This window comes from Hevea brasiliensis, chromosome 8 (assembly GCF_030052815.1).
Source record: "Hevea brasiliensis isolate MT/VB/25A 57/8 chromosome 8, ASM3005281v1, whole genome shotgun sequence".
Classification (NCBI taxonomy): Eukaryota; Viridiplantae; Streptophyta; class Magnoliopsida; order Malpighiales; family Euphorbiaceae; genus Hevea; species Hevea brasiliensis.
This window is the reverse complement of record NC_079500.1, coordinates 67,052,130-67,124,218: the sequence shown is the minus strand read 5'-3', so window position 1 is coordinate 67,124,218 and position 72,089 is coordinate 67,052,130.

The window sequence follows — 72,089 nt, the reverse complement described above, 5'->3', positions numbered from 1 at the left end:
GTGTGTGCAAGGTTTGTTCATCCCTTATAGTGCGCATGGTTTTGGGCAATATTTGTGCAATTCTCATATGATCTAATGCTCATAATTATGTCCATTTTATTTCTAATTAAATTGTTTAATTAGAGTTTTATTCACACAATTAAATTTTGATTCAATTCTAAACTTTAAAAATTGTTTGAATGTGATTCAAATCTGAATTTTTAAAGTTGTTTGAATGTGATTCAAATCTGAATTTTTAAAGTTGCTTGAATATGATTCAAATCTGAATTTTAAAAGTTGTTTGAATGTGATTCAAATCTGAATTTTTAAAGTTGTTTGAATGTGATTCAAATATGAATTTTTGAATTTGTTTGAATGTGATTCAAATCTAAATTTTTAAATTTGTTTGAATCATATTTAAATCTGGATTTTTAAATTGAATATGGGATATTGAATTTAATTTTATTATGTATGCTTTATTTAATTATTAAATAGTGATATGCATGATGGATGATCATAGACTATAAAAGACCAATGTGATTGGATTTATTTCTTTTATGTTTTTTTGGGTTGTAAATTAATTAATTTATTTTAATTTATTTTGGGTATGTATTATTAAGGTTTTAATAATTTTTAGGTTGTAATTTCATTCATTTAGTTCTTGTAAATTCACCTTGGTATGCCAAGGATTACTATATAATTAGATTGCAAGAAGATCAAGGAGGACCAGAGCATTGGCGGGACCAGTGGGAGGAATTCAATATCAAGTGTTGATTACGTACTCTTTCAGCAACTCTTGTAAAATGAATGAATGAAATGCACCTAGGAATGCCCTGATTCAATTCTTGGTGGCTCAGAATTGAATCCCTTAGAAAGTCCATGATCATGCCATATTTACTGTTTATCCATGAATGCATGAGATGTATGTGAATATGCAAGTATATGATATATGCATGCTAAATGGATAATGTCCAAAGTGAGACCTTAATAGTAATTAGGATGACCATAAAATCTTCCAAACAAATGATTAAGTTGGAAATGGTATAATTAAAGTAATTATAACATGGGGCCTCCATTGAGGCAATTATTTTAAGAAATTTTAAATACTTACATAAGATGCAATTAATTTAAGAGATTTTCTTAAGAACAATTGTTAAGCATGAGATGTTGTAAATATGTAAATGGTTTAGTGGCCAATATTGGATGTACCCGACATTAAAATTATTTGCATAATTACTGGATCAATGGGATCAACTTAACTAATGCAAGATAAGTCAATAATGGATGTACTTGAGATTTTGAGCATTATGGGCTAGGTAAAGGATTGAACCTCACATGAGATATGATGGGCAAGGAGTTGCTCACTTATAGTTTATTGTAATTCCAATAATGGATGTACCTAAGGATGATCAATAGAATTATAAGAATTCAATCATCCACTAGAAATCCATCCAACTAGGATTTCCGTTTTCTACTTTGGAAGTGTAGGATTCGCTAAGTTAGTGGGTGGACCAACTTGATTAAAAGACCATAATCATTTTGGTTAATTATATGATACATTTACTAAAAAATCTAGTTATTTTTTGCAGTTAATTTTCTAAAAATAATGAGCACAGAACAACTACAACCATCCGATATTCTTGCAAGCATACTTGATCGCAATAGGTTGACAGGACCTAATCTGTTTGATTGGCTAAGAAATTTGAAACTTGTCCTGACCCTTAAACATATAGGATATGTTCTAGACTCAAATATTCCTGGTCCCTTAACTCCAGAGGCCACTCAAGAGGAACATAAAACTTTGGACAAGTGGAAGGAGCATGATATGAGAGCTAAGTGTTACATGTTTGCTTCCATGAGTAATGAGTTACAGAAGCAGTATGAGAACATGCAGAGTGCGAGTGAGATCCTCCTTCACCTACAAGAGTTACATAGTGAGCACAGCAAGAATGCTAGGTATGAGATATCTAGACAGCTATTCCACAAGAGGATGTCTGAGGGACAGAATGTTGGAGATCATGTCCACAAGATGATTCGGCTGATTGAGCAGCTGGAACATCTTAACTTTAACATGGATTTCCAACTGCAGACGGATTTGATCCTTTAGTCCCTTCCTGAGTCATTTGGAAATTTTGTGACAAATTTCCATATGGCTAAGCAGAAATGCACCTTGGCTGGTTTACTCAACATGTTGGTTATTGCCTAAAAGAATATGCTGGGCAATAAAGGAAAAGAGGTAACTTTGATTGCATCTTCTTCTACTGTAAAGTCCAATAAGCAAAAGGGCAATTAGAAAAAGAAATCGCCAGGATCTTCCAAGAAGATAGCTAAACAGTAAAACAAAGATCAAAGCTGACGAAGGCAAAAGAAAATGTTTACACTACCAGCAAGAAAGTGTTTCCAATGCCTAGAGTATAACAATCTAAAAGAATGCAATGCCATGATAAAAATCAACTCAAGTTTAAAATATATTTAACACTTAAGATTAGGTCATATTGTAGAATATAGGATTTTAAAATTGGAGAAAATGGGGATTTTATCCTTATTGGGCTCTGAGCCTACTCTAACTTGTGAATCTTGCCTTCAGGGAAAAATGACTAAATCACCCTTGTTGGACAAGGACTAAGAGCTGAAAATATTTTAGAGTTAATACATAGTGATGTATGTGGTCCATTTAAAGAAATGGCTAGAGGTCGTTTTCATTACTTTATTACCTTTACTGATGATAAATCAAGGTTTGGGTATTTGTATTTGATGAAATACAAACATGAATCCTTTGAAAAGTTCAAAGAATTTAAATCTGAAATAGAAAATCAAACAGGAAAGAGTATTAAATCTCTTCGATTAGATCGTAGAGGTGAATACTTGAGTACTGAATTTGATGAATACTTGAGAGAGCACGGCATTATTTCTCAGTTGACTCCTCTAGGAAAACCACAATTAAATGGTTTATCTGAAAGGAGAAATCGTACCCTATTGGATACAGTACGTAGTATGATGAGCTATACTGATATGCCAATCTCCTTTTGGGATTTGCATTAGAATCAGCTTCGTATATTCTGAATAGGATTCCATCAAAATCAGTATCTTCCACACCTTATGATATATGGCATGGAAGAAAACCAAGTCTTAAGCATGTTAAGATTTGGGGTTGTCCAGCTTATATCAAAAAGCTGAACGCTGATAAATTGGAGACCAGATCAGAAAAGGGTCGATTTGTTGGATATTCAAAAGATAGTTTTTAATATTATTTTTATTTGCCTACATCACAAAAGTTTGTGGTGAGTAGAGATGCCACATTTCTTGAATAACAGTTTGTTCAAGAAGGAGACAAAGGAAGACAAATAGAGTTGGAATTGGAGAATTTTGACCAACCAATAGATCAGATGGATATAGATCCATCTAGTCAACCTACACCTATTGATGAAACATCTACAGCTGTTCCTCGCAGAACAACCAAGGTATCTCACCCACCAGTGAGATATGGTTTCCTTCATGAAGAAGAACAAGAGTTGTCTACTCATGAAGAAGTATATCATGGAGATGATCCAGTTACCTATGAAGAAGCTATATCAAAATAGACTCTTCAAAATGGATTGATGCTATGAAATCCGAGATTGATTCCATGTATAAGAATTAAGCTTGGGATCTTGTTGACCCACCTGAAGGTATTGTATCTATAGGGAACAAATGGGTTTTCAAGAAGAAAATTGGTTCTGATGGAAAGGTAGAGACCTATAAAGCAAGGCTTGTAGCGAAAGGGTTTCGTCAAAGGCAAGGAATCGTCTATAAGGAGACTTTCTCGCCTATTGCCATGCTTAAATCAGTTAGGATTCTAATTGCAATAGCTGCATACTATGATTATGAGATTTGGTAGATGGATGTCAAAATAGCTTTTCTCAATGGATACATTGAAGAAAACATTTTTATGGAACAACCTAGGGTTTTTGAATCCGAAGATGGTTCCAAAGCGCGCAAGCTAAAGCAATCCATTTATGGGTTAAAACAAGCTTCGAGGAGTTGAAACATCCGTTTTGACGAAGCCATTAAGTTAATTGGTTTTATCAAAGATGAGGATGAGCCATGTGTATATAAAAAGGTTAGTGACAGTGCTATCACTTTCCTTGTCTTATAAGTGGATGACATACTGTTGATGGGTAATGACACAGGTATGTTGATAACTGTAAAGGTATGGTTGTCAAATACTTTCTCCATGAAAGATTTAGGGGAGACAACCTATATTCTTGAGATTCGCATCTATAGAGATAGAGCAAAAAGAATAATTGATTTATCCCAAAGTCTATACTTTAAAAAGGTGTTAAAAAGGTTTAACATGCTTGATTCCAAGAGAGGATTGTTACCAGTGAGACATGGTATCCACCTTTCTAAAGAGATGTCTCTAAAGACACCTGAAGAAAGAGATAAAATGGCCAAAACTCTATATGATTCGGCTATTGGAAGTTTGATGTATGCAATGTTGTGTACTAGGCCGAATATCACATATACTGTTAGTTTGACTAATAGGTACTAATCCAATTCAAGTTTGGAACACTGGATAGCTGTCAAGAATATCCTTAAGTACTTGAGAAGAACTAAGGATGTATTCTTGATATATGGAGGTGATGACTTGCAATTGGATGGTTATACTGATTCTGATTTCCAATCAGATATCTATGATAGAAAGTCTACCTCTAGGTTTGTGTTCATTTGTAATGGAAGTGCAGTTAGTTAGAAGAGTTTCAAACAGAGTACGACTGCATATTCGACTACAGAGGCTGAGTATATTGCTGCATCAGATGCTGCAAAAGAAGCTTTTTAGATATAAGAAACCCCGGTCTCACTAGAAATGTAAACACAAAGAAAGGCGCTACCACATTATTAGACATATAATTGGGCAAGGCAATGTAGCCATGCAGAAAATAGCATCAGCTGAAAAACCAGCTGATCCATTCACTAAGCCTTTGTCACAAGCTTAGTTAAACTGACATCATGAGAAGATGGATCTAAGGTATTGTAATGAATGGCTCTAGTGCTAGTGGGAAATTGTTAGTAGCATGCCCTAGAGCATATTATTTAGTATGTATCTTGTACATGCTTTATTAACAAAAGGCATTTTCACTTTTCCATTTACATAATATATTTATGTGTAATAGAAAGGGTCCATTGATATTTTGTTAGAAATTATATTCTTAAGTTGTTAAGAATATGAGTGATAGTATTTCTAGCACAAAGCATCATAAATTGGTTCACAATCGAGGATAATTCACACTAAGGACATGACTTATCCAAAAAGATTGTATTCATGTTTGTTCCCAAGTTATTTATATGAGATATATATAAGATGGAATGGTGAGTCTCATGCCATATAACAAATACGATAGGCACTTATACATGATAAGTAGGCCGAACCAGTGACATTTATGACAAGCACATGAAGTTTACTTTTGTTAATGCATTGTCATAAATCATATTAGTGCATATAATCTTTAGACCTGAGATAGCATAATTATCTTATATATAGGTGGTTTGAGTTTGATAATGCTTTCACACTTGTACTGTGTATGGGTATATGGGCATGTGTTGGCTCCTACTAGTTATATATGGAGGTAGGTGTTGATCAAGATGGAATCTTTTCCTCTAAGTAAATAGGGATAAAATCATATGTTCATTTAATTGTTCTTGATGTTTCAAGTTCCTGGCTATGACTGATAGATTTAATCACTGATGAGAAAATATTTTTAATCAAGAACTGGAATTAAAAGAGAACATAATATTCGTAGCAAATGGGGTTTTACATAAACCATGACGCCAGCTCGAATTGGGATTTTGTAACAAAGAGATTCTAGTGCACGGTAACATATGATTATAGGGTCATTTAAGGTAAACCTTATTACTGATTGGGTGGCCATGGCATGCTATGCTAGGTGTTAACCATGGTCTATGAGGTGCATAAAATGATTTAGAGAAATCATTTATGGTAAGAAAGAGTTCTGATGATATCAAGAGTTGATATCATGTCTCATTGCCAATTACTGATAAGCCTAGTAAGTCACACACATGCACAAGTAATCACCAAATTAAATATGATTTAATTAATTAATTAAAGAGTTTAATTGATTAATTAAATAGGTTTGGTTTGCAATTAGATTGCAAAGTCGCTAGCATGGCTTGAAACTAAATCTAGGTTATTGGATGTATAATATAAGTTAAATTTATATTTAAAGTGTTTAAATATGAATTTAATTAATGAGAAATTAATTAATAGAGATTAATTAATTAATTTATATTTGATAGAAATTGATTAGAAGAAGAGAAATAATTATTTTGGGTTGAGAACACAAAATTAAGACACAGGGGTATTTTGGTCATTTCAAAGGGTGACATGTGGCACCATTAGATGGTGACACATGGCACTACACATAAGCTTATCAAATGTCTTTTAATCATGTAAGATGATTAAAATTAAGATTAAATATAGGTTTGACACTTAGCACAATGTGATTGGGTCAATTAAACCTAGAGTCAATCAGAAGGTAACATGTGGTAAGGGTTTTAAGTGGTAACCTAGCTATATAAGTGTAAGGATGAAAAGAAAAATACCTAGCTGCTATTTGTTTCATTGGTGCTGCCCCAAAGCACCTCTCCCTATCTTCTTCTTCATCTCTCATCAATTCAAAGAGATTAGCAAACAATCTCTTGAATTAAAATTACTAGAAATTGTTTTTAGTGTCTAGTTTACATCTGTAATCTCTCAAAAGGAAAAACTTGATTTTCTAATTCATAGAAAAAGCTTTAGAAGCTGTTCAAGGGCTGCCATAGGTGATCTTGGTGTGGAAAAGCTAGAGGGACAACATCTGGTGTCCTAAAGACGCTGCAGTTCATCAAGAGGTTGGTGCACTTATTTTGATCTAATCTAGGGTTCTTAAAATTAATCAGATTAATTTAAAATCTTAAATGAAAAATATAGATCCAAAAATATATTAAAAGAGTTTTAATATGCTATTTATCATTGAAATCAAATAGATAAAAATGAATCTTGCATGATGCATGTGACCCTAGATGAAAAATTTTGAATTTTAATGATCTAAACTCGTGTTTTTCATGCTTCCGCTACTTCATTAAGTCAATCTCTTATTAATCTGATTTTCTCTTCAATTTGCTAAATAATTTTTGGCCCAATCATCTTCCTTTCACCAACCTCATCCCAATGTAATGGGGTTCTACATTTTCTACCATATAAAGCTTCATATGGAGGCATCTCAATTCTTGATTGGTAGTTGTTGTTGTAAGAAAACTCAATCAAAGGTAAGTGTGTGTCCCAACTGCCCTCAAACTCAATCACACAAGCCCGTAGCTTGTCCTCCAAAATCTGAATTACCCTTTCAGACTAGCCATCTGTCCGTGGGTGGAATGCCATACTAGTTCAATCTAGTTCCTAGGGCTCTTTGAAGACTACCCTATAATCTAGAAGTGAACCTAGGATCTCTGTTTGATACGATGGATACTGGCACTCCATTCAGTCTTACTATCTCATCAATATACTACTTGGCCAATCTTTCTAAGCTATAGTCCATCCAACTGGCAGAAAATGAGCAGACTTAGTCAGTCTGTCACCAATGACTCATACTGCATCATGACTCTTCTGTTTCCTCAGAAGGCCCATCACAAAATCTATCGTTATTCTCTCCCATTTCCATTTTGATACTGGTAGTGGATGTAACAAACCAGCTGGTACTTGATGCTCTGCCTTTACTTGTTGACAAGTTAGGCATTTGGAAACAAATTCTGCTATATTTCTTTTCATACCCATCCACTAGTAGTGCTCTTTCACCCCTCTATACATTTTTATACCACCAGGATGCATAGCAAAAGGAGATTTATGTGCTTCCTTCAAAATGATCTGTCTCAAGTCAATATCATTAGGAACGCACATTCTACCCTGGTGTAGCAGTAGACCATCACCTCTAATTGAGAACTCAAGTTTCTTGCCCTGTCTGACTTCATCTAATAACTTTTGATATCTTTCATCATTTTGAGCTGCCATTCTGATCTGGTCAATCAACACTAGCTGTATATGCCATGCAACTGCTGTCTGCCCCTCATCATTAATCTCTAAGCTGGCATGCAATGATCTCAACTCATGTACCATAGACAAAGGAGAAACTCTAAGACTTGCTATAGTCTTACGACTTAAGGCATCAGCCACCACGTTAGCTTTCCCTGGCTGATAGTCTATCAGACAATCATAGCCTTTTATCAACGCTAACCATCTCCTCTGTCTCAAATTCAACTCCTTCTGAGTACCCAGATACTTCAAACTCTTATGATCTGTGTAAATGTAGCAATTTTCCCCATACAAATAGTGTCTCCAGATCTTAATAGCGAACACAATAACTGCTAGCTCTAAGTCATGTGTCGGATAATTTCTCTCATAAGGTTTTAGCTGGCGTGATGCATATGCAATGACATTCTGATCTTGCATCAGTACACAACCTAACCCATTATGAGAAGCATCACTATATACTGTGTATTCTTTACCCGGGGTAGGTAAAGTTAGGACTGAAGCCTCAGTCAAACACCTCTTCAATTCATCAAAACTCTGTTGGCATTTATCTGTCCACTGAAATTTCACATCTTTCCTAAGCAGCTTGGTCAGTGGAGATGCCAACATGGAGAACCCTTTCACAAATCGGTGGTAGTATCCAGCTAAACCCAGAAAACTATAAATCTCAGTGATATTTCTAGGTGGTCTCCAACTTCTATCTTAGTTAGATCTATGTGCCCCCAAGGAGGATATTTTCTTTAGCCAAAATTCACACTTCGATAATTTGGCGTATAGCTGTTTCTCTCTCAAATTCTGCAGTACAATCCGCATATGTCTGTCATGCTCTTCTGCATTCCTCGAATAAACCAATATATCATCTATGAATACCATAACAAACTGGTCGAGGTATGATCTGAATATAGTGTTCATCAGATCCATAAAAGCAGTTGGAGCAGTAATTAATCCGAATGGCATAACCAAGAACTCATAATGGCCATAATGGGTTCTAAAGGCAGTTTTAGGAATACTGTGCTCTTGTCCTTTCAGCTGATAATAACCTATCTCAGGTCAATTTTGAAAAACACAGCTGCACCTCTCAATTGATCAAACAAATCATCAATGCAGGGCAATGGGTATCTATTCTTTATTGTCACCTTATTCAACTGCCGATAGTTAATACATAAGCGGAAAGTGCCATCCTCCTTCTTAACAAATAACACTGGCGCTCCCCAAGGTGACACACTAGGGCGGATAAAGCTTTTATCAAGCAGCTCTTGCAACTGCACTTTCAACTCTTTCAATTCTGCTAGTGCCATTCTATATGGTGTTATAGAGATTGGGTCCACACCAGGCATAACATCAATTCCTCTAGTGGTTAGAGCCTGATCGTTACAAAAATAAATGATCTCAACCCCATAGATGGAGGAGGAATAATGTGATATTGTCATGCTAAGTGTGAACATAAAATCAATTCAAAACAAAGTGCTCATATAATTTAGAAAAGATCCTAAACAATTTTCAAAGTCATTTTTGCAGTCACAAAATGGCAACACAATTTATAAACAGCATAGTGATTTCATAAAGCATAACAATTTAACTTTTCACTTAGAAAATAATTGCATAAATTTATTGTGCACAAACCTGACGTGAGTCACCTCTAAGCCTTGACTCAGTCCCTTAGATTTTTTGGGACTTTTTCAGCTGAAACACATAATTGATAGTGTTTCAGTATCTTATCTCACAATAAATCCAATAATTAAACTCATATATGCTCAACTCTAGCCCCAATATGCTTAAACTTGCATTCTTGGAATTTTTCATGTCAGGGTTACTATTCATGGTACTATTCAAGTCAATTTGTTGACTTTCTAATGCTTAATAAGTATGGAAAATCCAATTATACCCACATACCACATTTTGATTACCAATTTTGTTGGTTTTAGTTGTCTCCTAAGTACAAATTTCAATTTTCCAAATTTGATATCCTGTTTTGTACTGTTCCATTGGTCATGTTGCTATAGAAATTTAGCTATGTTTTCTTCATAGAAGTTGTTCCTTATTGTCTTAAATTTATTTTCGTTTTTGAATCACTCCATTTGGAGTTTTTTAGCCTAAGTTATAGCCATTTGAACATGGTTGGCCGGATTTGTTTTTACCCAGAATTCTGGGCATTCACTGGATAATGGCAGTTTTTGTAGGTTGAATGTAGGTGGCTTTTCAAATAGGTTATGGTCAAAATTTGATTTTATTTTCTTCATAAAAGTTATAGGGCTATGTCTCAGCTTTCAATCGGTAAAATTTTAGTTCATTTGGACTTTCCTAGACCAAGTTATGGTCATTTATGTAACTACTGTTCACTTAGTCATTTTTGTACGGGTCAGTTTGCCAATTCTGGATTTGGCCTAATTGTTCACTAAGTTATGGTCACTTTCTGGGCATGATTCCTGAATGAAAAATGTGCCATTTTGTGTCTAGTTTCATCCCCAATTGGCTTCACACCAATTGGGTTGGTAAATTTTCAGTTTTAGTCCTTGAAAGAGACTTAGGTCAAGCTGCCTGCAGATTGACCCTCACCAATCAGAATTGGAACTTGGTTCCAATAATTCATACACACCACAAATGGTCATAATTGACCATTTCTCATCTCAAATAAGGTCAATAACATCACTTGGCCAATACCTAAGTCAAGAAATCTAATTTTCCAATTAGCACCATTCATTCAAATTCACTTTCACTAACCATGCTCAACACCTCTTAACACATCACAATTCATATTTAATTTAAATAAACACCATCAAAACCCTAAATACCATGGCTGGCCAAAATTCCATGGTTTACCAATGAAGGAGCGGAAGCATGAAAAACACAAGTTTAGATAATTGAAATTCAAAATTTTTCATCTAAGGTCACATGCATCATGCAAGATTCATTTTTATCTATTTGATTTCGAAGATAAACAGCATATTAAAACTCTTTTAATATATTTTTGGATCTATATTTACCATTTAAGATTTTAGAATTAATCAGATTAATTTTAAGAGCCCTAGATTAGATCAAAATAAGTACACTAACCTCTTGATGCACTGCAGTGTGTTTGGCACCTTTAGGATGCATCTTTAGGACACCAAATGTTGTCCCTCTAGCTTGTCCACACCAAGATCACCTATGGCAGCCCTTGAACAGCTTCTAAAGCTTTTTCTATAAATTAGAAAATCAAGTTTTGTCTTTTGAGAGATTAGAGATGTAAACAAAAACACTAGAAACAATTTCTAGTATTTTTAATTCAAGAGATTATTTGCTAATCTCTTTGAATTGATGAGAGATGAAGAAGAAGAGAAGGGAGAGGTCTCCAAGGTGGCAACACAAAGAGAAAGGCAGCAGCTTGTTATGTTTTTCTTGACGAGTATAAACAAAATGTAATAAGGCAGTTTGTGTTTTGGGCCTAGAACCTTAAGTGTGTAGCTCCAATTGGTATGAGACCAATTGGAGGTGAAACTAGGCACAAAATGTGCCAACTTTCATGAAGGAAGCTTGCCAAAATTCTACTTGCAAGGTAGCTTGAAAAATGACCAAATCCGGATTAAGTGCAAATAAGGCCTGAAAATTTACCATTTGGGCAGCAGTTAGTGTTTAGGCCATAACTCACTCAAAACAGGTCCAATTGACCTGAAATTTTAACCATGAATATTTAAGACCCATATCTACAAGTCTTATGAAGACACTGAAGCCCAGAAATGACCATAAGCAAGTCAAATAGCTTGCACAAGTTCGGGTCCAAAAAGTGCCCGAACCTAAAATGACCTAAAGTGACCTAAAGTGACCAATTTTGATGCATTTCGACCAGCAATAGTAAAATGACCATAACTTAGTCTACATGACTCAGAATGACCTAAAATTTTGTCCCGCGTGCAATAAGATATAGATCTACAAGTTTGTAGTTTTGACTGAAACCCAAAAATCGAGGGAACTAGGTCGTCCGGCTAGGTCTAACTAGTATCCCGGAATCCAACAAGTTGCAATAAAACGCAGTATACATGGAAATGAAATTGGTAACATGTGCCAATCCTAAAAGACTATCGAATGTGACATATTAGTAACATTAAAACCTAATTTACCTTGAACGCATTGAGGGTCAACATATTAGGTGATTAAGCAAATAATAGAATTCAGCGAATTAATTATGAAGCATTATCGTCAGAGACAGTTTAAATGAGTACTGAAACTCCTCAAATTATGTTTCTCAGTTAGCAAAGACTCAGGGAAAGGGAAGGAAACACTGAGTCAAGGCCAGGAGACAGTTATCAGAGGTTTGTGCACAATAAGTATTTCTTTTGAATTTATCAATTGAAATAAATTATGATTATTTGTATGTCATTGTTTTAAATTATGTTTGTGCACAATAATTTTGACTTCTCATTTTATACTTAAAAATTTAATTGAACATTATAGTTTTAAATTGTGTTTGTGCACAATAATTTTGATATTCATTGCTTTTACTAGAAAATTTATTTGGAGAAATGAGTTATGAATAATTTTTTATTGCTTTGGTTTTGAGAATATTATTTGGAAATTATTGTGTTGCCAACTTTGCAAATGGAAATTTTGAGATAAAATGTGATTTATGGTTTGTATGAAATATTATGATTTGAAATTGTTTTGATTCACACTTGGCATGATACTGTTATTATGTTCCTCATCCATTTATGGGGTGAGTGTGATATATTCCTCCCTCTTTGACTTATCAGTCTGGGGTGAGTGTGATTATGTTCCTCCCTCTTTGACTTCCCAGTCTGAGGCGAGTGTGGATGAGTACTCATTATTCAGCTAGCTTCCTCCCTCATTGATTTCGATTATTGGGGTGAGTGTGTATTATCGTGGTGTACAACACGGCATGTGCGAAAAAAAAAATTATGTCATGGACTAAATTGTGATATTGATTGGCAACACTGTATTCTTCAGTTTTTTGATCAAATTGTGTTATTGTTTGGTAAAACTGTATTATTCAGTTATTTGATCAAATGGTGTTATTGATTGGTAAAACTATATTATTCAGTTATTTGATCAAATTGTGTTATGGATTGGCAAAACCGTGTTATTCAGTTATTTGATCAAATTGTGTTATTGATTGGCAAAACTGTGTTACTCAGTTATTTGATCAAATTTATGTTATAAGAACTTTGTAAATTGTGAAATGGAATTGTGAACTATTTGATTTGTGAATTGTCAATAAAAGATTTATGTATCGCATTTCAAATTGTTATTGTGCACCACTGAGTAAATTTTACTCAGCGATAGCTTTTCATTCTTTGTCACAGCAGATCGACAGTGAGACAATGGACTAGGCTGCTAGTACTGTATTGAGAGATCATCGGGTATATTGAGTATACCACATTTTGCATTTTGTACTGTAATGTATGTTCACTGTATGTATATATTGTTCTTGGTTTTGAGCAGTTGTAAATTAAAATTGTACATTGAAGTTGTAAAGTAAATTATGAGTTATTTTGGCTTGTAAAATTTGTACTGTATTTCTTTTATCTCAATCTTTGAAAAATTATAGTGGATTTGAGTTGAAAAACATATTGTGTTGAATTATGTTGGAGTTTGAGATTGAGAAAAATATTGAAGTGCTTATTACAGGTTTTTTAAGAACTGTTTTGTCCAAAATACAGATGGCACTCTTCCAAAATTTTTATAGAAATCTTTAATGGTCCAAATGTGTTAGCTATTTCACTTCAGTTCAAAAAGGTTTTTAACACTTGTAAATAGTGCTCACCACTATAAAAAGAAGTAAGAAAAGTTTTAAAATCCCTTGTAGTGTATTTAATGGGTTATCAGTAGACGAAGTTGGTAATTCATTAGGTATACTACGGGATCATGTTATGCCTTACAAGGGGGTAGGGTGTGACATGTTTTAGTGGTATCAGAGCTAGTTTTTAAATTCTGTTTTCACCTATTATTTGAATATTCTTTCTTTATAGTACAACTGCTCAATATCATTATTTGATACATACAGTACAATACACTATGAATATGCACTAACGAGAGGAAATCTCCTTGTGTTATTTGCTCAGGAGGTCTAAGATCTTCGCATTGACCATGGAAGAGGGTGATCGTTCAGTCGATCAATCTATAGAGGCTGAGGTGCAAGGGGATGCCCCAGCCCTACACAATGTCAGTGGTTTAGCAGCACCAGCCCCTGCAGTACCGCAGTTTCTTGCTCAGTTCGCTCAGTAGATGGCTGCAATGTTCCAACAAATGGCTGGTAATGCACCTACTCAAGTCCCAATACAAATACCAGTGGTACAACCACAGTCTTCTGTTAGACAATATGACAAATTGATGACATATGGGGCTACAGAGTTCTAGGGACAGTAGACCCTCTAGAGGCTGAACAGTGGTTAGAGAGGATGGATAGGGTGTTCAAGAAGCTACATTGTATAGAGGAGCTCAGATTTGAATCCTCAGTATCTTTGCTACAAGGGGATGCTTATGACTGGTGGAAAACCATTCCCCACTATCTGGTAGAACCTGCAGTGCTAACATGGAATGACTTTCTCAGGGAATTCAAACAAAAATATGTCCCTGATGCTTATGTAGACCAGAAACTGCAAGAGTTTCTAAGTCTGAAACAGGGGAGTAAATCGGTGGCTGAATATGAAAGGGAATTTTCCCACCTAAGCCATTATGCAGTAAGTCTACTTTCTATCAATACGGAGAGATGTAAGAGGTTTGAAACCATTTTAATAGTATCAGATTACAAGTGGTCGCATTCAAACATAACAACTTCTCTGAACTTATTTCTCAAGCACTAGAATTAGAAAGAATTGAATCTGAACTGGCTCCTAAGAAAAAGAAATCAGAGAAGACAGAAAAAGAGGGAAAGTCAGTAGAACAGAGTTTTAGTGGTCCTACTGGAAAGAGGAAAAGCTTTGGGGGATACAACAGAGGTAGTAAGAAGTCCAGTAGAGACAGATCTTGTGAACAGAAACCACCATGATCTGATCAGCAAACTCAACAGAAACCCAGAAATGCGCTGTCAGATTGACTTTATGAAACTTGTGGTAAACCACATAGTGGGGTATGTTATAGAGCCGTAGGAGCATGTTTTAATTGTGGAGAGACTGGTCATTTTGCTAGGGATTGTGTAAATCCATGTTGTTTTGGATCATTTACTACACCAAAGGGATCAACCCAAGTTTCTACCCTAAAGAGTTCACCATCAGTTAGTAGAGGCAGAGGTAGAGGCAGGGGTAGTACACCTAGAAGTCAGAGTACTGTGAATCAGCCAGAATAGGGTGATGCTCCAGCTGGATTAGACGCTATACGGCAGAGAGAAGAGGCTGAGACTTTTGACATTGTTGCTGGTACTTTCTCAATTAGTAACTAAGATATATATATGTATTGTTTGACTTGGAGTTTGCATACTTTTATGTTAGTGTTAGAACTATATGTTCTGTTGTTATTCCTTTACAGGGGAATAAATTTTGATGCATTAGTGATTAGTCCTTTAAGATAAGGATTGTGATAATAAGTGAAATTATTTTTGAAAGAGTTTATCTGCGAAAAGTATTTTCTAACACACCATAAATTATAAAGCTAATTGGCGAGCCTACTTAATGTAAGGCAAGAGGACGTAAAAGTAAGTTATAGTAATAGAATTGTTCTAGATGAGGGCAAGGATGTTACTGTTAGTGATTGTTAATGGATATTGTAATCAGAATAAGATTCGAATAGCAGTAAATTTGAAAAGGATAAAATATCAGAAAATTTGATCTATTGGGATGTATCGTAGTAACTATGCAACGTTCTTGATGTTTATACTGTAAGCTGCAGATTACAGTCATGACTTGAGATTATTGTATAGCGCTACGTACTACTCGATAATACACCAAGATGAGAATAGTTGCCAAAGGCATCTGTTTTGGTATAGTTATGCCAGGACAGAATTTTATTGTTTGAAATAAATTTGAAAATCCTACTTAGGGATTTAAAACTCAAAAGTTAGAATATCGAAAGGTTATAGTTTAGTACAAAAGGGAAATAAGTTATAGAATATTGATAGATAAAAGGAGTTATGGAAGTAAAAATTCGAACAGTTGGTTCAGATATAACAAAAGAAAATGTTACGATTGTGAGGAAGACTATTGACTAAAATGGTCAGAGGACCAACGACTAGATAAATCATTCAAATATGACCTCAAGGGTCATTCAAGAAGGAACGTGAACCGAAATATTAGACAAGACAATAGTAAGGGAAGATTGGTGTTATACAAACAAATTAAACGTTGTATTAGATTGTTAAAAGTCTTATACAAATTTGAGGAAAAGAAGATCACACGATCATATAGAAAGGAGAAAATAAACGTATGACTATTGTAAGATGGCTATTGGGTAAAATTTCGTGGACGAAATTTATTTAAGGGGGGGAGAATTGTAACACACCTATGTTCGGTAGTGCGTTCTACTGTTCCGATGACCAGTGTTGTCCGGACAGCTAGGATGCCTAGAACTACACTTCGATATGAGTGAGGAGACATAAAATAATGAAATACAAGAAAAGAAAATACAAGAAAAACAAAGGAAAAATAATAGCAAAGAAATGTAACCAAGTTAAGCGAGCCGAGAACCCTAGCGATGGGTGACCGCACTGGGAAGTCACGGCGTGGACCGTTGACTAGCCCTGGACCACGGGGAACCCTGAAAAATATTTTTATGATTTAAATAGACACCTATTGAAGTATAAATATGATTAGAAATATCAAAGAAAAATAAAATAGTTAGTACAAAGAAAAGTGAGAAATCGAAAAACGGACAAAACCAGGTGTTACCGAAAAATCGGGAATGCAACCCAAACAGGGGCATTGTGGTCATTTGACACCCCGAGTTGTCTTTTGACCTAAATGTCCATTAAAAATAAATAATATTACACTTGAAAAATTGAATGAAAAATGAGATTAAAGATAAAATATGATTAAGAGAAATTAAGTGGAAAAATATGGGAATAATTAAAAGTTTAATTATAATCTTATTTATTTAAGGACAGTGGAGCACTAAGTGGACTATATAAGCCACATGAGGACCAGAAAATCTGCATTCAACTTCATCTTCTTCCCATTTTAAAACCTTGCCGAATCCATTTCCTTCCCTAAAAACCACCATGGCCACACCTTGCATGCAAGCTCCACTTCTAATGATCAAGCCACAATTTCTCCAATTGTTCTTCATTAAAAGTGTTCTACACATCATGGGCAGCATGTAGGAAGCAAGAAAGAGGAGTTTTGGTGAAGTTTAATTATGCCCAAGTTGAGGTTAGTGCTTAATCTTTCCATTTTCCTTCATTAATCCTTGTGTTGAGCTTTGGGTAAGTTGAATTGCTAAGAAAATTTGAGGAAATGATTGAGTATGGGTGAACCTTATTTTTGGCAGCCATGGAAACTCTTTATGGGCAGTTTATTCTTGCTTATAAATGGTAGATTAAAGGATTGATTAAATGTATATGTGTGTAGGAAATTATTTGGGTGATGTATACTTACTATATGTGGATGTGTATTTGAAATTTGAAGCTTGGGAATTAATGGAATGTAATGCATTAATTGGCAGCCTGGTTGGGTGAACCATAAGGATGTTATTTCATGTTTGGATGATGGAATATTAATGTTGAATTGTGTCACACCCTACCCCTTTGTAAGGCACAACATGATCCCGTAGTATACCTAATGAATTACCAACTCTGTCTACTGATAACCCATTAAATACACTACAAGAGATTTTAAAAACTTTTCTTACTTCTTTTACAGTGGTGAGCACTATTTACAGGTATTAAAAACCTTTTTGAATTGAAGTGATAGAACTAACACATTTGAATTATTTGGAATTTCTGTAAAAATTTTGGTAGAGTGCCATCTGTATTTTGGATAAAACAGTTCTTCAGAAAACATGTAAAAAGCACTTCAATATTTTTCCAAATCTCAACTCCAACATTTTTCTCAACACAACATGTTTCACAACTCAAATCCACAGTGATTGTTCAAAGACTAAGATACAAGAAATATAATACAATTTTTACAAGTCAAAATATCTCATAATTATTTTACAACTTCAAGGTACAATTTGAATTTACAACTGCTCAAAACCAAAAACAATATGTACATATAGTGGTCATACATTACAGTACAAAATGCAAAATGTTGGTATACTCATTATACCCAGTAATCTCTCGCTGGAGGTACTAGCAGCCTGGTCTGCTGCCCTGTCTGTCTGTCTACCTGCGACAGCAATAAAAAGCTATCGCTGAGACAATGTCTCAGTGGTGCATAACATTAACCAAAAACAACTTTAAATCACAATTCATAAATCACATAAATAGTGGATACTTAAAACCATAGTTAATTTTAAGACAATGATTGTCAACAAGAATTTAAACTCCATTTCTCAATATCACAATAAATTTCAATAAGTCAGATCATGGTTGAATTCAAAAGACAGTATATGTCAATAAGAGTTTAAATTCATTTCACAATCTTACAATACATATTAATAAATCACACACAGCTTAATCATGTTTTAAAGTTCAATTCGTCCCAAAAGCCGATGGCTAAAGAGGTATTCAATTCATCCCAAAAGTCGATGACTAATGAGGAATAACATAGCTAGCTAGCAAAAATATGAGTACTCATCCAATTCGTCCTCAACAGGCACACACCTCAACACTTCAGCCAGAGAGGGAATTCAATTCGTCCCACTAGACAAGCTAGTGAGGAATACAATCAATATACATGATAGTTGTGGTTTCAAACCATTTCCAATGCGTTTCAATCAATAAGTATCCATCAATATCATTCAAACAATTTCTCACAATTTCAAACCTTTTACAGTGCTTTTCAAGCAATAAATATCCATTCAAACACATTTCCACAATTTAAAACAATAATGTACAAATAGTCATAATTCATTTCAATTGAAAAATTCAAAAGAAATAGTTGTTGTGCACAAACCTCTGATAACTATCTCTTGGTCTGGACTCAGTGTTTCCTTCCCTTTTCCTGAGTCTTTGGTAACTGAGAAACACAATTTGAAGTGTTTCAGTACTAAATTAAATTGTCTCTAACGATAATGTTCGATAAGTAATTCACTGAAAGCTATTATTTGCTTAATCACCTAATATACCAACCCTCGATGCGTTCTTGGTAAATTAGGTTTTAGTGTCATTAATATGTCACATTCGATAGTCTTTTAGGGATGGTACACGTTACCAATTTCATTTCCTTGTTTAGTGCATTTTATTGCAAATTGCTGTATTTCGGTATACTAGTTTGACCTAGCCGGACGACCTAGTTCCCTCAGTTTTTGAGTTTCGGTCAAAACTACAAACTCATAGATCTATGTCTTATGAAACGTGGGGCAAAATTTCAGGTCATTCCGAGTTATGTAGACCAAGTTATGGTCATTTTACTATTGCTGGTCAAATGGCATCAAATTTGGTCAATTTAGGTCAATTTTGGTCAACTTTGGTTCGGCCAGTTTTTGGACCCGAACTTGTGCAAGCTGTTTGACTTGCTTATGGTCATTTCTGGGCTTTGGTGTCTTCATAAGACTTGTAGGTATGGGTCTTAGCTATTCATGGTTAAAATTTCAGGTCAATTGGACCTGTTTTGAGTGAGTTATGGTCTAAACACTAACTGCTGCCCAATTGGTCAATTTTCAGGTCTCAATTGTACTTAATCCGAATTGGTCATTTTTCATGCTACCTTGCAAGCAGAATTTTGGTATGCTTTCTCAATGAAAGTTGGCACATTTTGTGCCTAGTTTCACCTCCAATTGGTCTCATACCAATTAGAGTTACACATTTAGAGTTATAGGCTAAAATGTAGGCTGTCCTTAATTACATTGCTTATACATGTATCAATTACACATTTACCTTGCTACAATTCCACCTCTCAACCCCATTCTGTTTTGGTACATTACCAAAACCATTTACCACTTCACATTAATATCATTTAACCACAAATACACATAAACACTACTCATTATTTCATACAATTTCCACAACTAATTTATATACATATCCATCAATCCTCAATGTCATAATTCTGCCAATATCTTCATGAATTCATACATTCATCATGGAGTCTCAAGGCTGCCGAAATGCTCCACCTTGCCAAAGTTTCACATAATTTCCTCAACTTCAATTTCAAATGCACAATTACCATTACATATGGAAATAACTTACTAGGACATTAAATCACCCTACTCAACATAAATTCCCATCAAATATATGTATGAATATTTCATTAAACATACAACTCCATGGCTGTCCAAAATGGATATATCAATAACTCCTCAAACTTGAAAATTTTCTTCACAAATCAAACTCCCATAACATGTATACAAAGTTTAACAAAGCAATATTCAAAAATACAAACTTACCTATGGTTGGGACTTATTAAACCTTCACTAAACTTCTTGATTTTGGTATCAAACTCTCCCTTATGATGTGGAGATAAAACTTAATGAAGCCACTTAGGTGTTTGGAAGTGAAATGAGGGGGTTAATAGAGCTTGAAGGCAAAACGGCAATGGAGTTTTCCAATCTTCTCAATTCGGCATGGATGAGAGGATTTGGAGAAGATGAAGTGCAGATTGTGTAATGGACTTACACCTGCCCCATTTACCTTTTAATTTATTCTTTAGTGGTCCACTTACACAAATAAATCATATTATATGTTTAACTCCCATTTATTCCACATTAAACCCTTAATTTTTGTTATTTACTTTAGGTACCACCAATTTAATTTTTCATTATATTTTCCAAGTGTAATATTATTTATTTTTAATGGATATTTAGGTCAAAAGACACTTCGAGATGTCAAATGACCATAATGCCCCTGTTCGGGTTGCATTCCCGATTTTTCGATAACACCGGGTTTTGTCTGTTTTTCAATTTCTCACTTTTCTTTGTACTAATTATTTAATTTTTCTTTGATATTTCTAATGATATTTATACTTCAATTGATGTCTTTTTAAGTCCTATAAATATTTTCTAGGGTTCCCCGCAGTTCAGGGCTAGTTAACGATCGACGCCGTGACTTCCCAGTGCGGTCACCCATCGTTAGGGTTCTCAGCTAGCTTAACTTGGTTACATTTCTTTGCTATTATTTTTCCTTTGTTTTTCTTGTGTTTTCTCTTCTTGTATTTCATTATTTTATGTCTCCTCACTCATAACGAAGTGTAGTTCTAGGCATCCAAGCTGTCTGGATAACACTGGCCACCGGAACAGTAGAACGCACTACCGAACATAGGGGTGTTACAAATTGTGTTAGTTGTGATGGCAGTTTGGGTATATGTGTGTGGTGTGAAGTTGGACATGTAAATGAGCATGAATAGGTAGTTAAATTGTTGTAATTGAATTTGACAAATTTTGCACTTTGTGGTGTATGTTGAATGTGATTGTAAGCTGCCAAAATGATCAACAATATGTGGTAAAATATGTTTAGGTTAGGGTACAATCCAGAAATGGCATAAAGGTGAAGTTTGGTAAGGGTTAAATGTGATCTTGACGAGTATAAACAAAATGTAATAAGGCAGTTTGTGTTTTGGGCCTAGAACCTTAAGTGTGTAGCTCCAATTGGTATGAGACCAATTGGAGGTGAAACTAGGCACAAAATGTGCCAACTTTCATACAGGAAGCTTGCCAAAATTCTGCTTGCAAGGTAGCTTGAAAAATGACCAAATCCGGATTAAGTGCAAATAAGGCCTGAAAACTTACCATTTGGGCAGCAGTTAGTGTTTAGTCCATAACTCACTCAAAACAAGTCCAATTAACCTGAAATTTTAACCATGAATATCTAAGACCCGTATCTACAAGTCTTATGAAGACACTGAAGCCCAGAAATGACCATAAGCAAGTCAAATAGCTTGCACAAGTTCGGGTCCAAAAACTGGCCGAATCTAAAATGACCTAAAGTGACCTAAAGTGACCAATTTTGATGCATTTCGACCAGAAATAGTAAAATGACCATAACTTAGTCTACATGACTCAGAATGACCTGAAATTTTGCCCCGCGTGCAATAAGATATAGATCTACAAGTTTGTAGTTTTGACTGAAACCCAAAAACCGAGGGAACCAGGTCGTCCGGCTAGGTCAAACTAGTATCCCGGAATCCAACAAGTTGCAATAAAACGCAGTATACATGGAAATGAAATTGGTAACATGTGCCAATCCTAAAAGACTATCGAATGTGACATATTAGTAACATTAAAACCTAATTTACCTTGAACGCATTGAGGGTCGACATATTAGGTGATTAAGTAAATAATAGAATTCAGCGAATTAATTATGAAGCATTATAGTCAGAGACAGTTTAAATGAGTACTGAAACTCCTCAAATTATGTTTCTCAGTTAGCAAAGACTCAGGGAAAGGGAAGGAAACACTGACTCAAGGCCAGGAGACAGTTATCAGAGGTTTGTGCACAATAAGTATTTCTTTTGAATTTATCAATTGAAATAAATTATGATTATTTGTATGTCATTGTTTTAAATTATGTTTGTGCACAATAATTTTGACTTCTCATTTTATACTTAAAAATTTAATTGAACATTATAGTTTTAAATTGTGTTTGTGCACAATAATTTTGATATTCATTGCTTTTACTAGAAAATTTATTTGGAGAAATGAGTTATGAATAATTTTTTATTGCTTTGGTTTTGAGAATATTATTTGGAAATTATTGTGTTGCCAACTTTGCAAATGGAAATTTTGAGATAAAATGTGATTTATGGTTTGTATGAAATATTATGATTTGAAATTGTTTTGATTCACACTTGGCATGATACTGTTATTATGTTCCTCATCCATTTATGGGGTGAGTGTGATATATTCCTCCCTCTTTGACTTATCAGTCTGGGGTGAGTGTGATTATGTTCCTCCCTCTTTGACTTCCCAGTCTGAGGCGAGTGTGGATGAGTACTCATTATTCAGCTAGCTTCCTCCCTCATTGATTTCGATTATTGGGGTGAGTGTGTATTGTCGTGGTGTACAACACGGCATGTGTGAAAAAAAAAAAATTATGTCATGGACTAAATTGTGATATTGATTGGCAACACTGTATTCTTCAGTTTTTTGATCAAATTGTGTTATTGATTGGTAAAACTGTATTATTCAGTTATTTGAGCAAATGGTGTTATTGATTGGCAAAACTATATTATTCAGTTATTTGATCAAATTGTGTTATGGATTGGCAAAACCGTGTTATTCAGTTATTTGATCAAATTGTGTTATTGATTGGCAAAACTGTGTTACTCAGTTATTTGATCAAATTTATGTTATAAGAACTTTGTAAATTGTGAAATGGAATTGTGAACTATTTCATTTGTGAATTGTCAATAAAAGATTTATGTATCGCATTTCAAATTGTTATTGTGCACCACTGAGTAAATTTTACTCAGCGATAGCTTTTCATTGTCACGTGTAGACAGATCGACAGTGATGAGAATAGGTCGCTAATCTTGTATTGAGAGATCATCGGGTATATTGAGCATACCACATTTTGCATTTTGTACTGTAATGTATGTTCACTGTATGTATATATTGTTCTTGATTTTGAGCAATTGTAAATTAAAATTGTACATTGAAGTTGTAAAGTAAATTATGAGTTATTTTGGCTTGTAAAATTTGTACTGTATTTTTTTTATCTCAATCTTTGAAAAATTATTGTGGATTTGAGTTGAAAAACATATTGTGTTGAATTATGTTTGAGTTTGAGATTGAGAAAAATATTGAAGTGTTTATTACAGGTTTTTGAAGAACTGTTTTGTCCAAAATACAGATGGCACTCTTCCAAAATTTTTATAGAAATCATTAATAGTCCAAATGTGTTAGCTGTTTCACTTCAGTTCAAAAAGGTTTTTAACACCTGTAAATAGTGCTCACCACTATAAAAAGAAGTAAGAAAAGTTTTAAAATCCCTTGTAGTGTATTTAATGGGTTATCAGTAGACGAAGTTGGTAATTCATTAGGTATACTACGGGATCATGTTATGCCTTACAAGGGGGTAGGGTGTGACATGTTTTAGTGGTATCAGAGCTAGTTTTTAAATTCTGTTTTCACCTATTATTTGAATATTCTTTCTTTATAGTATAACTGCTCAATATCATTGTTTGATACATACAGTACAATACACTATGAATATGCACTAACGAGAGGAAATCTCCTTGTGTTATTTGCTCAGGAGGTCTAAGATCTTCGCATTGACCATGGAAGAGGGTGATCGTTCAGTCGATCAATCTATAGAGGCTGAGGTGCAAGGGGATGCCCCAGCCCTACACAATGTCAGTGGTTTAGAAGCACCAGCCCCTGCAGTACCGCAGTTTCCTGCTCAGTTCGCTCAGCAGATGGCTGCAATGTTCCAACAAATGGCTAGTAATGCGCCTACTCAAGTCCCAATACAAATACCAGGGGTACAACCACAGTCTTCTGCTAGACAATATGACAAATTGATGAAATATGGGGCTACAGAGCTCAAGGGGACAGTAGACCCTCTAGAGGCTGAACAGTGGTTAGAGAGGATGGATAGGGTGTTCAAGAAGCTACATTGTATAGAGGAGCTCAAATTTGAATACTCAATATCTTTGCTACAAGGGGATGCTTATGACTGGTGGAAAACCACTCCCCACTGTCTGGTAGAACCTGCAGTGCTAACATGGAATGACTTTCTCAGGGAATTCAGACAAAAATATGTCCCTGATGCTTATGTAGACCAGAAACTGCAAGAGTTTCTAAGTCTGAAACAGGGGAGTAAATCGGTGGCTGAATATGAAAGGGAATTTTCCCGCCTAAGCCATTATGCAGTAAGTCTACTTTCTATCAATACGGAGAGATGTAAGAGGTTTGAAACCCGTTTAAAGCCTAGTACCAGATTACAAGTGGTCGGATTCAAACATAACAACTTCTCTGAACTTATTTCTCAAGCACTAGAATTAGAAAAAATTGAATCTGAAGCAGCTCCTAAGAAAAAGAAATCAGAGAAGACAGAAAAAGAGGGAAAGTCAGTAGAACAGAGTTCTAGTGGTCCTACTGGAAAGAGGAAAAACTTTGGGGGATACAACAGAGGTAGTAAGAAGTCCAGTAGAGATAGATCTTCTGGACAGAAACCACCACGATCTGATCAGCAAACTCAACAGAAACCCAGAAATGCGCTGTCAGATTGACTATGTGAAACTTGTGGTAAACCACATAGTGGGGTATCTTATAGAGCCGTAGGAGCATGTTTTAATTGTGGAGAGACTGGTCATTTTGCTAGGGATTGTGTAAATCCATGTTGTTCTGGATCATTTACTACACCAAAGGGATCAACCCAAGTTTCTACCCTAAAGAGTTCACCATCAGTTAGTAGAGGCAGAGGTAGAGGTAGGGGTAGTACACCTAGAAGTCAGAGTACTGTGAATCAGCCAGAACAGGGTGATGCTCCAGCTGGAGTATACGCTATACGGCAGAGAGAAGAGGCTGAGACTTTTGACATTGTTGCTGGTACTTTCTCAATTAGTAACTAAGATATATATATGTATTGTTTGACTTGGAGTTTGCATACTTTTATGTTAGTGTTAGAACTATATGTTCTGTTGTTATTCCTTTACAGGGGAATAAATTTTGATGCATTAGTGATTAGTCCTTTAAGATAAGGATTGTGATAATAAGTGAAATTAGTTTTGAAAGAGTTTATCTGCGAAAAGTATTTTCTAACACACCATAAATTATAAAGCTAATTGGCGAGCCTACTTAATGTAAGGCAAGAGGACGTAAAAGTAAGTTATAGTAATAGAATTGTTCTAGATGAGGGCAAGGATGTTACTGTTAGTGATTGTTAATGGATATTGCAATCAGAATAAGATTCGAATAGCAGTAAATTTGAAAAGGATAAAATATCAGAAAATTTGATCTATTGGGATATATCGTAGTAACTATGCAATGTTCTTGATGTTTATACTGTAAGCTGCATATTACAGTACTGACTTGAGATTATTGTATAGCGCTACGTACTACTCGATAATACACCAAGATGAGAATTGTTGCCAACAGCATCTGTTTTGTTATAGTTATGCCAGGACAGAATTTTATTGTTGGAAATAAGTTTGAAAATCCTACTTAGGGATTTAAAACTCAAAAGTTAGAATATCGAAAGGTTATAGTTTAGTACAAAAGGGAAATAAGTTATAGAATATTGATAGATAAAAGGAGTTATGGAAGTAAAAATTCGAACAGTTGGTTCAGATATAACAAAAGAAAATGTTACGAATGTGAGGAAGACTATTGACTAAAATGGTCAGAGGACCAACGACTAGATAAATCATTCTAATATGACCTCAAGGGTCATTCAAGAAGGAACATGAACCGAAATATTAGACAGGACAACAGTAAGAGAAGATTGGTGTTATACAAACAAATTAAACGTTGTATTAGATTGTTAAAAGTCTTATACAAATTTGAGGAAAAGAAGATCACACGATCATATAGAAAGGAGAAAATAAACGTATGACTATTGTAAGATGGCTATTGGGTAAAATTTCGTGGACGAAATTTATTTAAGGAGGGGGAGAATTGTAACACCCCTATGTTCGGTAGTGCGTTCTATTGTTCCGATGACCAGTGTTGTCCGGACAGCTAGGATGCCTAGAACTACACTTCGATACGAGTGAGGAGACATAAAATAATGAAATACAAGAAAAGAAAATACAAGAAAAACAAAGGAAAAATAATAGCAAAGAAATGTAACCAAGTTAAGCGAGCCGAGAACCCTAGCGATGGGTGACCGCACTGGGAAGTCACCGCGTAGACCGTTGACTAGCCCTGGACCACGGGGAGCCCTGAAAAATATTTTTATGATTTAAATAGACACCTATTGAAGTATAAATATCATTAGAAATATCAAAGAAAAATTAAATAGTTAGTACAAAGAAAATGAGAAATCGAAAAACGGACAAAACCCGGTGTTACCGAAAAATCGGGAATGCAACCCAAACAGGGGCATTGTGGTCATTTGACACCCCGAGTTGTCTTTTGACCTAAATTTCCATTAAAAATAAATAATATTACACTTGAAAAATTGAATGAAAAATGAGATTAAAGATAAAATATGATTAAGAGAAATTAAGTGGAAAAATATGGGAATAATTAAAAGTTTAATTATAATATTATTTATTTAAGGATAGTGGAGCACTAAGTGGACTATATAAGCGACATGAGGACCAGAAAATCTGCATTCAACTTCATCTTCTTCCCATTTTAAAACCTTGCCGAATCCATTTCCTTCCCTAAAAACCACCATGGCCACACCTTGCATGCAAGCTCCACTCCTAATGATCAAGCCACAATTTCTCCAATTGTTCTTCATTAAAAGTGTTCTTCACATCATGGGCAGCATGTAGGAAGCAAGAAAGAGGAGTTTTGGTGAAGTTTAATTATGCCCAAGTTGAGGTTAGTGCTTAATCTTTCCATTTTCCTTCATTAATCCTTGTGTTGAGCTTTGGGTAAGTTGAATTACTAAGAAAATTTGAGGAAATGATTGAGTATGGGTGAACCTTATTTTTGGCAGCCGTGGAAACTCTTTAAGGGCAGTTTATTCTTGCTTCTAAATGGTAGATTAAAGGATTGATTAAATGTATATGTGTGTAGGAAATTATTTGGGTGATGTATACTTACTATATGTGGATGTGTATTTGAAATTTGAAGCTTGGGAATTAATGGAATGTAATGCATGAATTGGCAGCCTGGTTGGGTGAACCATAAGGATGTTATTTCATGTTTGGATGATGGAATATTAATGTTGAATTGTATTAGTTGTGATGGCAGTTTGGGTATATGTGTGTGGTGTGAAGTTGGACATGTAAATGAGCATGAATAGGTAGTTAAATTGTTGTAATTGAATTTGACAAATTCTGCACTGTGTGGTGTATGTTGAATGTGATTGTAAGTTGCCAAAATGATCAACAATATGTGGTAAAATATGTTTAGGTTAGGGTACAATCCAGAAATGGCATAAAGGTGAAGTTTGGTAAGGGTTAAATGTGATCTTGACGAGTATAAACAAAATGTAATAAGGCAGTTTGTGTTTTGGGCCTAGAACCTTAAGTGTGTAGCTCCAATTGGTATGATACAAATTGGAGGTGAAACTAGGCACAAAATGTGCCAACTTTCATGAAGGAAGCTTGCCAAAATTCTGCTTGCAAGGTAGCTTGAAAAATGACCAAATCCGGATTAAGTGCAAATAAGGCCTGAAAATTTACCATTTGGGCAGCAGTTAGTGTTTAGGCCATAACTCACTCAAAACAGGTCTAATTGACCTGAAATTTTAACCATGAATATTTAAGACCCATATCTACAAGTCTTATGAAGACACCAAAGCCATAAATGACCATAAGCAAGTCAAATAGCTTGCACAAGTTCGGGTCCAAAAACTGGCCGAACCTAAAATGACCTAAAGTGACCTAAAGTGACCAATTTTGATGCATTTCGACCAGCAATAGTAAAATGACCATAACTTAGTCTACATGACTCAGAATGACCTGAAATTTTGCCCCGCGTGCAATAAGACATAGATCTACAAGCTTGTAGTTTTGACTGAAACCCAAAAACCGAGGGAACTAGATCGTCCGGCTAGGTCAAATTAGTATCCCGGAATCAAACAAGTTGCAATAAAACGTAGTATACGTGGAAATGAAATTGGTAACATGTACCAATCCTAAAAGACTATCGAATGTGACATATTAGTAACATTAAAACCTAATTTACCTTGAACGCATTGACGGTCGACATATTAGGTGATTAAGCAAATAATAGAATTTAGCGAATTAATTATCAAGCATTATCGTCAGAGACAGTTTAAATGAGTACTGAAACTCCTCAAATTATGTTTCTCAGTTAGCAAAGACTCAGGGAAAGGGAAGGAAACACTGAGTCAAGGCTAGGAGACAGTTATCAGAGGTTTGTGCACAATAAGTATTTCTTTTGAATTTTTCAATTGAAATAAATTATGATTATTTGTATGTCATTGTTTTAAATTATGTTTGTGCACAATAATTTTGACTTCTCATTTTATACTTAAAAATTTAATTGAACATTATAGTTTTAAATTGTGTTTGTGCACAATAATTTTGATATTCATTGCTTTTACTAGAAAATTTATTTGGAGAAATGAGTTATGAATAATTTTTATTGCTTTGGTTTTGGGAATATTATTTGGAAATTATTGTGTTGCCAACTTTGCAAATGGAAATTTTGAGATAAAATGTGATTTATGGTTTGTATGAAATATTATGATTTGAAATTGTTTTGATTCACACTTGGCATGATACTGTTACTATGTTCCTCATCCATTTATGAGGTAAGTGTGATATATTCCTCCCTCTTTGACTTATCAGTCTGGGGTGAGTGTGATTATGTTCCTCCCTCTTTGACTTCCCAGTCTGAGGCGAGTGTGGATGAGTACTCATTATTCAGCTAGCTTCCTCCCTCATTGATTTCGATTATTGGGGTGAGTGTGTATTGTCGTGGTGTACAACACGGCATGTGCGAAAAAAAAAATTATGTCATGGACTAAATTGTGATATTGATTGGCAACACTGTATTCTTCAGTTTTTTGATCAAATTGTGTTATTGATTGGTAAAACTGTATTATTCAGTTATTTGATCAAATGGTGTTATTGATTGGTAAAACTATATTATTCAATTATTTGATCAAATTGTGTTATGGATTGGCAAAACCGTGTTATTCAGTTATTTGATCAAATTGTGTTATTGATTGGCAAAACTGTGTTACTCAGTTATTTGATCAAATTTATGTTATAAGAACTTTGTAAATTGTGAAATGGAATTGTGAACTATTTGATTTGTGAATTGTCAATAAAAGATTTATGCATCGCATTTCAAATTGTTATTGTGCACCACTGAGTAAATTTTACTCAGCGATAGCTTTTCATTGCTGTGACAGGTAGACAGACTGACAGGGCAGCAGACTAGGCTGCTAGTACTATATGGAGAGATCATCGGGTATATTGAGTATACCACATTTTGCATTTTGTACTATAATGTATGTTCACTGTATGTATATATTGTTCTTGGTTTTGAGCAGTTGTAAATTAAAATTGTACATTGAAGTTGTAAAGTAAATTATGAGTTATTTTGGCTTGTAAAATTTGTACTGTATTTCTTTTATCTCAGTCTTTGAAAAATTATTGTGGATTTGAGTTGAAAAACATATTGTGTTGAATTATGTTGGAGTTTGAGATTGAGAAAAATATTGAAGTGCTTATTACAGGTTTTTGAAGAACTGTTTTGTCCAAAATATAGATGGCACTCTTCCAAAATTTTTATAGAAATCATTAATAGTCCAAATGTGTTAGCTGTTTCACTTCAGTTCAAAAAGGTTTTTAACACCTATAAATAGTGCTCAACACTATAAAAAGAAGTAAGAAAAGTTTTAAAATCCCTTGTAGTGTATTTAATGGGTTATCAGTAGACGAAGTTGGTAATTCATTAGGTATACTACGGGATCATGTTATGACTTACAAGGGGGTAGGGTGTGACAAGATTTGGTTTCAAGTCATGCTAGGGACTTTACAATCTAATTACAAACCGAACCTATTTAATTAATCAATTAAACTCTTTAATTAATTAAATAAATCATATTAAATTTAGTGATTACTTGTGTATGTGTGTGATTTACTAAGCTCATCACTAATTGGCAATGAGACATGATATCAACTCTTAATATCATCAGAACTCTTTTTTACCATAAATGATTTCTCTAAATCATTTTATGCACCTCATAGACCATGGTTAACACCTAGCATAGCATGCCATGGCCACCCAATTAGTAATAAGGTTTACCTTAAATGAACCTATAATCATATGTTACCATGCACTAGAATTTCTTTGTTACAAAATCTCAATTTGAGCTAGAGTCATAGTTTATGTCAAACCCCATTTGCTATGAATATTATGTTCTATTTTAATTCCAGTTCTTGATTAAAAAGATTTACTCATCAGAAAATCTTTTATGATTAAATCTATCTATCCTAGCCAGGAACTTGAAACATCAAGAATAATTAAATGAACATAGGATTTTATCTCTATTTACTTAGAGGAACAGATTTCATCTTGATCAATACCTACCTGCATATATAACTAGTAGGAGCCAACACATACCCATATACCCATACACAGTACAAGTATGAAAGCAGTATCAAAATCAAACCACCCATATACAAGATAACTGTGCTATCTCAAGTCTAAAGATTATATGCACTGATATGATTTATGACAATGTATTGACAAGAGTAAACTCTATGTGCTTGTCATAAATGTCACTGGTTTGGCCTACTTATCATGTCTAAGTGCCTATCATGTTTGTTATATAGCATAAGACTCAACATTCCATCTTATTTATATCTCATATAAATAACTTGGGAACAAACATGAATACAATCTTTCTGGATAAGTCATGTCCTTATTGTGAAGTATCCTCGATTATGGACCAATTTATGATATTTTGTGCTAGAAATACTGTCACTCATATTCTTAATGTAACACCCCTCGCCCGTCTACAGTATAGCTGAGCAAGGTATGTTACACGGCATGCCGGAGCACCTAATCTTATCTAATTTCATTATAGTTCTTGATTTACTTGTTCAAAAACTTAATCTGAGGTTTAGGCTATTTTTATTGTTTATCAAAATCTGAATAATTTAAAAAATTCAAAAATTTTAATGATAATCCAGCAGAGTGCCGGCTGTAATTTGGACTAATAGTTCTTCTGAGCCTGCTAAAAACAATTTCAATATATGCTCAAATTCATAACTCAGATTATCTCAAGGCATTCTCATCAGTTTCTCAAACTCAGATTCAGTCTTAAAATTTCTCAAATTCAATCTCATTCAGAATCGTTATAATTAGATAATCAATTTAAATATCTGAATCCTTATATTTCATTAACTTATATAATTTGCCAATTAAGTACATAAATTTATCAAGTACTGGATATACAAATGAAATTACAGTTACTAATTCACATTACAATAGAAGCAGTAGTTATAATGTACAGATTAGAAAACATGCTTAAAATGAGCCCTATCTACATGCATTGCTGAGGAAGTGACAACCTTGAACTCTTCTGACACTTCTGTAGATCTGGACTCCAAAATTCTCAGTCGACAGTCTGCTGGTTTTACCTTCATTACCTGCGCGAGGAAGCAATTCCATCGCGAAGCATTTCTGCTTAGTGGTGCAATAATATAACAAGAAATAATATGTACAAATAAAGAAAGAAATAAATCATAATTCGGATATCCAGGAATCAATTATTATAACTGTATTGTATTTTAAGTCTCTATGGTTCTGCAAATTATATCTTTGTTATGATTCTATTGCTAATCTCTTTTACTCATTTCATTCAATGCTTAATTTAATTGTACTAAAATTTCCGTAATCTTAACTTAACTTAACTGCCTGAATTGAATAATGTTTTAATTGATTGCCCATGTAGCCTATACACTAACTGTCACACCCTACTCCCCCATAAGATGTAACATGATCCCGTAGTATACCTAATGAATTACTGTACTTTGCCTACCGATAACCCATTAGATACACTACAAGGGATTTTAAAACAATTTTCATAAAATTTAAATCATCGATTAAAATCTGGTGTTATAAAATTTTTTCAAAATTTTAGCAGAGTGACGGCTGTATTTAGAGCAAATAGTTCTTCAAACCTGAAAAAGAAAACACTCCCAATATGTTTTCTCAAATACAACTCCAAGAAACTTCATTTCATCTCACAATTCAGTATCAATAATCAATCATTTCATTTTGAAACCAACCTCATCATAAAAGAAACATTTCATTGATTATAAGACTAAAAAATTAATATTATAAAACTATTCAGGTAAATGAAACCTCAAATTTATATTTAAAATAATTTACATTTAATTACATACCAAAATATTTTACAAGAGTTTTTATACAACTGCTCAAATAATTTACATACATATTATTACATGCATACATCAAAACCTGTGTACATGGGTATACCTAGAGCTGATCTGAATGTCTCTTCAAAGAAGCTTACTCAATTGCTCTATCCTCTTTTCACCTGCGACAGCATACAAAGCTATCGCTGAGTGGTGAACTTAGTGGTGCACAACTATAATTTAAAACATAGTACAATATACCTCAACAAAAATTATAGCAATTAATTTTGAAATGTGGATACTCATCAAATTCCAAAACTCAAAATATTCATTGCCAATAATATAAATCATTTGTATAAAATGACTTTGATTACGAAATTCAATTTATGAAATCATAACTAACCATTTATGGTAATTCCAACAAAATCAATTATGCATAAATCATAATTGAAATCATAATTCTTTACAATTCAAAAACCATTCTTTATCCCAAAAGCCATTCTTTATTTCAAAAGTCATTCTTTATCTCAAAAGCCATTCTTTATCTCACTAACTATGCAAGACTAATCCAAAAGGGCCATCTTCGGGGTGATTCTAACTCCCTATGGTCGGGGAGGTCGAATCAGATTTTACTCCCTATGGTCAGGGAGGTCGAATCATCGTGCACAATGCACACCACAATAATGAATCTTTCAAAAGGGCCATAACATAAAAAACTTATATCTAACCTCTAATAAGAGAAGAATCTAAGCCTGTGCACGTACCATGGTAATCAAAACACAACTAATTCCATTGTCTTCTCAACAAATGAGAAAGACGGGTAATAACCTAGTCAAGCATCTATAGTGAGATATAAAACAATATCACAATCCTTTTTGTGAGCAGAAATCACAATGCAATTCGATTCAAAGTCAATCTCAATATCCAATAATTTTTATGCTCATCACAATTCAAATCATAAATTTGCATTTTTCCATACAAATTGCCCATCACAATTCAAAACATGTTCTATCACAATTTTCCAAAACATAATTTATTCAATTCGCAACAATGCTTAACACTTATTGAAATAGCATTTCATAAAGCTAAAGTCATACATACTATAACAATTTCAATAATCATTGAATTAAATCCAATACTTGATAAACATAATTCATAAGAAAAATATGTCATTTAATCATATGAAATATTCAGAACAAAATCAGTTAAAAACTAGTTGTGCACAAAACTGATTTGAGTCGCTCCTACGCCTTGACTCAATGTTCTTTATGCTTCTCGATATCCTTATCAACTGAAATACACAATTTTAAGTGTTTCAAAACTCAATGAATTTGTTTCCAACCATAAAATCCAATATCTAAATTTTCTTGGTACTATTCCCTTCAATTTATTTCATTAGTCAACCTATAATGTTGACCCTTGATGCACTCTAAATGAGTCAATTTTAATGTTGCCAATATGTCACATTCTAGAGCCTTTTTGTGTCGGTATATGTTACCAATTTCATTTTCAAGTGTATTGCATTTTATTGCAATTTATCGGATTTCGGTGTACTATTTTGACCTTGCCGGATGACCTAGTTCCCTTAGTTTTTGAGTTTCAGTCTAAACTACAAACTTGTAGGTCTATGTCTTATTGCACGCGTGGCAAAATTTCAGGTCATTTGGACTTATGTAGACCAAGATGTGGTCAATTTTGGTTCAGCCAGTTTTGATACCTAAACTTGTGCAAGCTATTTGGCTTGGTTCTGGCCATTTTTGGGCTTTGGTGTCTTCATAAGAATTGTAGATCTATGTCTAAGCTATTCATTGTAAAAATTTCAGGTCATTGGACCTGTTTTGGGTGAGTTATGGCCAAAACACTAACTACTGCCCAAATAGTAAACTTTCAGGCTTTCAAGTCAATAATTCGGATTTTGTCATTTTTCAAGTTACCTTTTAAGCAGAATTTAGGTAAGCTTCCTTCATGAAAGTTGGCAAATTTTGTGCCTAGTTTCACCTCCAATTGGTCTCATACCAATTGGAGTCACACACTTAAGGTTTTAAGTCAAAACACACACTGCCCTACTACACACTTCTCATCACTTATCAATTACATATTCAACACTTACCAAACTACTTCCTTCATGCCAATATTGATTTGTGCCTTACCATTAATGTATTTAACAACACATTTTGGTCATTTTGATAGCTTGTAACCATTCTCAATATGCACACTATAAAATAAAATTTTCCAAAGTCCATTTACACCATTTAACCACATGAACATACCCCATTTACGTACCCAATTCCAAACCATTATATACATATCCATGCTGCCATCAATAACAACATCTTAAACAACCATAAACAAGTAAAACCAAGCTACATATACTGAATTTCCAAGGTTGCAAAAATATACATCTCCATTAAAACATCAAACTTCAAAAATTCTTCCATAAATCAACTACCCACAACCTTGGTTACACTTTTAATGAAACAAGAATTGAAAACACTCACTTACCACTTTTGAAGTTCTTCAAAACCTCATCAAATCTTAACTTTCTTGCTTCTAGTATGCTATCCAAGGTATGGTGGTCAAGTTTAGTGAAGGAACCTAATGGAAAAAGTGGCTAGAACATGGTGAACTTGAGCTTGGAATGTGGACGGCCATGGAGGACTCCCATGGAGTTTCGGCTGGTTCTCTTCCTAAGGTTGAAGGTGAATGCTGCACCTCCCAAGTGTCCCTTTAGGTGTCCAAATGCTGAAGTTAGTTGAGCACTAAGTGAGTTTATGATTTATTTAATCCAAAATTTCCAATTTCCCACATTTAACCTCTTTTCTTTTACTATTTAGATTATGTACCACCATTTTAATTTTTCATGAAATTTTTAAAGTGTAATATCATTTATTTTTAATGGACATTTAGGTCAAAAGGCAACTCAGGGTGTCAAATAACCACAATGCCCCTATTTGGGTTGCATTCCAGATTTTTCGGTAACACTGAGTTTCGTCATTTTCTCGATTTCTCTTTTTTTTTGTACTAATTAATTAATTTTTTCTTTGATATTTCTAACAATATTTATACTTTAATAGGCGTTTATTTAAGTCCTAAAAATATTTTTCAGGGTTCCCCACGGTCCAAGGCTAGTCAACGGTCCACGCCGCAACTTCCCGGTGTGGTCACCCATCGCTATGGTTCTTGGCTCGTTTAACTTGGTTACATTTCATTTCTATTATTTTTTCTTTGTTTTTCTTGTATTTTCTTTTCTTGTATTTTATTATTTTATGTCTCCTCATCAATAATTAATTGTAGTTCTAGGCATCCTAGCTGTCTGGACAATACTGGTCACCGGAACAGTAGAACGCACTACTGAACATAGGGGTGTTACAATTCTCCCCCCCTTAAAATAAATTTTGTCTCGAAAATTTACCCGGCATTAGTTTCTGAATAGTTGTGGGTGCTATTTCCTCATATCCTCTTCACGTTCCCAAGTAGCTTCCTGGCCTGAATGATGGTTCCATAACACTTTAACCAGGTGTATCTGTTTATTCCTCAGCTGCTTCTCCTCATATGCCAGAATTTCTATAGGTTCTTCGTCATATGAAAGGTCTGGATTTACCTCAATCTCTTCAACTGATAGAATATGAGATGGGTCAAATCTGTACCTCCTTAACATGGACACATGGAAGATACTGTGTATCCTTTCTAGCTCTGAAGGTAATGCCAACTGATATGCCAAAGGACCCACTCTCTCCAAAACCTCATATGGTCCGATAAAGCGAGGACTCAGTTTCCCCTTTCTGCCAAATCTCATAATCCTCTTCCAAGGAGAAACTTTAAGGAATACCTTATAACCCACTGCATATTCAATATCTCTCCTTTTCAGATCAATATAGGACTTTTGATGATCTGATACAGCCTTGAGTCGATCTCTGATTAATCTAATCTTTTCCTCTGTCTGCTGAACAATTTCTAGCCCAATTATCTTCCTTTCACCTACTTCATCCCAACATAGGGGAATTCTGCACTTTCAGCCATATAAAGCTTCATATGGAGGCATCCTAATGCTTGATTGGTAGCTGTTATTATAAGCAAACTCAATTAAAGGCAAGTGTATATCCCAACTACCTTCAAACTCAATCGCACAAGCCCATAGCATATCCTCCAATATCTGAATTAACCTCTCAGACTGGCCATCTGTCTGTGGGTGGAATGCCATGCTGAAGTTCAATCTAGTTCCTAGGGCTCTCTGAAGACTACCCCAGAATCTATAAGTGAACCTAGGATCTCTGTCTGATACAATCGATACTGGCGCTCCATGCAGTTTTATAATCTCATTTATGTACAATCTGGCCAATCTCTCCAACTATAATCCATTCGAACTGGCAAAAAGTGAGTAGACTTGGTTAGTCTATCAACTATGACCCATACTGCATCATGACTATTCTGTGTCCTCGGAAGTCTCATCACAAAATCCATAGTTATCCGTTCCCTTACAATGTTTCATAGGGTGTCATTTATATGCTAGCTTGACACTTATTATTGTACACAAATTCTGTTAGTGGGAGGTATCTGTCCCATCTCCCCTCGGATTCAAGGACACAAGTTCTCAGTATATTCTCGAGGGCTTATTACATTTTATAGGTTATTGCTATGATTTCATTTCATAATTTACAGAAACTCAATGAGTTTCAGAATTTACCTAAATTACTTGTCTCGACTGTCCATCCGTCTGAGGATGATAAGTCATATTGATATCTCTAAACTTATAGCAATTACTGCAGTACAGGTAGTTCACATTATTGTAACCGAGTTACTGACTCCAGCTACCTTACAAGTGCAGTCTTTCGATAGGCTAGTTCTGAAGTTTTTAAATTTCTGACTAAAATTTTCACATTTATTTCCCATAATAGTACTCTATTCGGGCGTAACTATATCAATTTATGGATTAGTTATAAATATTCTTATTTTATTGTACCACGAGGAAGCACGTAGCTCTACACAATAATCTCGTGTCAGTATTACATTCTGTAGCTTACAATACAAATATCGAGAATATTACATAGTCACTACGTTATAACCTCATGGACTAGGTTTTCTAACATCTTATCTTTCTCGAATCTACTAATATCCTAAACCGATTCTGATTACAATATCCCTTGACAATTACTAACAGTAACATCTTTGCCCTCATCTAGAGCAATTCTATTACTGTAACTTGCTTTTAGGCCCTCTTGCCTTACATTAAGTAGGCTCGCCAATTAGCTTTATAATTTATGGTGTGTTAGAAAATACTTTTAGCTAACAATTCTTTCAAAGTTTATGTCAATCATACTTGTTATTATAGTTTTTATCCTAAAGGACTAGTCACTAATACATCAAAATTCATTCCCATTTAAAGGAATAGCAACAGAATATATAGTTCTAACACTAGCACACAACTAAGTAGTGCTGGGATAAAATAATAACTAATTGTTTCTTTTAAAAATTAAGAACTTACCAACAGCTACATCCGAAGTTTATGTTTTTTCCCCTTGGCGCATAGTTGACACTCTACCTGGTGCGCTACTATATTCGGGTTGATTCACTGTGTTATGGTGGTAAGGAGTACCAACTCTATTTCTATCTCGACTCTGACTGACTGTCTGTGAACTCTGGAGAGTAGATCGAGGAGCTCTAGTGCAATCTCTAATAAAGTGTCCAAGCTTTCCATAATTGTAGCAGGCTCCAGAGGCCTTACGACAAATACCTCCATGTAGCTTACCATAAACATGGCAGAAATGGGCAAAATAGGAACTTCTGGTTGTTCGATGACTAGATCTTGATGTTCTCTGCCCTGATGATCCGCTTCTGTCATATTCCTAAGCACGAGGTTTCTCAAATTCTTTTCTCTTCCCCAAATTACTGGTCGAGCTCTGACCCATATGTTTCTCCCTCTTCTCCATTTCACACTACCTTTGTGGGGGTTGGGTTTGTGTTTGAGCTTGAGCTGACAGAGTATTAGCCATTTGTTGAAAGAAAGTGGCCATGTGCTGGGCCATTTGTGCAATAATTTGTATCGGTAAAACTGGTACAGTCGGGCCTTTGATACCTTGTAACACCCCTATTTGCATAGCCTGGTATATTTCACTATTCTGGTGACCGGAGTCGATCCGGACAATTAAGGAGTTTAGAACTACTCTTAAGACAACTAGATAAGCTATAAACACAAATAATTAATAATTGCCAATTAGTTAGGTATAAATAAGAAAAACAGAACATAAGAAGTTAAACGAGTCGAGAGTCACAGCGATGGGTGACCTTCTCGGGAAGGACTGCGAAGTCGTTTTAAACTCAAATTTCGAACCATAAAATGTGACGCTGTGGTCCTTAGGACCATAATGAACACAGTGGAAAAGAGAAAATCATGAAAAAGAACTGTTAAGCCAGTCAAATAATTAGGTCAGGGAGCCAGAAGAAATATTAAATTATTTGCAAATCGGGTTGAACTGGCGAGGGACAATTTGGTCAATTGACCCCGAGAGCTGACTCCTGACCTAACTGTTAAATAAAATCGGAGAAAAGAAAATTTCAGAGTCAGGAATTAAATTAAAGAATTAAAGAACTAATAGAAAAATAAAAAAAAATAGAGAAAATGAAAAGGTGTAGGGAGATGACATCATGCATGACATCATGCATGATGCCATAAATCCTATAATTAAAAATTTATCTAAATTAAATTATGGTCTTCCTAAGACATAAAAGAAAAGAAAAGAAAAAAAAAATTAAACAAAAGTCATCTTCTTTCCCTAAGTGTCGCCCTCACTCTCTCTCCCTCTCCCTCACCCAAAACCTCCATTAAAGCTCATTTTGAGCTTGATCAAATCTCCAATTCCACCATAGAAAGTTAAACGTTCAACACTAAATCATGATTTCAAGCTTTGATAGAGGACTTGACAACAAAAAAAAAAAAAAAAGAAAGGAAGAAGTTTGAAGGAAAGAAATTCTGCACTAAGGTTAGTAAATTAAAATTGAATTTTTAGTTGAATTAGTTGTGTTTATAGCTTAGTTAACTTCGAAATATGCCTAAAATGAAATAAAAACATTGTTGAGGGACCAAGCTGAATTTCAGCCAGCTAGGGTTACTATGCATATGTTTGAGTTTTGATTGAATTTAATATGGTAGGCAAGCTTGTATGGATGTGCTAATGAGATTGGTATGTTTATATGTGGTTAAATGCAACAATTTAATAAGTTAGGGTTTTGGGACACTTAGGGTTAGAGACAAAAATGTGAAAAATTGGTAAAAGATGTCTTGGACCTAGTGAACAAATTGACCAAACTTCGAAAATCTCAGTCTGCCCTGTACAAACTGACCAAATGAAAAGTGTTTGTTCATTTGGTCATAACTTGAGCTAGGTAGGTCAAAATGATCTGAAATTTTACCAGTGGGCATTTTAGATATAGACCTAAAACTTTCATGAAGAACACAAACACAAATTATGCCATTAACCAAGTCATTTGGCCACCCAAATTTGGTGACCTAAAACTGCCAAAACCAAAATTTGCCCAGAAAACTGGGTTGAGTCCAATCCGGCAGCCATGGTTCAAATGGCTATAACTTGAGTTACAAAACTCCAATTGGAGTGATTCAAAAATAAGAATAAACTTAAGACAATAGGGAATATTTTCTATGAAGGAAGTTTTGCCAAATTCTAACAGAAAAGTGACCAATGGAACAGTGCAACCTTAGACTCTAAAACTGAAAATTATCAAATTTACCTAAAAGACTTAGAATTTGAATAAACAACCAAAACCAACAAATTTAGTGATCCAAATGTGGTATGTGGGTGAGGTTGGAATTCCCATACCTATTAAGCCTTAGAAAGTCAATAATTTGACTTGAATAGTATAGTGAATAGTAACTCGAAACACAAAATTTAAAGAACATCGAGTTTAGCATATTAGAGCTAGGTAAAAGTGAAGTTAAATTTATTTTTGGATTTATGCTAAGTTATGCTACTGAAACATTATAAAATTGTGTGTTTCAATTGAAAAGGATACCGGGAAAAAACCCGAGGAATCGAGTCAAGGCCAAGAGGTGACTCGCTTGAGGTTTGTGCACAACGTATAATTTCTATAAATTATTTTCAGCATATTATTTTGAATAATTTGAAATAGCAAATTGTGACATTATTTATGATGCTTTGACTTGAATTGTTGAAAGTTGATTGTGTATATTTGAAATGGCAATGTTTAGCAAATTGTTAAGATAAGTTTTGAAACCACAGTGTCATGACCATATATTTGAACACCTCACTAGCATGACTAGTGGGGGTAATCAGTTTCGAATTTTGATTCCTTCTCTGGATGAAGTGTTGAGGTGTGCCAGTAGAAGAGGAATTTGAATGGATATCCATATATTTGAGCTAGCTAGCCTTATGATGTGACTTCTCCTTAGCCTCTGGCTATTGAGTTTATATTTTTTTCGAATGGCATGATCTAACTATGGGTTTTGTGAAATGTGTTTTGGCACTTCGAAATGAACTTGTTTGGATTAAAATTTCATAATTCATGTTTTGTATTTAAGTTTCATGTTCATTCCAATTTTTGAATAAATATGAATTAAATTCTGCAAAAAGATTATTTTATTATGTTGTGCACCACTGAGTCCTAGTACTCAGCGATGACTGTTATTACTGTCATAGATTTAGAGACTAGAGGAGCAGCAGAGTGAGCTGCTGAGGATTGAGGACCTACTCGCTTGAAGTTATATCGGGTATAATTTATACCTTGAATGTAAATATTTATTTTGCTGTATGTATTGCACATAACTGTATGGACATGTAATTGGTCTTGAGCAGTTTATACAAAGTTTATATAAAGTTATAATAAAATTTAGTTTGAATTTCCTAATGTAGATTTTAGTATGATGTATATATATAGATTGTTTGTCTTTAATTAATGGAAATGTTTTATTTTAATTTGAATGAAATTGATAGATTTTATTTTAATGATTATTGAATTTTGGAAATTGAGAAATGTTGACTGTTGAATTTTGAGACTTGAGAAATTGATTGAGATTGATTGTGAAATTAAAGTAGTGGTTGAGAAAATTTATTAGAAGTGCTTTTTACAGGTATTTGAAGAACTATTTTCTCAAAATATAAATGAAACTCTGCCAAAATTTTTATAAAATTTGTGAAAAAATAAAAAGGCCAAAAATTTTAACTAGTTTCCAGCTTTAATTAAATGTTTTAATACTATTTAGAAATTGCTCACCACTTATCAAAAGTAAGAAAATTATTTTAAAATCCCTTGTAGGGTACTTAATGAGTTATCGGTAGGAGAAGTTCGGTAGTTCATTAGGTATTCTATGGGATCATGTTATGCCTTACAGAGGGGTAAGGTGTGACACGCCTTGTGGGGCTGGGGCCTCAACTTGTACTTCTGCCATCACAGACTATTCCATTGTCTCATTCTTCTCTTCCATATCTTTTCACAAGATTTTCTATTCCTGTACAACCAACACAAGGAGATTCCTCTCCATTAGTTCATATTTATGATGTAAATGTACTATATGTATCAAACATTTGAGCAGTTGTAGTTACCAACAAAAAGATTTCAAATTCACAATTCGAAATTTACTTTAAAACCATTCCTCTGATACCACAAAACATGTCACACCCTACCCCCCCCCCCCCCCTCGATAAGATATAACATGATCCCGTAGTACACCTAATGAATTAACATACTTTGCTTACTGATAACCCATTAGATATACTACAAGAGATTTTATAACAATTTTCATGAAATTTAAATCATCGATTAAAATCTAGTGTTATAAAATTTTTTCAAAATTTCGACAGAGTGCCGGCTGTATTTTGTGAAAATAGTTCTTCAAACCTGAAAAAGAAAAAACTCCCAATATGTTTTCTCAAATACAACTCCAAAAAACTTCATTTTATCTCACAATTCAATCTCAATAATCAATCATTTCACTTTCAAACCAACCTCATCATAAAAGAAACATTTCATTTATTACAAAACTCAAAATTTAATATTACAAAACTATTCATGTAAATGAAACCTCAAATTTACATTTACAATAATTTACATTTAATTAAAAACCAAAATATTTTACAAGAGTTTTTATACAACTACTCAAATAATTTACATACATATTATTACCTTCATACATCAAAACTTGTGTACATGGGTATACCTAGAGCGGATCTGAATGTCTCTTTAAAGAAGCTTACTCAATTGCTCTATGCTCTTTTCACGTGAGACAGCATACAAAGCTATCGCTGAGTGGTGAACTCAGTGGTGCACAACTATAATTTAAAACATAGAGCAATATACCTTAACAAAAATTACAGCAATTAATTTGGAAATCTGGATACTCATCAAATTCCAAAACTCAAAATATTCATTGCCAATAATATAAATCATTTGTATAAAATGACTTTGATTATGAAATTCAATTTATCAAATCACAACTAACCATTTAAGGTAATTCCAACAAAATTAATTATACATAAATTATAATTGAAATGATAATTCTTTACTATTCAAAAATCATTCTTTAACTCAAAAGTCATTCTTTATCTCACTAACTATGCAAAACTAATACGAAAGGGCCATCATCGGGGTCATTCTAACTTCCTATGGTCAGGGAGGTCAAATCAGATTCTAACTCCCTATGGTCGGGGAGGTCGAATCATCGTGCACAGTACACACCACAATAATAAATTTTTCGAAAGGGCCATAACATAAAAAACTTAAATCTAACCTCTAATAAGAGGAGAATCTAAGCCTGTGCACGTACCATAGTAATCAAAACACAACTAATTCCATTGCCTTCTTAACCAATGAGAGAGACGGGTAATAACCTAGTCAAGCATCTATAGTGAGATATAAAACAATATCACAATCCTTTTTATGAGCATAAATCACAATACAATTCGATTCAAAGTCAGTCCCAATATCCAATAATTTTTATGCTCATCACAATTCAAATCATAAATTTGCATTTTTCCATGCTAATTGCCCATCACAATTCAAAACATGCTCTATCATAATTTTCCAAAACATAATTTATTCAATTCGCAACAATGCTTAACACTTGTTGAGATACCATTTCATAAAGCTAAATTCATACATACTAAAACAATTTCAATAATCATTGAATTAAATCCAATACTTAATAAACATAATTCATAAGAAAAATATGTCATTTAATTATATAAAATATTCAGAACAAAATCAATTAAAAACTAGTTGTAAACAAACCTGATTTGAGTCGCTCCTACGCCTTGACTCAATGTTCTTTATGCATCTCAATATCCTTATCAACTGAAACACACAATTTAAAGTATTTCAGCACTCAATGAATTTGTTTCCAACCATAAAATCCAATATCTAAATTTTCTTGGTACTATTCCCTTTAATTTATTTCATTAGTCAACTTATAATGTTGACCCTTGATGCACTATAAGTGAGTCAATTTTAATGTTCCCAATATGTCACATTTTAGATCCCTTTTGTGCTGGTATTTGTTACCAATTTCATTTTCAAGTGTATTACATTTTATTACAATTTACTGGATTTCGGTGTACTATTTTGACCTAGCCGGACGACCTAGTTCCCTCAGTTTTCGAGTTTCAGTCTAAACTACAAACTTATAAGTCTATGTCTTATTGCACGCGGGGCAAAATTTTAGGTCATTCTGAGTTGTGTAGACCAAGATATGATCAATTTACCAATCCTGGACAGAATGCACTAAAATGGTAGGTTTAGGTCATTTTTAGGTCACTTTTGGTTCGGCCAATTTTGATACTTGAACTTGTGCAAGCTATTTGGCTTAGTTTTGGCCATTTTTGGGCTTTGGTGTCTTTATAAGAATTGTATATCTATGTCTAAGCTATTCATGGTAAAAATTTCAGGTCATTTGGACTTGTTTTGAGTGAGTTATGGCCAAAACACTAACTATTGCACAAATGGTCAATTTTCAGGCTTTCAAGTCACTAATACGGATTTGGTCATTTTTCAAGTTACCTTCTAAGCAGAATTTTGGTAAGCTTCCTTCACGAAGTTGGCACATTTTATGCCTAGTTTCACCTCCAATTGGTCTCATACCAATTGGAGTCACACACTTAAGGTTCTCAGCAAAAACACACACTGCCCTACTACACACTTCTCATCACTTACCAATTACATATTTAACACTTACCAAACTACTTCCTTCATGCCAATTCTGATTTGTACCTTACCATTAACACATTTAACAACACATTTTGGTTATTTTGGATAGCTTGGAACCATTCTCAATTTGCACCATATAAAGCAGAATTTTCCAAAGTCCATTTACACCATTTAACCACATGAACGTACCCCATTTACATACCCAATTCAAAACCATTATACACATATCCATGCTGCCATCAACAACAACATCTTAAACAACCATAAACAAGTAAAAACAGGCTACATATACTGAGTTTCCAAGGCTACGAAAATGTACATATCCATTAAAACATCAAACTTCAAAAATTCTTCCATAAATCAACTACTCACAATCTTGGTTACACTTTTAATTAAACAAGAATTAAAAACACTCACTTACCACTTTTGAAGTTCTTCAAAACCTCACCAAAACTCAACTTTCTTGCTCCTAGTATGCTACCCAAGGTATGGTTGTCAAGTTTAGTGAAGGAACCTAATGGAAAAAGTGGCTAGAGCATGGTGAACTTGAGCTTGGAGTGGGGACGGCCATGGAGGACTCCCATGGAGTTTCGGCTGGTTCTCTTCCTAAGGTTGAAGATGAATGCTGCACCTCCCAAGTGTCCCTTTAGGTGTCCAAATGCTGAAGTTAGTGGAGCACTAAGTGAGTTTATGATTTATTTAATTCAAAATTTCCAATTTCCCACATTTAACCTTTTTTCTTTTACTATTTAGATTATGTACCACCATTTTAATTTTTCATGACATTTTCAAAGTGTAATATCATTTATTTTTAATGGAAATTTAGGTCAAAAGGCAACTCAGGGTGTCAAATGACTATAATGCCCCTATTCGGTTTGCATTCCTGATTTTTCGGTAACACTGAGTTTCGTCATTTTCTCGAGTTCTCATTTTTTTTTGTACTAATTAATTAATTTTTCTTTGATATTTCTAATGATATTTATACTTTAATAGACGTTTATTTAAGTCCTAAAAATATTTTCCAGGGTTCCCCGCGGTTCGGGGCCAGTCAACGGTCCACGCCGCAACTTCCTAGTGTGGTCACCCATCGCTATGGTTCTCGGCTCTTTTAATTTGGTTACATTTCATTGCTATTATTTTTCCTTTGTTTTTCTTATATTTTCATTTCTTGTATTTTATTATTTTATGTCTCCTCGTCAATATTTAAGTGTAGTTCTAGGCATCCTAGCTATCCGGATAACACTGGTCATCGGAATAGTAGAACGCACTACTGAACATAGGGGTGTTACACTGACCAGACTGGATAAATGGATATACAAGCACTTGGTACTAGTACCTCGGGTCGTCACACCATCGGTCACAAAGTATCTCCTGGTGTGCAAACAGTGTGGCTAAAAAGCCTTATAATCAATCAGGCATTAAGCCGAGTATAATAACACAATCTGTATAGCCATAGGCTATTAAAATCATAGTATAACATAATAAGCCATGAAACACAATATGACATAAAGTCATTTAAAGAATAGCTGTCAGAATTGTATTGGCATGCCAACCTATCCAAACTAGTCAACTAAGCAAACTAGGGAATATTACAAGATTAAATATTTATTTCTTTATTTTTAGGGTTTACTGGTCATTATACAATTCACTGGTTAATGAAAATGTTGACCTTTTCATACATCATGCATAATTTGATTCTAGTATCAACATGTCACAATTCACATTTCAATATGCTGCCAATATAGTGCTATTTACAATTCTCACCAGTTGCCATTTATTACCAAATTACTTCAAGGTTTCATTGTATGTTAATGTCAAATTCTCAATTTTTGTGTGCTAGATTGGTCTAGCTTAAAGTCCTATTTCTCTTGGTTTTTAGCTTCTAGTCAAAGAAGAAAAATTGTAGCTCTATGTCTTATTGTACTCTGGGCAAAATTTCAGGTCATTCTGAGTTGTATAGACCAAGATACGGTCAATTTACTTGTCACACCCTACTCCCCCGTATGATGTAACATAACACCATAGTACACCTAATGAATTACCGTACTTAGTCTATCGATAACCCATTAGATATACTACAAGGGATTTTAAAATAATTCTCGTGAAATTTAAATCATAGATTAAAATCTAGTGTTATAAATTTTTTTTCAAAATTTCGACAAAGTGCCGGCTGTGTTTTGAGAAAACAGTTCTTCAAACCTGAAAAGGAAAATACTCCCAATATGTTTTCTCAAATACAACTCCAATAACTTCATTTCAACTCACAATTCAAATCTCAAAAATCAAATCAATTTACTTTCAAACCAATCTCATCATAAAGAACATTTCATTGATTACAAGACTCAACATTAACATTACAAAACTATTTAGGTAAATAAAATCTCAAAATTTCATTTACAATAATTTACATTTAATCACATACCAAAATATTTTGCAAGAGTTTTTATACAACTGCTCAAATAATTTACATACATATTATTACATGCATACATCAAAACCTATGTACATAGGTATACCTATGATATACCTAAAGCTGATCTAAATGTGTCTTCAAAGAAGCTTACTCAATTGCTCTATGCTCTTTTCACTTGCGACAGCATACAAAGCTATCGCTGAGTGGTGAACTCAGTGGTGCACAACTATAATTTAAAATATAGTACAATATATATTGACAAAATTTATAACAAATAATTTGGAAATCTAAATACCCATCAAATTTCAAAACTCAAAATATTCATTGCCAATAATATAAATCATTTGTATAAAATGACTTTGATCACGAATTTCAATTTATCAAATCACAACTAAACATTTAAGGTAATTCCAATAAAATAAATTATACATAAATCAGAATTGAAATCACAATTCTTTACTATTCAAAAACCATTCTTTATCTCGAAAATCATTCTTTATCTCAAAAGCCATTCCTTATCTCAAAAACCATTCTTTATCTCACTAACTATGCAAGACTAATCCGAAAGGGTCATCTTCGGGGTGATTCTAACTCCCTATGGTCAGGGAGGTCGAATCATCGTGCACAGTACACACCACAATAATGAATCTTCCAAAAGGGCCATAACATAAAAACTTAGATCTAATCTCTAATAAGAGGAGAATCTAAGCCTATGCACGTACCATGGTAATCAAAACACAACTAACTCCATTGTCTTCTCAACAATTGAGAGAGATGGGTAATAACCTAGTCAAGCATATATAGTGAGATATAAAACAGTATCACAATCCTTTTAGTGAGCATAAATCACAATACAATTTGATTCAAAGTCAATTCCAATATCCAATAATTTTTATGCTCATCACAATTCAAATCATAAATTTGCATTTTTCCATGCAAATTGCGCATCACAATTCAAAACATGTTCTATCATAATTTTCTAAAACATAATTTATTAAATTCGCAACAATGCTTAACACTTGTTGAAATACCATTTCACAAAGCTAAATTCATACATACTATAACAATTTCAATAATCATTGAATTAAATCCAATGCTTATTAAACATAATACATAAGAAAAATATGTCATTTAATCATATGAAATATTTAGAATAAAATCAGTTAAAAACTAGTTGTGCACAAACCTGATTTGAGTCGCTCCTAGGCCCTGACTCAATGTTCCTTATGCTTCCCAATATCCTTTTCAACTGAAACACACAATTTAAGGTGTTTCAGTACCCAATAATTTTGTTTCCAACCATAAAATCCAATATCTAAATTTTCTTAGCACTATTCCCTTCAATTCATTTCATTAGTCAACTTATAATATTGACCCTTGAAGCACTCTAAGTGAGTCAATTCTAATGTTACCAATATGTCACATTTTATAGCCCCTTATTGTTGGTATATGTTACCAAATTCATTTTCAAGTGTATTGCATTTTATTGCAATTTACCAGATTTCGGTACACTATTTTGACCTAGCCGGATGACCTAGTTCCATCAGTTTTCAGGTTTTAGTCCAAACTACAAACTTGTAGGTCTATGTCTTATTGCACGCACGAAAAAATTTCAGGTCATTCTGAGTTGTGTAGACAAAGTTACGGTCAATTTACCAATGCCAGACAGAATGCACCAAAATGGTAAGTTTAGGTCATTTTTAGGTCACTTTTGGTTTGGCCAGTTTTGGTACCTGAAGTTGTGCAAGCTATTTGGCTTGGTTCTGGCCATTTCTGGGCTTTGGTGTCTCCATACGAATTGTAGATATATGTCTAAACTATTCATGGTAAAAATTTCAGGTCATTTGGACCTATTTTGAGTGAGGTATGGCCAAAAAACTAACTACTGCCCAAATGGTCAATTTTTAGGCTTTCAAGTCACTAATCAGGATTTGGTTATTTTTCAAGTCACCTTCTAGGCAGAATTTTGGTAAGCTTCCTTCATGAAAGTTGGCACATTTTGTGCCTAGTTTCACCTTCAATTGGTCTCATACCAATTGGAGTCACACACTTAAGGTTCTAAGCTAAAACATACACTGCCCTACTACACACTTCTCATCACTTACCAATTACATATTCAACACTTACTAAATTACTTCCTTCATGCCAATTCTGGTTTGTACCTTACCATTACCAGCTTTAACAACACATTTTTTTTTTCATTTTGGACAGCTTGTAACCATTCTCAATATGCACACTATAATACAGAATTTTCCAAAGTCCATTTACATCATTTAACCACATGAACATACCCCATTTACATACCCAATCCCAAACCATTATACACATGTCCATGCTGCCATCAATAACAATATCTTAAACAATCATAAACAAGTAAAAACAAGCTACATATACTGAATTTCCGTGGTTGCCAAAATGTACATCTCCATTAAAACATCAAACATCAAAAACTCTTCCATAAATCAACTACCCACAACCTTGGTTACACTTTTAATGAAACAAGAATTGAAAACACTCACTTACCACTTTTGAAGTTCTTCAGAACCTCACCATAACTTAACTTTCTTGCTCCTAGTATGCTGCCCAAGATATGGAGGTCAAGTTTAATGAAGAAAGCTAGTGTAAAAGGTGGCTAAATCATGGTGAACTTGAGCTTGGAGTGTGGACGGCCATGGAGGACTCTCATGGAGTTTCGGCTAGTTCTCTTCCTAAGGTTGAAGATGAGTGCTACACCTCCCAAGTATCCCTTTAGGTGTCCAAATGCTGAAGTTAGTGGAGCACTATTAAACATTTAAATGGTTATTTATTTAGTTTCTAATTTTTGCACTTTTTCCTCCTATTTTTTGCTATTTAGATTATGTACCACCATTTAAATTTTTCATGACATTTTCCAAGTGTAATATCATTTATTTTTAATGGAAATTTAGATCAAATGGTAACTCGGGATGTCAAATGACCACAATGCCCCTATTTGGTTGCATTCCCCATTTTTCGATAACACCGAGTTTTGTCATTTTCTCGATTTCTCGTTTTTCTTTGTACAAATTAATTAGTTTTTCTTTATTATTTCTAATGATATTTATACTTCAATAGATGTTTATTTAAGCCTCAAAAATATTTTCCAGGGTTCCACGCGGTCCAGGGCTAGTCGACGATCCACGCCCCAACTTCCCGGTGCGGTCGCCCATCGTTATGGTTCTTTGCTCGTTTAACATGGTTACATTTCATTGCTATTCCTTTTTTTTTTGTTTTTCTTGTATTTTCTTTTCTTGTATTTCATTATTTTATGTCTCCTCACTAACAATTAAATGTAGTTCTAGGCATTCTAGCTATCCGGATCAATACTGGTCACTGGAACAATAAAACGCACTACCGAATATAGGGTGTTAAATTACTAAACTTGGACAGATTGCACCTTTAGTGCAAAATTTGATCAATTTTAAGTCACTTTTAGTTCTGATAGTTTTGGTACCCTAACTTGGGCAAGCAATTTAATTTTGTTCTGGTCATTTCTAAGCTTTGGTGTCTTCATAAGAATTGTAACTCTATGTCTTATTGCACTCTGGGCAAAATTTTAGGTCATTTTGAATTGTATCGGCCAAGATATGGTCAATTTACTAAAGCTGGATAGATTGCACCTTTAGTGCAAAATTTTGTCAATTTTAGGTCACTTTTAGTTCTGGTAGTTTTGGTACCCTAACTTGGGCAAGCAATTTGACTTGGTTTTAGTCATTTCTGGACTTTGGTGTCTTCATAAAAATTGTAGCCCTATGTCTTATTGCACTCTAGGAAAATTTTCAGGTCATTCTGAGTTGTATAGACCAAGATATGTTTAATTTACTAAAGCTGGACAGATTGCACCTTTAGTGCAAAATTTGGTCAATTTTATTTCACTTTTAGTTCTGGTAGTTTTGGTGCCCTAACTTGGGCAAGCTATTTGACTTGGTTCTGGCCATTTTTGGGCTTTGGTGTATTCATAAGAATTGTAGCTTTATGTCTTATTGCACTCGAGGAAAAATTTCTGGTCATTCTGAGTTGTATAGACCAAGATATGGTCAATTTACTAAAGCTGGACAGATTGCACCTTTATTGCAAAATTTGGTCAATTTTAGGTCACTTTTAGTTTTGATAGTTTTGGTACCCTAATTTGGGCAAGCAATTTGATTTGATTCTAAACATTTCTGGGCTGTGGTGTCTTCATAAGAATTATAGCTCTATGTCTTATTGCACTCTGGGAAAAATTTCATGTCATTCTGAGTTGTATACACCAAGATATGGTCAATTTACTAAAGCTGGACAGATTGCACCTTTAGTGCAAAATTTGGTCAATTTTAGGTCATTTTTAGTTTTGACAGTTTTGGTACCCTAAATTGGGCAAGCTATTTGACTTGGTTCTAGCCATTTCTTGGCTTTTATGTCTTCATAAGAATTGTAGCTCTATGTCTTATTGCACTTGGGGCAAAATTTCAAGTCATTCTGAGTTGTATAGACCAAGATATGGTTAATTTACTAAAGCTGGACAGATCGCACCTTTAGTGCAAAATTTGGTCAATTTTAGGCCACTTTTAGTTCTGGCAGTTTTGGTACCCGAACTTGTGCAAGCTGTTTGACTTGGTTCTGGCAATTTCTGGGCTTTTATGTCTTCATAATAATTGTAGCTCTATGTCTAAGCTATCCATGGCATAATTTTAGGTCAATTGGACCTGTTTTGAGTGAGTTATGGTCATCCCAATGAATAGTGTTCATATGGTCAAAAATCTGGGTTTGCAAGGTTACCATTCCAGATTTGGTCATTTTTAAGGTCAGTTTCTAGGCAGAATTTTGACAACATTTCTACACAAAAGTTGGCCTATTTGGTGTCTAGTTTCATCCCCCAATGGCCTCATACCAATTGGGTTCACAGTTTTGCACTTATGACCTAATTTATGTGCTGCCAACATACACAACCTACATTTGAACATCACACTTCCAATTTTGACAATCCTCCTCCTCCCAATACTTCAACATTTAATCATGGCACTTCTATATATATTGTACACAATTCCAGCAAGCATTTTGAGCAGAACACTCAAGTGCTCAATACACATAATACACCATTAATGTTTAACATTTACTTCAACCCAAATTCAATGTACAACAACACTTATATTACACATACAATTCCATGGCAATTATACAAGCTGCCTACCATTCAACACCATCATATTTCATTAATAAATTTCATAAACTCACACACAAATTCATGATATTTAAGGCTGCCCAACATGACAGTTTACTAAAGCATCAAAGTACCACTGTTAAATCCTCAATTCAAATGTTCTAGTTCAACAATTCACATTCAATCAATTTCTAGCACAAGTATTTTCATCAATCCAGGTGTAACCCTCATTTGCTTACTTATCAACATCCCCAAACATTAATTAAATTCATGAGATAATTAATCTCCCATGTTCTCATGGCTGCCCAAAATGAAGCAACAACACAATTCTCCAATAATTGTTTCAAACCATAATTTAAATTTCTCAATTTCAATCAATTTAATTCCTATTACTTCCCATACATGTACCCATATCACACATCATCTTTAAACTCATCTACATCATTTAAACACATCAAAATCCCATGAATTTCTTGGCTGCCAAAATGAAGGGCTCACCAAATACACATTAATTTCTTCAATTTCTTCACAAATCAACTCACCCAAAGCTCAAAACAAGATCTAATGAAAGAAAATGGAGAGATTAAGCACTAACCTTAATTTAAGAACTTCCCAAGCTTGGGAAACTTCAAAAGTTTCCTTTCGTTTTGTTGCCTATAGCTTTCCCATGATGTGAGGGCCAATTTTAATGAATGAAGTCTTGAGTTTTAAGTTGAAAATGATGAGTTTGGTGAGCATGCATGGAACTCATCCATGGAGGAAAGGAAGAGCTCTATTTCAGCCATTTGAGAGAATTGGAGAAGATAAAGTAAGTTAGTGGATTGTTCCTTGTCATCTTATGTATTTTATATGCCCACTAACTTAGGTTTATTATTATTATAATTCAAAGTTTCAATATTTGCAAATTAATCCCCCACTTTTCCTTTAATTGCATTTCATATTTAATTTCATTTTTCAGGGGATTTTCAAAATTTAAAAGTACTTATTTTTAATGGACATTTAGGTCAAAAGTCCACTCTAGGTGTCAAATGACCAAAATGCCCTTCTTCGGTTTAAATTCAGACTTTTTTAGTAACACCGATTTAATCCTTGACCCGCCGATTTCTTTAATTTTCATTATTCGTTTATACTGACTTACTAATTTTTCTTTGACATTTCCGATGTCAATTACACCTTAGTAGATGTTTAATTAGGTCCCAAAAATATTTTCTCAAGGTTCCCTGTAGTCCAGGGCTAGTCAACGGTCCTCGCTATAACTTTCTAGTGCGGTCACCCATTGCTATGGGTTCGGCTTGTTGAACTTAGTCACATTTTATCTCTTTTATTTTTCCTTAATTTTTCTCATCACATATTTCATTATTTTATACTTTCTCACTGTCATTACTTTGTAGTTTCAAACATTCTGACTTTTCGGGGCAGACATCAGCTTTCAGAATAGTAGGATGTATGAACTACGAAAATGAGGATGTTACAACTCTTCCCCTCTAAAAAGGAATTTCGTCCTCAAAATTCATCTTATTTAAACAACTGAGCTTATCGTTATCTCAAAATTCTATTCACTTTCCCATCATTGTTTTCCTCTGCCTTTAGTATTCCTTCTCATGAAATTCTATTATTCATTAGTTTCTCTGATTTCTCATATTAGAATCCTTACTGGTCCTTCAGTCTCTTTTACCAATTCCAACTCTGTTAAATTACGCTTTGTCTAGGTATTTTGCATTTACCTCATACAAGACCTTATACCTTGGTATCTTCATGTTTGTTTAATAACTATTACCACACATAACTCCATCAATGGAAAGTATTTGTTCTTACTTCCAGAGGAAGTAGCACTACAACTTCTAAATATTTTCTCAAATGCCTAAATCATTCTTTTCTGACAAAAATATCAAAATAATTATAAGACTCTATATCAATGTCTAGATATCTTTACCCAATTCAGTTTAATATACTAGTGTTCTACAATCTTCCCTTACAATGTTTCATAGGGTGCCGTTTGTATGCTAGTTTGACACTTATTATTGTATACAAATTCTGTTAGTGGGAGGTATCTGTCCCATCTCCCCTCGGATTCAATGACACAAGTTCTCAGTATATTCTCGAGGGCTTATCACATATTACAAGTTATTATTATCATTTCATTTCATTGTTTACAGGAACTCAATGAGTTTTAGAATTTATCTAAATTACTCGTTTCGACTGTCCATCCATCTAAGGATGATAAGTCATACTGATATCTCTAAGCTTATAGCAATTATTGTGGTACAGGTAGTTCACATTAATGTAACCGAGTCACTGACTCTAGCTACCTTACATGTGTAGCCTTTCGATAGGCTAGTTCAGAAGTTTTAAATTTCTGACTAGAATTTTCACATTTATTTTCCATAATAGTACTCTATTCGGGCGTAACTGTATCAAATTATAGATTACTTACAAATATTCTTAGTTTATTATACCATGAGGAAGCACGTAGCTCTATACAATAATCCCATATTGGTACTGCAATCTGCAGCATACAATACAAACAACAAGAACATTACATAATCACTACGTTATAACCTCATGAACTAGGTTTTCTACTTCTTTTTCTAATACTCTCTGTGACTCTGAGTCCATATCTTAACTTTGAATAATCAAAAGTAAACAGATCTGCATAGTGTCACCTCGACTCTTATGAATGCAATGCATGTATGCACACTAGCTCTTTCTACTTATCTTTTCCTAGGAATGCCTAAACCGTGCTCTGATACCACTAAATGTAACACCCCTCGCCCGTCTACAGTATAGCCTAGCAAGGCGTGCTACACGGCGTGACGGAGCATTTAATCTTATTTGATTTCAATATAGTTCTTGATTTACTTGTTCAAAAACTTTATCTGAGGTTTAGGCTATTTTTATTATTTATCAAAATCTTAATAATTTAGAAAATTCAAAAATTTTAATGATAAACCGGTAGAGTGCCGGGAGTAATTTGGACTAATAGTTCTTCTGAACTTGCCAAAAACAATTTGAATATATGCTTAAATTCATAACTCAGATTATCTCAAGGCATTCTCATCAGTTTCTCAAACTCAGATTCAGTCTTAAAATTTCTCAAATTCAATCTCATTCAGAATCATTATGATTAGATAATCAATTCAAATATCTGAATGCTTATATTTCATTAAATTATATAATTTGCCCATTAAGTACATAAATTTATTAAGTACTGGATATATAAATGAAATTATAGTTACTAATTCACATAACAATATAAGCAGTAGTTATAATGTATATATTAGAAAACATGCTTAAAATGAGCCCTATCTATATGCATCGCTGAGGAGGTGACAACCTTGAACTCTTCTGACACTTCTGCAGATCTGGACTCCAAAAATCTCAATCGACGGTCTACTAGTTTTACCTTTAGTACCTGTTTGAGGAAGCAATTCCATCGCGCTAAGCATTTCTGCTTAGTGGTGCAATAATATAACAATAAATAATATATACAAATAAAGAAAGAAATGAATCATAATTCGGATATCCAGGAATCAATTATTATAATTGTATTGTATTTTAAGTCTCTACGGTTCTGCAAATTGTATCTTTGTTATGTTTCTATTGCTAATCTCTTTTACTCATTTCATTCAATACTTAATTTAATTATACTGAAATTTTTGTATACTTAACTTAACTTAACTACCTGAATTGAATAATGTTTTAATTAACTGCCCATGTAGCCTATACACTGATTAGACTGGATAAACGGATATACTAGCACTGGGTACCTAGTACCTCGGGCCGTCACACCATCAGTCACAAAGTATCTCTCGGTGTGCAAACAGTGTGGCTAAAAAACCATATAATCAATCAGGCAATAAGCCGAGTATAATAACACAATCTGTATAGCCATAGGCTATTAAAATCATAGTATGGCATAATAAGCCATAAAACACAAATATGATATAAAGTCACTTACAGAACAGCTTTCACAATACTATTGGCATGCCAACCTATCCCAACTAGTCAACTAGGTAAACTACGGCATATTACAATATTAAATATTTATTTCTTTATTTTTAGGATTTACTGGTCATTATACAATTCACTGGTTAATGAAAATGTTGACCTTTTTATACATCATGCATAAGTTAATTCTAGTATCAACATGCCACAATTCACATTTCAATATGCTGCCAATATAGTGCTATTTACAATTCTCACTAGTTGGAATTTATTGACAAATTACTTCAAGGCTTCATTATATGTTAATGTCAAATTCTCAATTTTTGTGTGCTAGAATGGTCTAGCTTAAGGTCCTATTTCTCTTGGTTCTTAGCTTTTGGTCAAAGAAGAAAAATTGTAGCTCTATGTCTTATTGCACTCTATGCAAAATTTCAGGTCATTCTGAATTGTATAGACCAAGATATGGTCAATTTACTAAATTTGGAGAGATTGCACCTTCAGTGCAAAATTTGGTCAATTTTAAGTAACTTTAGTTTCTGGCAGTTTTGGTACCCTAACTTGGGCAAGCAATTTGACTTGGTTTTGGTCATTTCTGGACTTTGGTGTCTTCATAAGAATTGTAGCTCTATGTTTTATTGCACTCTGAGTAAAATTTCAGGTCATTCTAAGTTGTATAGACCAAGATGTGGTCAATTTACTAAAGCTAAATAGATTACACCTTTAGTGCAAAATTTGGTCAATTTTAGGTTACTTTTAGTTCTGGCACTTTTGGTATCCTAACTTGGGCAAGCAATTTGACTTGGTTCTAGTCATTTATGGGCTTTGGTGTCTTCATAAGAACTGTAGCTCTATGTCTTATTGCACTCTGGGCAAAATTTCAGGTCATTCTGAGTTGTATAGACCAAGATAAGGTCAATTTACTAAAGCTGGACAGATTGCACCTTTAGTGTAAAATTTGGTCAATTTTACGTAAGTTTTGGTTCTGGTACCCTAACTCGGGCAAGCTATTTGACTTGGTTCTAGCCATTTATGGGCTTTGGTGTATTCATAAGAATTGTAGCTCTATGTCCTATTGTACTTGGGGCAAATTTTCAGGTCATTATGAGTTGTATAGACCAAGATATGGTCAATTTACTAAAGCTGGACAAATTGCACCTTTAGTGCAAAATTTGGTCAATTTTAGGTCACTTTTAGTTCCGGTAGTTTTGGTACCCTAAGTTGGGCAAGCAATTTGACTTAGTTCTGGTCATTTCTAAGCTTTGGTGTCCTCATGGGAAATGTAGCTCTATGTCTTATTGCACTCTGGACAAAATTTCAGGTCATTCTGAGTTGTATAGACCAAGATATGGTCAATTTAATAAAGCTGGACAGATTGCACCTTTAGTGCAAAATTTGGTCAATTTTAGGTCACTTTTAGTTTTGATATTTTGGTACCCTTAATTGGGCAAGCAATTTGACTTGGTTCTGGCCATTTCTAAGCTTTGGTGTCTTCATAGGAATTGTAGCTCTATGTCTTATTGCACTCTAAGCAAAATTTCAAGTCACTCTAAGTTGTATAGACTAAGATATGGTCAGTTTAATAAAGCTGGACAGATTGCACCTTAAGTGCAAAATTTGGTCAATTTTAAGTAACTTTCGTTTCTGGCAGTTTTGGTACCCTAACTTGGGCAAGCAATTGGACTTGGTTCTGGTCATTTCTGGACTTTAGTGTCTTCATAAGAATTGTAGCTCTATGTCTTATTGCACTCTGAGCAAAATTTCAGGTCATTCTGAGTTTTATAGACCAACATATGGTCAATTTACTAAAACTAGACAGATTGCACCTTCAGTGCAAAATTTGGTCAATTTTAGGTTATTTTTAGTTCTGGTAGTTTTGGTATCCTAACATGGGCAAGCAATTTGACTTGGTTCTAGTCATTTCTGGGCTTTGGTGTCTTCATAAGAATTGTAGCTCTATGTCTTATTGCACTCTGGGCAAAATGTCAGGTCATTCTGAGCTGTATAGGCCAAGATATGGTCAATTTACTAAAGCTAGATAGATTTCACCTTTAGTGTAAAATTTGGTCAATTTTACGTAAGTTTTGGTTCTGGCAGTTTTGGTACCCTAACTTGGGCAAGCTATTTGACTTGGTTCTAGCCATTTCTAGGCTTTGGTATATTCATAAGAATTGTAGCTCTATGTCTTATTGCACTCGGGGCAAAATTTCAAGTCATTCTGAGTTGTATAGACCAAGATATGGTCAATTTACTAAAGCTGGACAAATTACACCTTTAGTGCAAAATTTGGTCAATTTTAGGTCACTTTTAGTTCTGGTAGTTTTGGTACCCTAACTTGGGCAAGCAATTTGACTTGGTTCTAGTCATTTTTAAGCTTTGGTGTCTTCATGGGAAATGTAGCTCTATGTCTTATTGCACTTTGGGCAAAATTTCAGGTCATTCTGAGTAGTATAGACCAAGATATGGTCAATTTAATAAAGCTGGACAGATTGCACCTTTAGTGCAAAATTTGGTCAATTTTAGGTCACTTTCAGTTCTGGCAGTTTTGGTACCCTAAATTGGGCAAGCTATTTGACTTGGTTTTGGCCATTTCTGGGCTTTTATGTCTTCATAAGAATTGTAGCTCTATGTCTTATTGCACTTGGGGCAAAATTTCAGGTCATTCTGAGTTGTATAGACCAAGATATGGTCAATTTACTAAAGTTGGACAGATTGCACCTTTAGTGCAAAATTTGGTCAATTTTAGGTCACTTTTAGTTCTGGCAGTTTTGGTGCCCAAACTTGTGCAAGCTATTTGACTTGGTTTTGGCCATTTCTGGGCTTTTATGTCTTCAAAATAATTGTAGCTCAATGTCTAAGCTATCCATAGTAAAAATTTTAGGTCAATTGGACCTATTTTGAGTGAGTTATGGTCATCCCAATGACTACTGTTCATATGGTCAAAAATCTAGGTTTGCAAGGTTATTATTTCGGAATTGGTCATTTTTAAGGTCAGTTTCTAGGAAAAATTTTGGCAACATTTCTGCTTAAAAGTTAGCCTATTTGGTGTCTAGTTTCACCCCCCATTGGCGTCATACTAATTGGGTTCACAGTTTTGCACATATGGCCTAATTTAGGTGCTGCTAACATACACAACCTGCATTTGAATATCACACTTCGAATTTTGACAATCCTCCTCCTCCCAATACTTCAACATTTAATCATGGTACTTCTATATATATTGTACACAATTCCAGCAAGCATTTTGGATAGAACAATCAAGTGCTCAATGCACATAATACACCATTAATGTTTAACATTTACTTCAACCCAAATTCAATGTACAATAACACTTATATTACACATACACTTCCATGGCAATTACAGAAACTGTCCACCATTCAACACCATCATATTTCATTAATAAATTTCATAAACTCACACACAAATTCATGATATTTAAGGCTGCCCAACATGGCATTTTACTAAAGCACCAAAGTCCCACTTTTAAATCCTTAATTCAAATGTTCTAATTCAACAATTCACATTCAATCAATTTCTAGCACAAGTATTTTCATCAATCCAAGTGTAACCCTCATTTGCTTACTTATCAACATCCCCAAACAACAATTAAATTCATGAGATAATTAATCTGCCATGTTCTCATGGCTACCCAAAATGAAGCAACAACACAATTCTCCAATAATTGTTTCAAACCATAATTTAAATTTCTCAATTTCAATCAATTCAATTCTCATCAATTCCCATACATATACCCATATCAAACATCATCTTTAAACTCATCTACATCATTTAAACACATCAAAATCCCATGAATTTCCTGGCTGCTGAAATGAAGGGCTCACAAAATATACATTAATTTATTCAATTTCTTCAAAAATCAACTCACCCAAAGCTCAAAACAAGATCTAATGAAAGAAAATATGGAGATTAAGCACTAACCTTAATTCAAGAACTTCCCAAGCTTGTGAAACTTCAAAAGTTTGCTTTCTTTTTGCTGTCTATAGCTTTCCCATGATGTGAGGACCAATTTTAATGAAGGGAGTCTTAAGTTTTAAGTTGAAAATGATGAGTTTGGTGAGGTTGCATGGAACTCATCCATAGAGGAAAGGAAGAGCTCCATTTTAGCCATTTGAGAGAATTGGAGAAGATGAAGTCAGTTAGTAGATTGTACCTTGTCATCTTATGTATTTTGTATGCCCACTAACTTAGGTTTATTATTATTATAATTCAAAGTTTCAATATTTGCAAATTAATCCCCCACTTTTCCTTTAATTGCATGTCATATTTAATTTCATTTTTCAAGGGATTTTCAAAACTTAATACTACTTATATTTAATGGACATTTAGGTCAAAAGTCCACTCTAGGTGTCTAATGACCAAAATGTCCTTCTTCGGTTTAAATTCAGACTTTTTTGGTAACACCAATTTAATCCTTGACCCGTCGATTTCTTTAATTTTTATTTTTCGTTTATACTAACTTACTAATTTTTCTTTGATATTTTCAATGTCAATTACATCTTAGTAGACCTTTAATTAGGTCCCAAAAATATTTTCTTAGGGTTCCCCGCAGTCCAAGACTAGTCAACGGTCCTCGCCGTAACTTCTAAGTGCGGTCACCCATCGCTACGGTTTCGGCTCATTTAACTTAGTCACATTTTATCTCTTTTATTTTTCCTTAATTTTTCTCATTGCATATTTCATTATTTTATACTTTCTCATTGTCATTACAGTATAGTTTCAGACATTCCGACTTTCCAAGGCAGACATCAGCTGTTGGAATAGTAGGATGTACGAACTACGAAAATAAGGATGTTACACTTAACAACTTAAGAATAGAATTTGTAATAAAATATCAATGGACCTTTTCTATTACACATAAATATATTATGTAAACGGAAAAGTAAAAATGCCTTTTATTAATAATACATGTACAAGATACATACTAAATGATATGCTCTAGGGCATACTACTAACAATCTCCCACTTGTACTAGAGCCATTCATTACAATATCTTAGACCCATCTTCTCAAGATATCGGTCTAGCTGAGTCTGTGACATGGGCTTAGTGAATGGATCAGCTGGATTTTCAGCTGATGCTATTTTTTGCATGGCTACATCACCTCGCCCAACTATATCTCTGATAATGTGGTAGCGCCTTTCTATGTGTTTGGATTTCTAGTGAGACCGGGGTTCCTTAGCCTATATGACTGCTCCATTGTTGTCACAGTGAAGTGGGAATTGCTAACTCAATGGAAAGAACTACTACAAGTTCTTTCACAAACTTCTTTATCCAAACAGCTTCCTTTGCAGCATTTGATGCAGCAATATACTCAGCCTCGGTAGTGGAATCTGCAGTCGTACTCTGTTTGGAACTCTTCCAACTGACTGCACCTCCATTACAAATGAACACATATCTAAAGGTAGACTTTCTATCATTGATATCAGATTAGAAATCAGAATCAGTATAACCATCCAATTGCAAGTCTCCACCTCTATATATCAAGAATAAATGCTTAGTTCTTTTCAAGTACTTAAGGATATTCTTGATAGTTATCCAGTGTTCCGAACCTGGATTGGATTGATACCTGCTAGTCAAACTAATAGCATATACGATATTCAGCCTAGTATACAACATTGAATACATCAAACTTCCAATAGCCGAAGCATATGGAATCCTGGCCATTTTATCTCTTTCTTCAGGTGTCTCAGGAGACATCTCCTTAGAAAAGTTGATACCATGTCTCACTGGTAACAATCCTCTCTTGGAATCAAGCATGTTAAACCTCTTTAACACCTTTTCCAAGTATAGACTTCGGGATAAACTAATTATTCTTTTCGCTCTATCTCTATAGATGCGAATCCCAAGAATATAGGTTTTCTCCCCTAAGTCTTTCATGGAGAATGTATTTGACAATCATATCTTTACAGTTGTCAACATACCTGTGTCATTACCCATCGCCAGTATGTCATCCACATATAAGACAAGGAAAATGATAGCACTGTCACTAACCTTCTTATATACACATGGTTCATCCTTATTTTTGATAAAACTAAATGACTTAATGGCTTCATCAAAATGGATGTTTCAACTCCTCGAAGCTTTTTTCAACCCATAAATAGATCGCTTTAGCTTGCATACCTTGGAACCATCTTGGGATTCAAAACCCCTAGGTTGTTCCATGAAATTGTTTTCTTCAATGTATCCATTGAGAAAAGCTATTTTGACATCCATCTGCCAAATCTCATAATCATAGTATGCAGCTATTGCTAATAGAATCCTAATTGATTTAAACATGGCAACAGGCGAGAAAGTGTCCTCATAGTCGATTCCTTGCCTTTGGCGAAACCCTTTCGCTACTAGCCTTGCCTTATAGGTCTCTACCTTTCCATTAGAACCAATTTTCTTCTTGAAAACCCATTTATTCCTTATAGGTACAATACCTTTAGGTGGGTCAACAAGATCCCAAACTTGATTCTTATACATGGAATCAATCTCGGATTTCATAGCATTAATCCTTTTTGAAGAGTCTATATCTGATATAGCTTCTTCATAGGTAACTGGATCATCTCTATGATCTACTTCTTCATGAGGAGACAACTCTTTTTCTTCTTCATGAAGGAAACCATATCTCACTAGTGGGTGAGATACCCTGGTTATTCTATGAGGAGCAGCTATAGATGTTTCATCAATGGGTGTAGGTTGACTAGATGGATCTATATCCATTTGATTTGTTAGTTGGTCAGAATTCTCCAATTCTAACTCTATTTTCCTTCCTTTGCCTCCTTCTTGAATAAACTGTTGTTCAAGAAATTTGGCATCTCTACTTACCACAACATTTTGTGAAGTAGGCAAATAAAATAATATCCAAAACTATCTTTTGGATATCCAACAAATCTACCCTTTTCTAATCTGGTTTCTAGTTTATCAGTGTTCAGCTTTTTGATATAAGCTGAACAACCCCAAATCTTAACATGCTTAAGACTTGGTTTTCTTCCATGCCATATCTCATAAGGTGTGGAAGAAACTGATTTTGATGGAATCCTATTCAGAATTTACAAAGCTGATTCTAATGCAAATCCCCAAAAGGAGATTGGCATATCAGTATAGCTCATCATACTACGTACCATATCCAATAGGGTACGATTTCTCCTTTCAGATACACCATTCAGCTGTGGTGTTCTTGGAGGAGTCAGCTGGGAAACAATGTCGTGCTCTCTCAAGTATTCATTAAATCTAGTACTTAAATATTCACCTCCATGATCTAATCGAAGAGCTTTAATACTCTTTCCTATTTCATTTTCTACTTCTGATTTAAATTTTTTGAACTTTTCAAATGATTAATGTTTGTATTTCATCAAATATAAATACCCAAACCTTGATTTATCATCAGTAAAGGTAATAAAGTAATGAAAACTGCCTCTAACCATTTCCTTAAATGGACCACATACATCACTATGTATTAGCTCTAAAATATTTTCAGCTCTTAGCCCTTGTCCAACAAAGGGTGATCTAGTCATTTTTCCCTGAAGGCAAGATTCACAAGTTAGAGTAGCCTCAGAGCCCAATGAGGATAGAATCCCCATTTTCTCCAGTTTTGCAATCCTATCTTCTGCAACATGACCTAACCTTAAGTGCCAAATATATTTTGAACTTGAGTTGAATTTCACCATGGCATTGCATTTATTTAGATCACTTGCATTCATATTGTGTTTGTCATTATTATCCAAATAATAAAGACCATCATTCATATAACCCAAACCAACATATTTATTTCCAAAACAAACATTGCAAACATCATCTATGAACTGAAATTCATAGCCATTTCTAGTCAAACTAGATATAGAAATGATGTTCTTAAAAGCATCAGGTACATATAAAATATTATCCAAACACAAAACATGTTCAGACATGTAAAAAGATTTAGATCCTATGGCTAAAGCTTCAACAGTAGAGCCATTGCCAATCCGGACTCTAACATTTCGAGAACGCAAGCTGCTACTATTTACTAGTTCCTGCATATCATAAGAAATGTGAAAACTGGCACCAGTATCTAAAACCCAAGCTGTAGATGAACTATGAGTATCATCAGAATCTAAATAACAAGATATGGACATACCTTCCGAAGGTCTATCTTTCTTATCCTTCAGAGAACCAAGATACTCTAGGCAGTTCCTTTTCCAGTGCCCATCCTTTTGGTAGTGGAAATACTTTCCTTTATGTCCATCAGCTTTAGTCTTTCCTTTTTGTTTAGCTATTTTCTTGGAAGGACTAGGAATCTGAGGTTTCTTTTACTTATTGCCCTTCTTCTTGTTGGACTTTCCAGCAGAAGAAGATGCAATCAAAGCTACCTCTTTTCCTTTATTGCCCGGTATATTCTTTTGAGCAATAACCAGCATGTTGAGTAAACCAGCCAAGGTGCATTCCTGTTTAGTCTTATGGAAATTTGTCACAAAATTCCCAAAAGACTCAGGAAGGGATGAAGGATCAAATTCGTATGTAGTTGGAAATCCATGTTAAAGTCAAGATGTTCCAACTGCTCAATAGCCGAATCATCTTGTGGACATGATCCCCAACATTCTGTCCCTCAAACATCCTCATGCGGAACAACTCTTATAGGTATGCGGAACATCTCATACCTAGCATTCCTGCTGTGCTTACCATACAACTCTTATAGGTGAAGGAGGATCTCACTCATACTCTGCATGTTCTCATGCTGCTTCTGTAACTCATTACTCATGGAAGCAAGCATGTAACACTTAGCTCTCATATCATGCTCCTTCCACTGGTCCAAAGTTTCATGTTCCTCTTGAGTGGCCTCTGGAGGTAAGGGACCAAGAACATTTGAGTCTAGAACATAACCTATATGTTCAAGGTTCAGGATAAGTTTCAAATTTCTTAGCCAATCAGACAGATTAGGTCCTATAAACCTATTGCGATCAAGTATGCTTACAAGGATATTGGATGGTGGTGGTTGTTCTGTGCTCATTATTATCAAAAAATTAACTGCAAAAAATGACCAGATTAATTAGTAAATGTATCATGTAATTAGCCAAAATGATTATGGTCTTTTAATCAAATTGGTCCTCCCACTAACTTAGCGAATCCTATACTTCCAAAGTAGAAAACAGAAATCCTAGTTGGATGGATTTCTAGCGGGTGATTGAATTCTTATAATTCTATTGATCATCCTCAAGCACATCCATTATTGGAATTACAATAAACTATAAGTGAGCAACTCCTTGCCCATCACATCTCATGTGAGGTTCAATGCTTTACCTAGCCCCTAATGCTCAAAATCTCAGGTACATCCATTATTTACTTATCTTGCATCAGTTAAGTTGATCCCATTGAGCCAGTAATTATGCAAATAATTTTAATGTCCTCAGGTACATCCAATATTGGCCACCAAACCATTTACATATTTACAACATCTCATGCTTAGCAATTATTCTTAAGAAAATCTCTTAAATTAATTGCATCTTATGCAAGTATTTAAAATTTCTTAAAATAATTACCTCAATGGAGAGTCCATGTTATAATTACTTTAATTATAGCATTTTCAACTTAATCATTTGTTTGGAAGATTTTATGGTCATCCTAATTACTATTAAGGCCTCACTTTATACATTATCTATTTAGCATGCATATATCATATACTTGCATACATTCACATACATCTCATGCATTCATGGATAAACAGTAAATATGGTATGATCATGGACTTTCTAAGGGATTCAATTCTGAGCCACCAAGAATTGAATCAGGGCATTCCTAGGTGCATTTCATTCATTCATTTTACAAGAGTTGCTGAAGGAGTACATAATTAACACTTGATCTTGAATTCCTCCCACTGGTCCCACTAATGCTCTTGACCTCCTTCATCTTCTTGCAATCCAATTACGTAGTAATCCTTGGCATACCAAGGCGAATTTACAAGAACTAAATAAATGAAATTACAACCCAAAATTATTACAACCTTAATAATGCATGCCCAAAATAAATTAAAATAAATTAATTAATTTAGAATCCCAAAGAAACATAAAAGAAATAAATCCAATCACATTGGTCTTTTATAGTCCATGATCATCCATCATGCATATCACTATTTAACAATTAAATAAAACATACATACTTAAATTAAATTGAATATCTCATATTCAACTTAAAAATCCAGATTTGAATATGATTCAAACAAATTTAAAAATTCATATTTGAATCACATTCAAACAAATTTAAAATTCAGATTTGAATCACATTCAAACCACCTTAAAAATTCAGATTTGAATCACATTCAAACTATTTTTAAAATTCATATTTGAATCACATTCAAACTATTTTAAAAAATTCAGATTTGAATATGACTCAAACAACTTTAAAAATTCAGATTTGAATCACATTCAAACAACTTTAAAAATTAAGATTTGAATCACATTCAAATAACTTTTAAAATTCAGATTTGAATCACATTCAAATAATTTTTAAAATTCTAATTTGAATCAAAATTTAATTGTGTGATTAAAACTCTAATTAAACAATTTAATTAGAATAGGATGAGCTTTTAGATCATACAACAATTGCAAATTAAAAGCCAAGCCTTGCGCACACCATTGGAGGCCACAAAGTGTGCGCACCTATGTTGTTGGTCACCATGCCGCCACCTTTCATTGCAACCAGCAATGGATCTATCATCTCATGATCATACCACACAATTAAATCATATAATCAACAATCTAAATGGCAAATATAGTGGCTCTGATACCAATTGAAGGAGCGGAAGCATGAAAAACACAAGTTTAGATCATTAAAATTCAAAATTTTTCATCTAAGGTCACATGCATTATGCAAGATTCATTTTTATCTATTTGATTTCAATGATAAATAGCATTTTAAAACTCTTTTAATATATTTTTAGATCTACATTTGTCATTTAAGATTTTAGAATTAATCAGATTAATTTTAAGAACCCTAGATTAGATCAAAACAAGTGCACTAACCTCTTGATGCACTACAGTGTGTTTGGCACCTTTGGGATGCGTCTTTAGGACACCAGATGTTGTCCCTCTAGTTTGTCCACACCAAGATCACCTATGGCAGTCCTTGAATAGATTCTAAAGCTTTTTCTATGAATTAGAAAATCAAGTTTTGCCTTTTGAGAGATTGGAGATGTAAACAAAAACACTATAAACAATTTCTAGTATTTTTAATTCAAGAGATTGTTTGCTAATCTCTTTGAATTGATGAGTGATGAAGAAGAAGAGAAGTGAGAGGTCTCCAAGGTGGTGGCATAAAGAGAAAGGCAGCAGCTTGTTATGTTTTTCTTTTCATAACAACACTTATATAGCCAGGTCACCACTTAAAACCCTTGCCACATGTCACCTTCTGATTGGCTCTAGGTTTAATTGACCCAATCACATTATGCCAAGTGTCAAACCTATATTTAATCTTAACTTTGATCATCTTACATGATTAAAAGATATTTGGCAAGCTTATGTGCAGTGCCATGTGTCACCATCTCATGGTGCCACATGTCACCCTGTGAAATGATCAAAATGCCCCTGTGTCTTAATTTTGAGTTCTCAACCCAAAATAATTATTTTTCTTCTTCTAATCAATTTATATCAAATATAAATAAATTAATTAATCTTTATTAATTAATTTCTCATTAATTAAATTCATATTTAAACACTTTAAATATAAATTTAACTAATACTATACATCCAATAATCTAGATTTGGTTTCAAGTCATGCTAGGGACTTTGCAATCTAATTGGAAACCAAACCTATTTAATTAATCAATTAAGCTCTTTAATTAATTAATTAAATCATATTTAATTTGGTGATTACTTGTGTATGTGTGTGACTTACTAGGCTCATCACTAATTAGCAATGAGACATGATATCAACTCTTAATATCATCAGAACTCTTTCTTACCATAAATGATTTCTCTAAATCATTTTATGCACCTCATATACCATGGTTAACACCTAGCATAGCATGCCATGAACACCCAATCAGTAATAAGGTTTACCTTAAATGAACCTATAATCATATGTTACCATGCAATAGAATCTCTCTATTACAAAATCCCAATTCGAGCTAGAGTCATGGTTTATGTCAAGTCCCATTTGCTATGAATATTATGTTCTCTTTTAATTCTAGTTCTTGATTAAAAAGATTTTCTCATCAAAAACTCTTTTCTGATTAAATCTATCTGTCCTGGCCAGGAACTTAAAACATCAAGAACAATTAAATGAACATAGGATTTTATCTTTATTTACTTAGAGGAACAGATTCCATCTTGATCAACACCTACCTCCATATATAACTAGTAGGAGCCAACACATGCCCATATACCCATATGCAGTACAAGTATGAAAAGAAGTATCAAACTCAAACCACCTATATATAAGATAACTATACTATCTCAGGTCTAAAGATTATATGCATTGATATGATTTATGATAATGCATTGACAAGAGTAAACTCCATGTGCTTGTCATAAATGTTACTGGTTCGGCCTACTTATCATGTATAAGTGCCTATCATGTTTGTTATATAGCATGAGACTCACCATTCCATCTTATTTATATCTCATATAAATAACTTGGGAACAAACATGAATATAATCTTTCTGGATAAGTCATGTCCTTATTGTGAAGTATTCTCGATTGTGAACCTATTTATGATACTTTGTGCTAGAAATACTGTCACTCATATTCTTAACAACTTAAGAATAGAATTTCTAATAAAATATCAATGGACCTTTTCTATTACACATAAATATATTATGTAAACGGAAAAGTGAAAATGCCTTTTATTAATAAAACATGTACAAGATACATACTAAATGATATGCTATAGGGCATACTACTAACAACTAAGACATGCATAATTTTTGTAATTTCTAAATTTAAATCCTCATCTTCAAGTTCACTTCTATGCATACATAACTAAATTAACTTAAAAGAAAGTTTGCCTTAAATGAAGCTTTTTCTATCTTCTCAAACTTCCCAATTTTCCTTTCTTTTTCACTTTCAATCTTCAAATCAAGACCCAAGGACAAGTTTAAACCAAGGAAACATCAAAATCTATGGCTGAATTTTTGGTTTAGAAAGCTTTAAAATAAGCTTTCATAGTGGAAAGATGGAAGAGATGAGAGAAAAAAGAGAGAGAAGAGAATGGGAGTCGGCACACTTGAAAAAAGAAGAAGAATGGTTTAATATTTCAATTTTATGTATTTTTAAGTCTTTAAAAATGCTTTTGACTTGGTCAATTTTGGTAGGCAAATTAAAATTGTATTTTGACATCATGATGATGTCATCCAATGAGGTAAGCATGAGGTAATAAACTTTTTCAATTTTTTTTTCTTTTATATTTATTTTTCCATTAGTTCTTTAATTTAATTCTTGATTCCAAAATTTCCTTTTCTTCGATTTTATTGGACAGTTAGGTCAGGAGTCAGCTCTAGGGGTTAATTGACCAAATTGCCCCTCGCTGGTTCAATCCGGTTTGCAAATTATTCAATATTTCTTCTGGATTCCTGACTTAATTATTTGACCTGCTTAACAATTCTTTTCTGTGATTTTTTCTTTTCCACTGTGTTCGCAATAGTCATAAGGTCCACAGAGTCACATTTTACAGTTTGAAATTTGAGTTTAGACTAACCTCGCAGTCATTCCCGAGAAGGTCACCCATAGCTGTGACTCCCGGCTCATTTAACTTTTTGTGTTATGTTTTTCTTCTTCGTACTTAAGTATTTGGTAATTATTAATTATTTGTGTTCAAGGCTTATCTAAGTGTCTTAGACGTGGTTCTACTTCTCTTAATTGTCCGGACAGACACTGGTCACCAGAACAGTAAAATATACCAGGCTATGCAATTAGGGGTATTACAACTACACCTACCGATAACCCATTAATTATGCTATAAGGGATCTTAAACAAATCATAGCTTTTTATCTTATTAATTCTTTTTGCGAAAAACTGCATGGGAATAGTTAAAATTCAATTACATATCAAGTAGACATTCATTAGAGGAAATAAACTTATTATTACAAAAGATACATTTTGCATAAGCCTCAAAATAAAATACAACTAGTTACAAACTCAGAGTGTGATAGCAATGTAATGCTTTTAAATACAAACTGCTCAATGTTCCTACATCCATACATATAGATACAAAATACATCAAAAGAAAATTACAGGGGTATACCTACGATATATACCGACAATCAAAACCAAAATGCTGCTTCGAAGTCTCTCACTCGGCTGCCTTCTCCTTTCCCTTACCTGCGATAGTATAAACAAGCTATCGCTGAGTATATCACAACTAATAACTTTAAAACTTAAGGTAAAATACAACTTGTCAAAATACAAGAAATCATATATTAGCGTAATCATATGATAGCATCACAAAACTTTCTGAGTCCATAAGAATCATTTATTGAAATCACATTTCGAATTAGAAATCATACTTTACAAATCACCATTCACAAACATAAGTGTTGCCAACATCAACGCACAGTTTAGACCATGACACAAAATTTCACGAACAATGCCGTGTTGTACACCATGACAAAGCAATCTCAACCTCACTAACCATTGTTAATGAGGGAAGGGCTAGCTAGCTAATAAGTACTCATATAGTCTCACCCCACTAACCATTATTAATGGGGGAAGGACATAATCATATCAAATATCAAACCCCAAGTAGCCGTTACTACTAAGGAGTTCCAAAGGGATTGTTATGCTAACTGTGGTTTCAAAACAATTTTCAAGAGTTTCTAAAGCGATAATACAATAAACATATTCACATCATTATAAAACCCATAAAGGGGTGGCAACATATAAATTTCTCTGTCACACCCTATCCCTCTGTAATGCATAACATGATCCCATAGTATACCTAATGAATTACCAGCTTCGTCTACTGATAACCCATTAAATACACTACAAGGGATTTTAAAACTTTTCTTACTTCTTTTTACAGTGGTGAGCACTATTTACAGGTGTTAAAAAATTTTTTGAACTGAAGTGAAACAGCTAACACATTTGAATTATTAGTAATTTCTGTAAAGATTTTGGCAGAGTGCCATCTGTATTTTGAATAAAATAGTTCTTCAAAAACCTGTAAAAAGCACTTCAAATATATTTCTCAATCTCAAACTCCAACCTTTAATCAACACAATATGTTTCTCAACTCAAATCCACAATAATTTTTCATTATTTTCAAAGGCTGAGATAAAAGAAATATATCACAATATTTACAAACAAAAATAATTTACAATTTATTTTACAACTTCAATGTAAATTTACAACTGCTCAAAATCAAGAACATTATATTCATACAGTGAACATACATTACAATACAAAATGCAAAATATGGTATACTCAATATACCCGATGATCTCTTAGTG